We start from the raw sequence: 66,535 nt of genomic DNA, 5'->3' as shown, positions 1-66,535 counted from the left end.
TCAATTCTTTGGAAAGCTGATAGGGGATGTCATACCGCCCTTTCAGAACTTTTTCTCTAAGTTCTGACAAGGTGGCCCCTCCAAATGGGACAATCCCTGTCACCATGTAATATAGAAGAATCCCCAAGGACCAGATGTCTACTTTGGGGCCATCATAAGGGATGCCTAGAAAGACTTCCGGAGGAATGAACTGGAAGGCTCCACACAGCCTTTCCAACTTTTGCCCAGGCCTGAATCTGGCACCTAGGCCAAAGTCAATAATTGTCGCCTTTCCCTGCTCATCTATTATGACATTGTCTGGCTTAAGGTCTCTGTGAACGATGCCTTCGTTGTGGCAGTAGCCTATGGCACTGAGCAGCTGAACAAATACTCTTCTAGCCTCATCTTCCTTCAGGTATCCACCCTTCCGGATGCGTTGGAACAGCTGTTCTCCCTTAGCCACTTCCATAATTAAATAAATGTTATTTTCTGTTTCTATCACCTGCAGGAGGGAAACGATGTTAGGATGACTGAGAATCTTCATGATGTCGACTTCGGATATCTTGGACTCACACCACTTCTCCTGCTTCACCAGGGCTTTCACCGCGACTGTGGCACCCGTGAGACGATGCTGAGCCAGCATGACCCTGGCCGTGCCACCCTGGCCTAAGGCCTTGAGGATGGTATACTGCCTGGTGAACACCTCTTCATCAAAGAGGTTGGGCACTGTGCTGGACTCTGACAATTCGTCCTCACTGTCGCTGGACAAGGTTGTTATCAATGTTGCTGTCAAAATAAGGGGTGGGGAGGAAAGAAGATAAAGGGAGTTGTACAGAGGCATGAGGGATGAAAGCAGCATCCGGGGAAATAAAGTAAAAATGCAGGACAAAGGGGACACCCCACAAAAACGTAGCTTTTAAACTAAAGCACCAAAGGCACACAGACAAACCCAAAGTCCACACCCAACCAAGACCTAACCCATAATCCAGCGAAGACGAAGGGTCACAGGTCAGGAATGTTCTTGATGTTACTCGAAAAGCTGAAACAGGAAGTAGGAAATAGGGAAGGAAATGAATGGCTCAAGAATGATTGTGAAAAAATATACAAAATGAAACAAATCTAAAATCAATAGCCCAGACCAAAGACCAACTACTTATAATACCAATAAAAGAAATCTAAGATAAGGCAGAACTCCTGAAGAAATTAAAACAGAAACAGTAGCACACAAAAATCTATTAAGTAAATTGAGGCAGACAGGCAAAAGTAAATAGCAGACCAAACAAATATGAAGCATTAGAAAATCAAAACTAGCCATAAGCCAGGTCAAGTGTACTAATGACCTATGACTATTTTTAAAAGTAAAAAGGTTAAAGAAAAATGAATGAAATTTTAAAATATAACAAAAATTCAATTCATAAAAAGTAAAAAATGCCCCCCAAACACAACTATTGAACACCCAAGAAAAATAAAACCAAAGGAAAAATAAGAATATAAGAAGAAAAATAAGTAAAACTAAAAATAGAAAACCAAGTTTCTAGGAGCTAGAGCCTCCTTTAGTAAAGAATTTTCCTCACAAGCATGATGTCCTGAGTTTATCGCAAAGTATCACTCCCCACTACAAAAATAAAAGCGAAAGAACCACCCACCCAAAATAGGTCCAGTGTCAGTAGCTTTAATCTCAGCATGTAGCTAACAAAGGCAGATCCCAGAGGCTTCTTGGCCAACCAGCCTAATTTAAGTGGCAAAATGCAGGCCAGTGAAATATTCTGCTTCGGAAATTAAGGTTATCAACATACCTTTAGTAAGTCAACTGAAGGTTGAGCTCTGGCCTTCCCCAGTAGTTGCACAGAACAGGTTGATGAACTCACACCCACTCACAAATACACAAGGATGTATATGCACAGAGCACACACACCTACACACAGTCACACAGTCTCACAGTCTCACACACATACATGCACAAGGATGTAAATACACACAGCACATACACCTACACACAGCACACAAACACAGACACCTACACACAGTACACACACCTACACCTGTACACAGTCACACAGTCTCTCACACACACACAGCACCCACAGTCACACAGACACACACACTTCACACACACTACATACAAGCACTCACGACCTCACTAGAGATAAGTAAATTGCACAGGTAGAAACTCCAAACCGCCTCTCTACACCCACAGAAACCTAGGGCAGGCCACACCTTTATATCTTCTGGGTGGACTATCTCACAATGGCTCCTCATGAGGTCATAATAGGACATGCGCGGATCACGGCTGTGCAAAACTCACAGGAACAGAAAGGATGTAAATGCTTCTGGTTCAGGTGGACTCTGCAGAGTAACACTAAGCTTTTTAGAAATTTAAGCTGAACACCATGTGTCAGAGAACTATCCACACACACTGCTATCAGCACTGCTAAATACTCAACGATTCCTACACTAAAGGGCCACGTGCAGATTCCAGGAGTACAGAGGAGCCAGGCTCTGGATGGTGTCTTAGTGTCCTTTTGGTTCCTGTGGTAAAATACCCCAACAAAAAAGCAACATGGTAGAGAAGCTAGTTTATTTCGGTGTACAATTCCTGGTTATAGCCCATTGTTATGAGGAAATCAAGGCAGGAACTGGAAATCATTAGTTACATTGCATCCCCAGTCAGGAACAGAAAGAAAAGGATTCCCACATGGTAACTTGGTTTCTTCTGCTGGATTAGATGTCTGCTCTCCCACAATCACTGATAGCGCACGCACGTGTGTGTGTGTGTGTGTGTGTGTGTGTGTGTGTGTGTGTGTGTGGTGGTGGCAAGTGTGGAGTTTTCCATCAATCTGATATGCAGCAGTCTGGGGACAGCAGGGAAACTTGATGTCTCGAAATAGGGGAGAAGTGGTGTATCACTTGGGCTGATTCTTAGCCATACGTGATGTGTATTTGTGTGTGTGTTGGGGGGTTTGCTCAAGGTCTTCTATCCAGCACTGTATATGAGGCATGAAAGACATAGCATCTGATACCAGGCAGTACATGTGGGCAGAGTCCCATGCCTATTGTCTGGCTCAGCCTGACACCCTGAAGTTTTTCTGGGCAAGTAGGAATGACCATCATGGTGTATAAAACTGTATTGTCGGCTGGAAGGCTAGGGCAGTGCGGGGTGAGTCTAACAGTGCATGATGCCATGAGGAAGCAGAGGGTTCCTAGATGGGCTGGTAGCTAGCAGTTTGTATGGGCCATGGGTGCTGTCCTACAAGGCCCGATACCTGGCGTGTTTGAGGCAGTGCAGGAGGCTGAGGAGCAGTCACTAGTGCTGGCATTGTATGAGGGACATGGATGGTGTGGCAGGGGTGAATCCAACCAGGCCTGAAATCTAGTAGCGTTTGTGAGGTCACAACTGGAGCAGTAATATGTCAGCCAAGTGGCAGGGCTGTGTCCACCAGGGCACATTCTGAAAGTGGGTCAAGTGGTCCAGACACGCAGCAGCAAGTGTGTGGTTTGAGGATATGTTTAGCAGGGTGTGATTAATACCACTGTTGGTGGGGGCACTGCTGGATACCTATCACAAAATGTGGGCTTAGAGAGGCTCCCAGAGGACCTGATATGTAACAGTGTTTGTAGATCTGCAGGGGTTGTTGGGTTCTGGCTGTGGGGGAAGCTGGCCAGCTCATGTAGCAAGTCTGTGTGGTATTAGAAATCCGGCAGTGTATGTGGGCCAGTGGATCAGAGAGATAGAGTTGCCCAACAGGGCCTAGAGAAAACAGGACATGTTGGTTGTCAATGGGCGGTATCTTGTAACATGGCCTGGGTGGTGGTTTGAATGAGAACAGCTCCCACAGGTTCACTTGTTTGAATACTTGGTCCCCAATGACTGGACCTGTTGAGAAGTGTTAGGAGTATGATCGTGTTGGAAGAGGGGTCATCAGGGGTGGCCTTTGAATTGTCAAAGACTGGTGGGATTCCCAGTGTGCCCTCTCTTTGGTCTCTCTTTGGGAATCATGATCTTAGTTACCCCAACCACCTACCTCAGTGTCCCTACTTCACCATCATAAACTTTAACCACCTGGGATGGTAAACCAAATAAACTCTGTGATCTGTAATTTGCCTTGGCCATGGTATTTTGTCACAGCAATAGAAAAGTAACTAAGACAACACGATACAGAGCATTTCACGTAGGACAGAGGAGAAGTGTCACAGTTTGCACTTACAATCAGGGTATGCCTGTCCAGCATTAACAGTGGGATGTCTAGCATTGCTTGATAAAACATAAGCATGGTAGGTGTCAGTGTATAGAGGCTCTCTTGCAGGGTCCGTTTACTATGGGAAATAGAGGTATTCACCTTGACTTGAAATGGAGCAGTGTATGTGGTACCTTAGGAGGGTTAGGTCTTCAATGCAACCTGATTCCTAGCAGTGTAAGTGTAAGTGTTGTGGTAGGGTATCTAGAAGGACCTGATATAGAGAAGTTTATGTGGTGTGGAAGAAGTGGGGGTCGGCCTAGCATAGCGTGAAACCTAACTGTGTGAGGCAACAGTGGGAGTAGACATGTCTAGCACATCTACATTGGGTGTCAGGGCCCTGCCCAATTCCCTCCCTTACATTTACTCACAGAGCACTTCTTAGCAGGATCTGCTGAATATAATAGTTTCACCACTTCATGTAAAACACTGAGTATCAATCCCTGCTGGCCACCACACCCCTTTCACCTCTCGACTTAAGCTGTGGAGTACCAAGACCTGATGATACCCCAAACTTCCTGCATGCACTGTAAGATATGAGACCTACTGTATACTGTAATTTGGGTCCTACTAGACCCCTCCTCCATCCTACCTATTGTTCTGGGTATCAGTCCATAAACTGTCTCTGTCCATAAACACACAGCTATATTTCAAGCTAGGCATTACCCTAGTGGAATCTCTCCCAGCCTTACTGCCACCCTAAGCACACTACTAGGAGACAGGTGTGGTTGGACATCTGACTACCACACAACTTACACAGGACTCTGTCATGTTGGTGGTTCTCAACCTGTGGGTGGAGACTCCTTTGGGGTCACGTATCAGTTGTTTGCATTATGATTCAAAACAGTAGCAACGTTACATTTATGAAGTAGCGGTGAAAATAATTATATGGTTGGGAGTCACCACATATGAGGAACTGTATTTAAGGTCACAGCATTGGGAAGGTGGAGAGCCACTGTGTCATGTGAATCATTGTCACAGAGCAGATCCAATACATTATTAGATAAAAGGCCCTTCTGGATTTCTGATCAGAACCCCATATACACTGCTAGGGATCAGCCAATGATGGGTGTCTTACTATTACTCAACTTATACTATGAGGCAAGATGGGACCAGCACAACCATGTTGCCCCCAACTCCCTACACTGCTGTGTGTCTTGCCCTACTGGACCCACCCCTTTTCTCCCGTACAGTGACAGGGACTAGATCTTCTTAGACACCCACCCTTTTACCATTCCGCACACGGTTCTAGTTTCGGGTCATGCTGGACATCTTATTGTTCCCATTAAAATTCTCAATATCAAATTTTCTACCAAGTTATCAGACTCTGTGGGACACCCTCCCATCACCACAACCAACCCCCACACTGCTAGTTATATTATCAATCCCTACTGGGAATCCCATCACTCGATGCTTCACACACACCGCCATGTGTCAATTCCTGATGGACAACACTCTCCTTCCACACAAATGTTAGGTATCAGGACATACTTGATGCTTTCCCATCATCCTCCACCAGAGAATACTAAACATCAATGATTGGCTATGATGATGCGGAACTAATAATTTCACACTGTCTTTCTGCCTGAGGTTTCACAGTACCCAGGACTATAGGCACAGGTTGGAGTATTAAGCTAAAAAATAATTTACTATCTCCAGCCCTTTTATTGTAGAATATTGATCATTTCATGTAGTTGCTTGAAGGCGTCCCTGCAGGTGTCAAACAGGGGAGCAAAGAAATGAGAAGGAAAACCTGATTCAGATAGACTTTGCCAACCTGACTCTGACTTTGGGGAGTCTAATGCCCGCTATTCATTGTCAGCATATTTAAAACACATTACAGTTTGGGGACCGCTGCACAACAAAAGATCCAGTTCCAGGTGCACAACAAAGCTTAATGTGTGACTGCTTAGAAACTCCTTTACAAAGTACATGTGACCATGAGGGTAGGATCTGTATCTAAAAGTCTAGTGTGGTCTTTAACTGACAGCATAGAGGTCAGCAGGTCATAAAGTACATGGGGCATCTCTCCTGAGGATGGGTAAAATGGTCCAGGGAGGGAAGAGTGAGATAATGGGTTCTTTGAGGGAGATCTGCCTCTATAGCAAAGGAAGGTGAGGTCTGCCTCCACAGATAGCAAAAAGGTCACCAGGTCATTAACAAAATCTACTCCCAGCCTTCTGGGTGGGAAAACAGGTATTTGATCTTCCCTACTGAGAATAGTCCCCCCTGTGTTTAGCATTCCTGGTTTACCTAGTGATCTGTGTGTGCAAAGACCTTTGTGGCTCCCCAGGAGTTGCTTAATTTTGTGTATGTGTGTTGCACACATTTTTACAGATGGTTGAGTGTGTGTTCACCTGTGGAATCCAGGGGTCCACATCCAGTGTCCACCACTCTCAATCCAGTATCGACCACTTCTTCAATCACTCCCTACCTTATTTTTTGAGACACGGCCTTACTATCTTTGAGACAGTTGCCCTCACCTAGAGGAACATATTTTACTCAGTTTGGGTTCTCATGGTAGCACAAGCACTTTTTTAGCTGGCCACCTCCTCATCCCTTACACGTTCCTAGTTTAAATAAACACCATTCTCTGACATCATGTCTATCTTTCAAAAACAATAAATATAAGTAGCCATTATTTCCACACTGTCTCTTACATAGTCTGAGAGACATTAATCACTGCTGACAATAAACATGGCATCTTCAAGAGAATTTTGGATACACGATTATCATTTTGGGGGATGATGGGAAATTGGAAATCTGATAAGAGAAAAGAAAACATTTAATTACTTTCCATGGGGAGCAGGCATTTCCTTTTGCTTTTTGACACTTCCTTTGCTTTTTATTAACGTGAGTTCAAACCATGTGTAGATCTGACCCACCAGTGGCTCAGACAGGGAAATAGGAAACATCATCCACTACTCTAGTATGTTTATAGGACGTTGAGTTAATGTATGTGGAATCCCTGGTTTTCACGCACACTGAGGCATAATAAATTGATTCATTTGTTTTAAATGTCAACATCAAATAGTAACAATCTATTTGGATTATTTTACTCAAAAAAGCAGGAGATAAGTATCAGAGGAAGTGTGCTTGCTTAGGCCAGGTGCTGAATCCATCCCCAGTATCACAAAACAACCTCAAAAATAGTTTACAACTCTTCGTATCCAGACGTCAGATCAGGCTACTCGCCATCTTCAAGTATTTTTGCAATGTTAACATTTTAGTACTGCATTTTAAGCTGAATATTCAAAAGACAATTGAGATAGTCGAGTAGCTGTTGACTCACTGAAAGGGTAGGAAAAAATAATGGCTGCAATCTGCTAACTGTACCAGGACCTGTTTAAGTCTCTTGTCCTGGGATGTGTAATGTCAGTACCCAGGACTAAGGATCACCATGATTCAAGGACGGCCTGATCTATTTACTAAGTTTACTAAGGTTGAGGAGGAAGAGCTGGTGAAAAGCTGCCTTTGATATTATTTGGGGGAGTTTAAGTTATCAGTGCAACTCTGGAGGTTTCTAAAGTCCTGTGGCACTGTCTTCTGCTAACGTCCAGAAAATGCCTTCTGAGCTTTTACAGAAAAGGCCACATTTGGAAGCAAGGCCCGAGCAACGAATGGAAAACAGTCTCTACCTCTGTACTACAAGATTGTGCCAGCGGAAGGCATAGCTGGGCATTAATAACCACTCCCGGCTAGGTTGGCATTAAACCAGCACCAACGTGACTGTCACAACAAAACACTAGTTACCTGAGCCTCATTAAGTTCCCAGGCTTAGTGAAAAATTCAACAGGGCTGGAGTCACTGGGAAGTGACTGATTCCCAATGAGCTATACAAAGCCAGCCCATTAAGGCACTTCATGCTATGGGCAGGACTCCCCAAGTGGAAGGTGCATCCCCAAGTGGAAGGGGCGGGCTTGAAAGCACTGAGCTGAGGCTAGGGGCTGGGTTGGGCTGGGCTAGGGGCGGGACTTGAATGAGTGGGGCGTGGCCACAAGACAGGGCGGGGCTGGGATAGGGAGGCAGAGCTGGCATTCTCAATTGGTGCTGAATCTGCTTGCCTTCCACAGACCCGCAGGTGTTGGGTCCTTTGGTCACATGCCACAGGAGCACGAACCCTTCTCACCAACGGTCCCACTGGTCTTCGCTAACGGCAGAGCTCAGGCAACCGTAGATGTCTCTGCCACCTACCGCTCGGAGTGAGCTCAGGAGCATGAGACAATGCACAGAAGCTCATGCAGTCCTAGGGTGACACAGTGCGCCCGTGCAGATCCAGTGAAGCCTCAGGGCCAGGCTGATGCTGTTGAAAGTTCATAGAACAGGTGAATGTTTTCACTGTTGAGTTGGTCGACATAGGACAGTCACAGAAACACTTGTGGTCCTTGGGGTATGCTTAGCTTGAGCTGTGGGTGGTTAATGGTTAGTTTGTAAATATTTGAAAATTGGTTAATAAGTATATAGCACTCTGTCTGTACAATGTGATAAGAATGTCCATCTTAATACTATGCCGATAAAATGTTATAGAAAGCTAAATTCACCTGGATAGATTCCCACTAAAATTGCTTTTCTTGTGTGCCAGTCAGTTCTGTTAGGAGGAATGGTCATTTGGGTATTAAAAAAACCCAAACAAACAAAAAACCACTATCTTTTTGGGATGTTTATATAAAAACAACTCACAAAGTGTTTTATTTACTAGAAGGATACCAGTTATAGAGGCAAAGCTGGCAAATGTTTGAGTCATCAATATAATTATAGCTCATAGGAAAATATGTTTTCTTAAATGGCCATTGTAGCTGTGCATAAAATACTGAATCTTGTGACAGTTCCTTCCAACTGTGGAGAATCCATCTTATAATAGAACATATATAAGGTTATATATGCACACATGTATCCATATGTTTCTGTGTGTTCATAAATGTACTGGGCATGTACTAATTGAAATCAGCAGCCAGAACAGATTAATCAGAGATGAGAGAAAATTATAGCTTAGTTCTTTATACTCTCCCATTGAGTGCAGGGTGAGATGTGTACCCACAGGTCAGTGAGTGAGTCATCAATGAAGGTTTGAGGAGATGGGGGCAAGACCACAGGAGTAAATGATGAGAAGGATGCTGAGTGCACAGACATCCACACATAAGTCACCATCCACTTGCAAACTCGGTTAACCTTTTTATGGTATTGTTGACAGTAGAAAGCTGGCTGACTGTGGAGAATGGAGTTCCATAAGATGGCAGTGTCCAGCAACACCAGCTCCAACATTTACTGTCTGATCTGGCAAGGTATTTACGTTCATTGCTGTGAATTTGGTCATTATTGGATGAGAATTCCTGATCCCATCTCAAAAGGTGGTAGTAAGGAGGTCTTGCCTGCACATAGATGCACTCTGCCCAGATCAGGGCTTGTCTGTTCTGCTGCTTCTTCAAGATAATTTCTGCCTGACTTTTGCTCCGGGAGGGTCCCTTGTCACTACCGGTGTCCTTGTTGCTTACGGTGTGCGCTTCCATTTGTAAGTTTCCATTCCGTGTAGAGACAGCACGGAGACTTGCTTCTGGAGGACATAGGAGCTCTTTGCATCAAGCTGCTGTTAGTACAACTCAAGGTGTCACACCTAGTCATGTGCTCCTGAATGTTTTCACTCCCAAGACTGTGTTGAGCATTTCCCTAAGTATTTCTTGGCATTTTGATTTGTTTGAATTTGGTGGCAAGTGGTAAATTTTACTTTGGCGATTTGCAAGCTGTGGTCATTTTCTAAACATTTAATAAATGCTTACCCCACGTGCCAAGGCATCTACGCTTAAAGGAGTGACAAAAGAAACTATTTGCAGGAAAGTTAATACATCTGAAGAGATCTCCAGCAAAATAGGTTTTCATGCTTGCATTTCAGTGAAACTATTGGATAGGAGGAAGGAAGGTCCTTTAGTGTGGTAATTTATCTGATCTTTTGGAGTTACACTTGTGACGACATAAAAAGACTCAGTTAAATTTTTGTTGGAGTTTTAGTAGTCAAATATGAGTGGGATAGGCTTAAGGTATCAGACTTGAATTATGAAAGTATTCATACCTCACAGTGAATAGTATTTTTCTTACATAGCCTTAGCAGTTGTTTCAAAACTGATGATATTTCTTGTTGACAATTGTTTACAATGCAGAGGTTCAGCTTGTTACAGTAAATTTAAATGTTAAACGAACAGTACCTTCCCCTGCAGCAGTGAAAGGCATTCATGATTTAGTGGTTAGCTTAGCTGCCTTCTGCTCCATTAGTAAGAAGACTGGCTCCCATCATCTGCTCTCCATTGTACTTCATTTCTTCAGTAAATTACTCAGGCTGTCATAGAACACAGTCCTTCATGCAAAACAGTCACCATCTTCATCATGTGAGTTGCATTTACTCTCAGTGGTCTTTCAGGACTGGTAGGCTGGAGTGGCGAGCCATCAGACTGTCATCTGAGCTTCTACCCACTCCTGAATATTTCTGTGCAATTCTGCTCTTGGTACCCTTGGCCTTGGGGGCTGGGTTCTCAGAAAGTGTTTATTAGGCTGGGACATTGTATTGGACAGTGCTCCTTCTGTACAGTGTGGGGATCACCCTCCTCCATGCTGGGTGAAGACTAGGAATGAGGCTGCCTTAGGGGCACCCAGGTTCCTGCCAGTATCTCCTCACCCATCCTTTGTAAGTAAGCCCAATAGTTGGTTCCTCAGTGGGAACTACGGTGGAATCCTGCTTTGGTTCGTCACTGTGGCCTTTTAAGAAGGGATAGCCATTACTTATGGCTCTTAGGAAAGAAGTTCTCACAGCACAGGCTTAGCAGTGTGGTAGTTTGTTGACTAGAAATTACATTTATATGCACTTCTTTTGTCTTGACTCCTGAAGTTATGTGGACTATGTCCCCCTCCCGCTCTTATGAGATTAATTTATAGATTTTGATGTAATTTTGTAACATTCTGTAGCATATCCATAGATTATCTGACTGCCCCTGCCTATTCTCCCTTTCTTTCCTCCCCCTTCCCTTCCTTTCTCCCCCTTCCCTTCCCTCCCTCCCTCTTTTCTTCCCGTCCTTCCCTTCCTCCCTCTCACCCTGTCTTCCTTTTTCCTTCCCTCCGTCCCTCTCTGTCTCTCTCTGTCTCTGTCTCTCCCTCCTCCATTCCTCTTCCAACCTGTGGTTTAAAAGTTTTGATTGTTGCAATTTGTGACAAACCCTTGGAATGTCACAGACCTTCAAACTTAATCCACTTGTGGAAGTTTGCTGTAGGCATTGCAGAGGCCACATGCATGAATTCTATTATATTATCTAAACATATTGGGCATTGGCAGCTCTAACAAGTTAAGAGTTGAGTCACTGGTCTTAATCTAGCTGTCATGATGTGCAATCATGAAAAGTGAAACATGGAGATTGTATTCAATGTGGCCACATTGGGGAAAAGAACAAATAAAGAAGTCACACCCTTACCATCTCCAAGATTTTCCTCAGGATCCTGTCAGGAGCCTTAGGTATTAATACAAGAGACGAGGTACACAGTGCTGATCAAGTGAGGCCCCGCCCACCACTGATACAATACATCATTATCTTGGCTCCACTCCAATAAATCAGTCCTTTCTACACAGTCCATGGTGAGACCAGGTATCTATGGTGAATGTTCTAGATTTTTTTGAGCCCAGCACAACTTGCAGCCAATGGAAATTGCTGAGCATATTTATTTAAGTTGTTTGTGTCCAGTTTCACCCTTATGCTATGAAGTTCTCTTGATTTTGAGAAAATGTGTCACTTACATCCTGTAACACTGTCATATGTGATAGCTGCAGTAGCAGAGAAGGTAAATCTACCAGGCTTCTCTAGAGGCTCAGTAACCACTGACCCAATTACCATCTGGGATTTTTCCTCTCAGAATGCCCTCGTGTCATTCCTTCCACTGTTGTTTATTTGCCTTAGCAGTGTGCATGCAAGACCTATGTTGTAGTCAGATTCTTAAATGACAGCAACATATGCTCTGTGTATTTCCCGTATCTTCATGTACCATCTGTGCATCGCGTGGGGTGATTTGTTTATGGCCTGTCTCCTTGCCCCCTTTCTTTTTATAGCTAGGGATTTAGTATCTCATTTAACAAGAGATCCGATGCAGGGTATTGGCTAGATTGCTTTCTGTTTTAGCATAAAGGAAACAGTTTCTTCCATCTCCAGTTTGTGGACTTCTCTGGCTGTCACTGTTGAAGATTGTCTTCACAGAGTCAACAGTGTCTGGAAGCTGAAAGTGAATCTTTACTCTTGCTGTCCTCTTTGTGAGCACATATTACCGTATATTTATGCCATTAATGTCATTGAAAAGCATACGGTTTGATTCTTTTCAGTGTGACCAGAATGTGTGGAACCACATCCAGTTCCAAGTCATTACAACTCCTTAAAATGAACCTCAGTACCCACTGGTAGTCATGATTAGTCTTTTCTTCCTCCCAGTTTAGAATTGTGACTCATTGGTCTATTTGTGACTTTAGGATGCTCCTTATATGTTTATTTGTTCTTGCTTGTTTTTTCAAGACAGGGTTTCTCTGGTATCCCTGTCTCTCTAGCAGCTCCCTTTGTAGACCAGGCTGGCCTCAAATTCACAGAGATCTGCCTGCCTCTGCCTCCTGGGTGCTGGGATTAAAGGTGTGCACCACCACCGCCCAGCTCTTTTTTTATGTTCTTAGAGTTCCTGACTGGATGTGTGTTTTCCAAATATATTTTTTCACCAAATCTGTGACTTGTGTTTTTATCCTATCAACAGTGTGTTCCCACCAGAACTAGCTGTGAAGACCCCGTCACTGAAAACTCCATGTGCTCAGGCTGCAGGAAAGAACAGAGTCAAGCTGGAAATGAGTTGGACACTTCCTGCTGGCTAGCATTCCTAGTGCTGGAATGTACTTTGCAGGCTCTGGGAGAGAAAAAAATCATGAACACACTTAACTCAGCTCTGTACCCTGTATACTACATGACTGAACAACACGCCACTAGAGTCACAGTCATCATCACTGAGGGAATAATCAGCTGCTTTTAACCAGATTTGAGGCCAGCTCCACTTGAGGCGTTTCAAGCAGGTACTAGAAAGCTGTGCAGTAGCCCTGGGCTGGGGAGCCACTAGGCCCTACTGTGGAAGATTCTACTGTTGTTTTGCTAAATGGACATGTTGTGTCCAGCAAATTGCCTTCTTTAATATTTATCTCTGTATCTATAAATCAGTGATACTCTCAGCTTTGGTCACAGAAACTTTTTTTTTCTCAGTAGCAGTTATTGCAGAGACTCATAACTGATCGGTGTTAGGAATTGGTGAAGACTCGGTAGTAAGTGGGACATCAATGTCATACCAAGGCTCAGGAAACGTTGTGGAAGAGAGAATGGAAAGAATGTAAGAGACAGTAGATGTAGTGGGGATGGATGGACTTCTGTCTTCAGGCAACATCATGCTTCGCACTGGTGAGCTCAGAGCAGCACCTGCAGAAGTCTGGGCACCTCACCATGGTGTCGTGGTGTTTATACCTGGTGATGATCAAAGAGACTTCTGTCTGAAGACTGATTAAGGCTGGCCAAGGTGCTAAGAGCACGTGACTGGTCAGTGCTAAGTCTGAAATGGGACACCCATTTCCCTCTGTCTGAGGCTCGGAGAACATTGCTGACAATGGCTAGGAAAGATTGTGAGAGCCAGACAATGGTCAGGAAGGCTGACAAATGCTGTCCTTAAGGGTTGCCTGATAGGACCTGTACAAGATGGAACCCATAAGCCTTCATCATCTTCACACCGAGTTTCCCACCAGAGCTATATGTATGTAAAGACCCTATTGCTGAAAACTCCACTGCTGTGTTTTTAGGACATAGAGAAATCAAGTCAAAATTGAACTGGAAGCTTTCTTCCTGCTGGCTAGCTTTGCTAGTGCCAGAATATTCTGGAAGGCTCTGAGGGGAAGAAGTCATCAAGAGGCTTACTTAGCTCTAGACCCTCTGTGTCACATGGATATCCTGCCTTGCAATATGACCACCACCGGAGTAAAAGGGGGTAACCTGTTATTCTGTATAGTTGATATATGCCAAAATGTGTCTTTTGCTGTTTTCCCAGGGAGACACAACACACACACACACACACACACACACACGCACGCACACACACACACATTAACCGCAGAAAGTGAATCTGTAACAGACTACTGCTTTTGAATGCATTGAATGCATTTGAAGCTTCCCTGGGGCTTCCTATCTGGTCCAGTGGAGCTTTTCAGTAGCTCTTGGCTAGGGAGGGAGCTACTAGGCCTTGGTGAGGGAAGATCCTACTGTTGTCATGGAGGGGGTGTGGGGTCATGGGGTCTTGTCCTGGCCTGGGGAACTAACAGCCATAATGGGCTACTGGGTGGGGGAGGAAGTCACTGTCTTTAGTGTTGTACCACTGCCAACTCAATCATGATGCTAATGTGAGCAGCCCTCCTTAAATCCAGTAAGTTGTGAAACAAAACCAAATGTCACAACAGTGGGAGGGGGTGGTGGTAGGAAGAAGATGAGAGGGGGTCAGGGGTTAGGGGTGGTCTGAATGTTTATTTACATACATACAAAGTTCTCAGAGTAAATCCTTTCAAAAGAATTATTTGGCACTTCAATGTTCTATCAGGGATGGGTGCTGGGCTACCTAGACCCAAGTCCTCCATGAGGATTTGTAGGTGGATGGGAATTGCTGTTAAGCCTTTGTGAAGCCTACTGGCCCCATGAAGATCCGTCCTTCCTTGAGGCTCTATTGGCAGTTAATGGGAAGGGGAAGGAGGGGATGGAGAGAGGCTACTGCCCATGCTCCTTTGAGTAACCGAGATTGAATTCATTAGACCAAACACACAAAAGATGGGAAAATGGAAGGTGGTGAGATTGGGTAGAGGAAGGACATCAATGAGAGTATGAGGTTGACCCTGAAAGGATAATGGGGGATGAATATGATATATACATATATATATATTATAATGAAACCTATTATTTTGTATAGTTAATATATGCCCAAACCAGGTCTTTATATATATATATGTATATATATATATATATATATATATATATATATATCCTAAGGAGATGAAACACACATATGCTTACTTCAGAAAGTGAACCCACAGCAGACCAAAGTAGGGATTGTACACAAGTCCAGCTCGCTGACCCGGTGACTATTTGCTGTGCCTGGTTACACAGATGACTTTTAAAAGCAACTGTGGGACTCTGAAGAGATAACTCAGAGGTCAAGAGCGGTGGCTGCCTCTCTAGGGGATTCATGTTCAATTCCCAGGTCCTTGGGCAGTTCACAGCCTCCAGTTCAGGGGACACAATGCCCACTTTAGGCCTCCACAGGCACCCGTAATGGATGTAGTGCATGGGGATATATGCAGGCAAAACACTCATCCACATAAGAGAAAAACAAAGTGCTGCATCTCTGAAAAGCCTGCCATGACACAGGAAAACCACAAGCTGGAGCTTTTTGCATTCCACTGTCCTGGGATCTCTTCTCAGCCTCTTGGCTGGTCTGGGGCCCCTCCCACACCAGTGTTCGTTTATGCCTTTTGTCAAATCAGGGAGAGACACCTTAGAATCTTGCAAATGACTCCCTCCTTTGACTTGTGACCCTTTGCTTAGCTCCTGAATGGGCCTCCCTTTCCTGCAGGGACTGTTTCAATAAAGAGGAAATGACCATACATCATTTGCAGAGCAGGAATTTGCCCTTTTCTCTCCATCTTAGGAGGCAGACTGAGAAGCCAGATTTTGAATAAATTCCCACATTGTACTGGCTTCTTGCACAGGCCATGACTTTTGTATTGCATCCCTAAAGCTCATCATGAAACTACGTGGCCAACTTCTAGAAGTTGTTAGTTTTTCATTTTAGGTTTTGGTCCATGATCTACTGCTAGTGGCTTGTATTTATTGTGATATATGCACATGACTTAAAGTCACACTACAACATCTATCTGTGTAGTTGTACAGTTGCTAAGGCCCATGTCTATCACGTTTCCAGAATCCCATTTAACAGTGTACCTATTTAACACTAACTGTCCAGCCCTGCTCTTCATTGTCCTTTTGTCTCTGTTGGTGTGATAATGTAGGTATATTGCAAAAATGCAATCATATAGATTTTGCCCCTTTGCCACGGCTCTATTGTTCGTAGCTTAATTTCCTCAAGGTTCTTGCATATGGTACTGAAGGAGGGTCAGGGGAACTTGGACAAACTTATACTGATCTGGAAAACAGATCAGGCTTCTCCTTGTTCTGGGTTTTTATTTACCTAGAACTTGACAGACCTCACATCCTCAGAGTTATCAGGCTGGGGACCAATGAAGGAGAGGGGGAAGAAACCAGTAAAGGGGGAGGGCCCTGGAACCTTCTAAGAAGTTCCATCCAGAGTTCAACCTGGGGGAATGTTTTCAGTTCTCTTGATGGCAGATGTTTGTCCAAATAAAGTGTGTCATTTCTGTTCTTTCTTTGTGACTTTGGCCTCTTGGACCCCCCAGTCTTCAACCTCATACTGTCTTTACACATAACCTCACATATGGTGGTGTTTTTCCTGGATGTACAATTCTTTGTCAGTCCCACAGAATGAACTCAGTGGTACCCTAGATGACCATTCTTCCCCCATGAAGCCTTAAACAGTTCCACTAGTCCTTGTTTCCCTCCTTTCTAAGTTGGGATAATATTCTGTGGTAGATCTAGACCCCATTATTCCACTCTTCAGTTTCTGACTTTGTGGCTATTATGAATAATGCTGTGTCTGTGGTCATTTAATAACCTGTTCTTGTCTCTACATTTTTCTGAGACATTCTCTGAAGTAGAATTGCTGAATATATCTGTTTTTTTTTTTGACAATTTATGTAGCTCAGGCTGGCCTTGAACTTGTGATTGAAGGAGAGTCAGGAGAACTCAGGCCAACAAGAAAAGAGGAGTAGGTTCCTTTAAAAGGTGCTTCTTCTTTCTCTTGGGGTTGTACCCCATATCCCACACCCAACTAGAACATTGTACCTGTTACAAATTGCTAAAGGCTGGCAGGGGCAGGACCAGTTGGGGAGAAGGGAAAGAAGTATTGAGTTGGTAGAGTCTGGAGATCTTATAAAATGTCCAGGGGACCCAGAGTCCCCTGGTGGACCCTCATCTTGGGGGCCTCCTCCATCCCCGTGATTGCAACTTCCCGCTATAATAACCTTTATGGTTTTCATTCTCGTCTGTCTCCAGCTGTGCTTTTCTGTTAGTTTCTTAGCACCCGCCGCTGTTGCTTCTTTCCAGTTGAATTTTGGTCTTCTGCTTTTCCCAGACATCCAGTCTTTTCTTTGCCCCATGGAATGAACCCAGCAGATACGCTAAACGAACATCCCTCCTCCCCCAAACATCCATAACACGATCTGTCTGCTACCACTTCCAGAGTGCTGGGATTATAGATCTTGTTGAAGGCCTGGTCTGCGCCATTGGTCTAGGAGTCGTCTTCTCTTTTGTCCATGCCTGCAATTGGAAGGTTTAACCTTTTCATGGTTCCCCACAGTCCCTTTGTGTACTTCCTGACAATTTAGAAAATTCGTCCTCTTGACTTGTGTGATCTAATTCCTCCACTTTATCTTTGACTCCTGTTATTCTATTTCCTATTTGATCTGTTGAACTTGAAAGGCTTTCGCACAAATTTTCTGTGTGGGTTCTTGAGTTGTTCAGTGCTAACCTCATTTCAGCTTTGAGTTCTCATCATCATTTCTCTTTATTGAACTTGGTTTCCACATCCTGGGTTGTCTTCCTCATTTCATTTAGCCTTCTGTTGTGTTTTCTTGGGCAACTCTTGGGTAGTTCATTTCTTCATGTGTGCAGAAACACATCTCTTTGTGCCTTCTTTAGGCTTCTTGATTCATTGATGAACTTTGTGAGTGTTCTTTTAAGTTCTGTGTCCTGGAGCTCCTCTAGTTAATTCTCATTACAGAACATTTCTTTCAGACCGATGGGTTCTGGGGGCCTGGGGATGCTGTCTTGATCTTTTATATTGTTTGAGTCTTAGCACTGAGAGAGACCGGGCATTCGGGCTTCTTTCATTGGGTTGTGTGTCTGATGTGGAGACAGCAAGCTTGAATGGTAAACAGGATGGAGGTTGGGAAAGGTTCAAAGGGGCTTACTATGGACCACTAGGGCTGTGTTTATGAGGTACCTGGGTAGGTCTGGGGATTGCAAAGGGTGCAGGCAGGATAGGGTTAAGTGGACCCACCAAGCTTGGTGGGAGCACAAGGTATTTTAACCAAGCTAGGCCTGGAAGGTGAATATGTATTTTAAGACACTTTTCTTTTTCTTCAGTAGGAAGAACTGAAATCCCAATATTAGACTAATATGTAAATGTATTTTACTTTTAATGGTGTAAGAATTGTTTAGAGAGACCAATTCCACCCACCTGCCCATCAGTCAGTCAGTCAGTCAACTTACACAGTGTGCTGCCTAGCACCATGTGGAATCTAATCCAGAATTCCAGGTAGGTCTCCCAGAATCTGCTTTCCTCCCAGTCATTACCTGACACTGCTGAGTCAAACCCCAAACTCCAGGTAGGGCCCTCCAGAACCATTCCACACACCTATCAGTCACCCTACTGAGGTACCTGGCACCATGTGGAGTCTAACCCAGAATTCCAGGCAGGTTCCATAGACCCATTCCACTCTCCAGTCAGGAATTCTACTACCTAGAATTCTACTACCTAGAATGCCAGGTAGGGGCCTCCAGATCCATTCCACATATCTGCCTATTGGTCCACTATTCCACCCACTGAACTGCCTGTCTCGGTGTGGCGTTTGCCCCAAAATTCCAGGAAGGTTCCTCAGACCCATCCCATCTGCTCACCCTTCATCATTCATCCTATGCATCCTACTACCTGGAACCCAGGAGATATTATTTTCTCCCCCATTGGCATCTCTTCTAGCAGACAGTTTGTGCTGACATTTAAAGAAATTTTACATTTTCTCCAGAACGTGTACTGAGAGAATTGGATTCTTGCTCTGGTTTGTATTGAAAGACATGAAATCAATTTCTGTCGGTTAGGTGGAAAAGGGCTCTCTCTGGTTCTCTGTGTTGATGGGCACTTTCCATGCCTGTGAGCTTACTCAATCTCATGTCTATAGGTGTTGAATTATTAAGCTTCATGAAATACTGCAGGGGTATGAGGAGGATATAGCGCTTTTAGATAGGGAGTTGGCTTCCAGTGGGAACCTATATTGAGTTTTGGAGCTGAATGGTAAGGGGGATACTCAGAAGAGCGGTAGGGATGTGGCTTAGGTAAGCAATGTCCTTGCAGAAGGTACTATCTGCATCTGAGTGATGTGACTCAGGAGTGGCAGTGAACATAGTCCCTGGATGGATGGGCTTAGGAGCTGGTGGTGGAGTGTCCATTCTGAGAAGCCATGGATGCTACCAAATCCTTGGGGATATAGCTGAGGGAGTGGTAGGTCATCTCTAACCTTGCTCTGAGTGCCTTTGCTTGTGTCTGCTCAGAAAATAACCTTATCACAAGCCTGCTTCCCTATCAGTGTGGTTAAGTTACTCTTCTTGTAAATAAGGCCTAGGCTTATGAACACAAGCACTTTTGTCTATAAACAAGAAATGCTATTACATTAGTGTATTAGTTACTTTCTATTGCTGTGATAAAGCACCATGGCCAAGGCAACTTATAGGAAGTAGGGATTTTTTTTAGGCAGGTTCATGGTTCCATAAAGTTAGGGTCCTTAACTGGGGAACAGGACCTCATGGAAGCAGGTGGCAGACATGGCAGCTGGAGCTAGAAGCTGAGAGCTGAAAGCTCACATCTTTAACTGCAAGCAGAGAGGGCAAACTTGGACTGGCATATGGTTTTGAAACCTCAAAACCTGTCGCCAAGGACAAACCTCCTCCAGCAAGGCCACATTTGCTAGACCTTTCAAACAGCACTACTAGCTGAGGACTCACTCTTCAAACATCTAAGCCTATTGGGGTGCACATTCTTAGTTTAACCATCACAATTTGTGGTTTTGGATCAGGACCCCTTCCCAAACTCCCAAGATACCTAAAGGCTGTGCTTGGGCGGCCAGCTGTCTGCTGGTCCTCTCCCTCTTTCCTAACCCTGCCTGTGGCTGCTATCCCCTTACCCTTAATCCAGAAAGGGAAGGAGCATCAGCTAGGCTGCTACTTTGAGTTGAGAGATTTTGATCTTTTTTCCTATTGCTGTTCGCTTCTGTGCCTGGCACCAGTGCTGTCCTATGGTAGACTGCCCCTTGCCTCCTTAGAGTTGGCTCCTCCAGAGGTTTCTGTCAAGGCTCCAGCTCTGAGATTCCATAAACTCTTGCATCTTCTGTATTATCTTTTGAAGTTCAAGGTGTTTTTACCCTGATGGGATGCAGGAGGGTACGTGCAGCAGGACCCTGTTGAAAGAGCCGAGACTTTCTAAGTGGTCCCTCAAGGCTCAGCTTGTCTCAAAGTAGCACTGGCAGATGAAATGTGATCAGGTGCCATGCTAATTCTCTGTTAGGCGAAGAGTTTCCCTCTCATTATTGATGAAAGGCCATTTGTGAGTGGCTAAGGACTTTCTATGTTGTGGCTTCCAGACACAGAGGTCCCTTCTCTTTGTGAACTCTGAGCTATACACTGCACGTACAGTAGGGTGAGACATAACAGTGAAGGGGTATTGGGCATTCTCAATTCTCAATAGAGGAATAAAGAGGTCATCGACCAATGTATAAAGGCACAGGTGAGATGCACCAAGGAAGCACCAGAACTCTTCTTTTTCCCTAACTGGAATATTGGCACATTCATTACTTCCAGGTCATGGAGTAAGAGGTGTGCTCCACAGAGGACATATTTCAAGTTGCTGGGGCTGACCTGGGAGAATAGACATTGTAGTTCAAGTCCCCAGGGAGGATAGCAATACTGAGGAGATCGGGTAAGCCAGGCAAGAGAGTAGTAGGCCACTTAGAAGAGTGTTTCATGGAACTCTCCTAGCCCCCTTGAGAGGGGCATTCCAGCCCCTTGTTCATAAGTGCTGATCTGTATGGATTTGAGACCTGTGCACTTAGACACAGAAGCCTGTTCCTGACCCCATAGACAGAGATGGTTACTTCCTGCCCAACTCTTATCTTTGCATCTAATATACTTATTTTTTCCTATTACTGTATTTGCATTGCATGCATAGATTTCCCACTGCATTGTGAACTCTAGACTGCAAAGGCCATGTTCTCCTAATCTGAGAAACTCTGGTGTCTTGTTCCCACTCCAGGTCAAAGGGGGAGCTTATCTGCTTTGATGAATGAACATATCCTTTTACATATATGCAGGCAAAACATTCCTAGACATAAAATTAAAAATTAAAATATGAGAGAATTATGTCAACATGTATTCTGTCTAAGGTTAACAGCATATAAGATTGATTGTGGGTGATATTTATGTCCTAAAAGTTTTCAACAAAAATGAAATACTTAATAGGCTATATATACTATATTTGTGAAAAAGTCATATTGCTAGTAATCAAGTGAGTTTTGCTGTTTTGTTTCTTTCTGTAAATGGTTTTAGAACATATGTGAACTCATTCTGGTGATACTATTTCCAGTGGGTCTCAAGAAAGGAGCTCATTAATGCTGAGATGGACAAAGGCAAGTAGCTGTTTAGGATTTCTGGAAGAGACTATGATGGGCTAGTTGAGTTCCAATAATAACTTTCCTAGCCTGAACCCTTAATAGTAGAAAGCAGGTGCTGTCTTGTGTTAGCTGTGTGACTTGTAGATCATATAGCACACTTGAGCCTCATGTTCTGATTCTTATAGCAGACAGTGCTCATCTCTGGTGAGAATTCCCTTCTCTTATAGGATCATCAGGATGGTTGGTTGGTAAAGGTGCTTACCACTGAGCCCGGTGGCCTGAATCTACTCTGAGCCCATAGTGGAAGCAGAGAAGCAACTTCCATAAGTTGTTCTCTGACATCCACATCTCCACATGCATGTTATCACACACACACACACACACACACACCACATACCACACACCCTCTTTCTCACACACAAAAATTGCTTAAATATCTAAACAGTAAAAAATTAGAATACAGCCTAAACATGGCAGTACACACTTGTAATTCTAGCAAGAGGGAGGCTGGCCAAAGATAATATTAAATTTCATGTTAGATTGGGTTATGCACCCTCTTCCAAACAAAATGCTGTAAGGTCTTCAGAGTAATAGCACCTAAAAGCGACAATACAAGACAATGACTTGAAAGAGGGAGAATTTCATGTTGATAAGGGGACACATTCTCGATGTGATTACCAACCAGGAGTCACAAAGTGTAGTAGATAAGGCAGTTATTCATTCATCCTTGCCATGGTCATAAAATATTGGATTTTAGTGAATAGTTCACAGCTGACTAATTCCCTCCACTAGAAATCCAAGGATTGCTGGGCAATTGATAAACAAGTTATATCTGAGCTAACTTTTGTTTTTGTAATTGGGAGGTAATTCTTATAAAAAAGTGTTTCATTTATATCATATATGTGTTATTGAGCTTTATTTAATATGATTATCATAGGAAAAATGTTTTGGGGTACTGGGGAGATGACTCATTAGTGAAGTGCTTCTGCCCAAGCATCAGGGTCTTAGTTTGGACCCTAATATCTTATGTGAAAAGAATGGGACAGCTCATGTCAGTGCATGTCCTTAACTCTAGTGCTGGGGGGACCCCTCAGCTTGCTGGCCAGCCAGCCTAGCCCTTGACAAACTCAAGCTCAATGAAACTCCATATCAAAATGCGGAGTGAAGAGATTGAGGATGACACCTGATGTCAACCTCCACTAAATACACACAGAAACATTTTTCTCTACACCTTAAGTTTGTTACAGTTATAGAAGGCAATAAGTGTTGAAAACATGAATGTTAATATGGAGAAGACACTTTGATAAAGTACTCTAACTTTATAACAGAAAGTTAGAGCAATAGTAGACACCTGCCGTTCCTGAGTCTTACTGGCCTGTAAGTGTTGCATATTGTCCTTCCTGGGAATGCTCACTCATAACCTACATACAGACAAGTAGGTTGAAGCAAGAGGAAGCACAGTGACTTCCTCAAGATGATGCAGTCACTGACAGGGAAGAACCATGCTTCGGTGTGTTTAGTTACTCTCTGTTGTCATGACCAAAAGCAACTTATTTATGTAGCTCACAAGCTACAGTCTCCTGTGAAGGAAAGTCAGGGCAGGAACTCAAGCACAGACCAGGAAGGAATGCTGCCTATTGGCTTGTTTTCCATAGCTCACTTGGTTTTCTTTCTTACACAACTCAGGACCAACATGTACAGGGGTGCCAAGGTATGCCTACTGTCTGCCACACAATGGGATTCCGATGTACATCTGACAAGACCGTGAGAACTTATCTTAAACTCTGGGCTCTCTGACAACACATCTCCTTTAGAAGGCTCAATCCTCACGTTATCTCAGCGTGAATTTCCGTTTTTTTTCTCTTGAGACCATCAGGCTTGTAGATGGAGATGGGCTTTTCTCGTTTCCCGGTGTTTGTCTTCAGCACTCATCTCTCTCACTGAGTGGGGTAATCCTGCTGATGTCTCACTTCATGTTTCCTGTCCATGTTTCCGTCCTTTTCTGAATAAGCCCTGGATTGTCATGCTTCTTACTGTCTGTGGTGCTAATGCACAGGGGTGCGTGCCAGCCGTGACATGGGGGTGCACACAACAAAGCAGTTCATGTGTGAGTTGACACAGAGGGTAAGCTCCTGTCTGTAATCCCAACAATTGGGAAACTGAGGCAAGAGGTTCATGGCCAACCTAGGCTTCACAGTGATTTTCACATCAGATTTGGTGTAAATGGAAGTTTCTGTTCTGCCAGGTCCTGCAGACATTCAGTCCCAAATAAGCACACAAAGGCTTATATTGTGAACTGTTTGGCTTGTTGCTCAGGCTTATTACTAACAAGCTCTTACAACTTAAATTAACCCATAATTCTTATCTATGTTTAGCCATGTGACTTGGTACCTTTTCTGTTTAATTTTTCTTTTTTTTTGTGGTTTTTCAAGACAGGGTTTCTCTGTGTAACTTTATAGACCAGATTGGCCTGGAACTCAGAGAGATCTGCCTGCCTCTGCCTACCAAGTGCTGGGATCAAAGGCGTGTGCCACCACCACCCAGCTTGGTACCTTTTCTTAGCAAGACATTCTCATCTTGCTTCCTCTGTGTCTGGCTGGCAACTTCCTCTTTGCTTTTCCTCTTCCCAGAATTCTCCTATGGTAGCCTCACCTATACTTCCTGCCTGGCTACTACTGGCCAATCAGCATTTTTATTAAACCAATATGAGTGACAAATCATTTCAGTGAACCAGAGTATTATCCCACAACAACTGGGTCACACTGTGAGACCAGTATCTCAACAACCAAATAAAATGCCGACTTAAAAGTATTCAAAAGCATGCAGATGTCTCAGTGAGTAAAGGTATCTGCTGCCAAGTCTGATGACCCAAAATTGCATCCCTCAGATTCTTATGGTAGAAGGAGAGAATGTATTACCCTAAGTTTTGCTCCAATCTCCAGAAGTTTGCAGTGGCACATTCACTCCCCTATTCCTTATATATATGTACACAAATGAGTAATCAAAATTATTAAAAAGTGATCACAATATTGTACTCATGGATTCATCCCTAAATGGAAGAACCCAGTATAAATATATTAGCCCCTTCTTAGAACTGCTGTTTCATACTCCTCCCAACCTACATGTCTGTCTGTCTGTCTGTCTGTCTCTCTCTCTCTCTTTCTTTCTCTCTCTCTTTCTTTCTCTCTCCTCTTTCTCATGTGTGTTCACAAAGGGGGGTGACCTTTATTTAGCATCTATCACTGAGGAGATGTATCTCTTCCTTGCCCCCAACCTATAAGGCCTACAGACCAAACACTGAGTAGAAAGTTAACCTCTGTACTAGTTGATTCCAGGAGTCTTTCTTGATCACCTGCTGATCTAAGCAGAGTCTCTCAGTGAAACAAGAGCTCACTGATACTGCTAGTGCAGGTGGCTGCTTTGTGCCTCAGATTCCCTGTCACTCCTCTCAGAGACCTGGAATCACAGGTGGGCACTAAACACACCCAGCATTTCTGTGTGTTCTTGAGTCCAAACTCTGGTTTTCAGATATACATGGCAAGAACTTTATCCACTGTGCCATCTCCCCAGCCCAGCTGATTCTTTATTTCATTTTATGGTCCAGTGTAAATTTGCCTAGTATTTTGCTCCCTAGCATCTCTGCTCCATCTCTACAGGTCCAATCCTGGTTGTCTGGGCTTTTCTTGCTGTTACAGCTGCCTACTAACAGATCACCCCTGAGTCTATCTGTCGAGTATTACTAAGATGACATGGTTTGATGGGTATTGGATCATGATGACCCCCTTTTCATGTCTCTTGTGGAACACTAAGGTGGTGTCTAGCACTAGTTATCTTCCCATTTACATTGGGTCTGTGGCAGAAGAGAGCCCAGAGCCTGGTGTCCACTCCTGTCCTGCTCTGCCTGTCTTGTCCCTCATCCCAGGATGAGTCTGCCTCTCCACTTAGGCCTTTGCAGACATTTCAAGACTGGTGATGTCTAGAGTCTGGCTGTGCCATGCAGAGACACAGGTGCTGAGTGCTGTCACTCCTCTGCCTGCATTTCCACTTGCCCTTTTTGGGACTTGCCTTGTGAACACTTTCCTTTTTAGTTTGCATTTTTATTTTTAGTTCTGGGACCAAACTTCAGGTCTAGATCATGCTTGTAAACCTTTTGTCATTGCATTGTCTTCTCACTAGTCATTCTGCGGAGAGGACTTTAAATTTCCTTCAAAACTGATTTGTTTACAGTGGTCTGTTCAGTTACTGGCATTGTTTATGACCCGTTGAACATTCGAGAACATTTTGTTCAGCTGAGTGTGGTGGCACATGGCTTTAACCTCAGCACTTAAGAAGCACAGGCAGATGCAGGGAGAGGCAGAAGCAGGCAGAGCTCTGTGACTTCAAGACCATTTGATCCACTTAGTGAATTTTAGACCAGCCATATATAGGCTGTATACTGAGATCTTGTCTCAAAAGAAAAAGTTAAAGAAGAATGTCTTGTTTAATTTCTATGTAGTCTGTGAAGTTTTCTTGCTATTTATGTCTGTTGATCTGATTTGGTAGTAGACATTATTTCTTTTAACTTTTACTAAGTTTCTCTTACACTTTCCTTCCATCCTCTCCACCCCCTTGTATCTCATAACTACACTCATCAGCCCTGACTCCTTAGCATTCTCTTTCTCACATTCATATCCTTTTGTTATTTTGTGAAGTTATGAGTTTAACCAAAGCCATCTGGGTGACTTTGGTTTAAAACTAAATGTTGGAGCCGGTGGACTCACCAATGCCAATGGTAGGGTTTGGGAAGTAACTGACTCTGTGAGGACCAGCGTTGTGAGGCTAAGCTTGAGTGCATCCGTCATCCATTTCTTGAGTGGTTCAAAGATTAAACTGTAAAGAAATCTATATTCCTAAAATGTTAAGAAAGAGATAAGGAAAGCAAAAACAAGAAGTCAAAATGAAAAACTGGAAAGTATTTGGACCAGTAGATGGCAGTAGAACATTGTTTTCAGTATAATATTGCAAGACACAAAATTGGCCAAATGTTGACTGGAAAAACAACAACAAACTAATAGTTACCCAGAATGGTTTAGATGTCTTGTCAGGCATGGTGGTGCCTGCCTGAAATCTCAATACGTGGGAGTGTAAACCCAGAGGATTACTGTAAGTGTGAAGCCAGCGTGGGCAACATAACTATTAGACATTGTCTCAAAAAATGAAGACAGATGAATAGATAAAAATACTTCTGTACTTCAGTTAGTGGTGATATATTGATATTAGTTGTAAGACACAGCGGTAATTCTAATGAATGAAATGTACTATAATAATGTAAGTTGTTAATGGGGATCTGGGTAGGACATGAGTTTTTTTTTTGTTTTTTTTTTTTTTGCTATTTGCAATTTTTTAAAAAGTTGAAACTGTTCCTCAAATAGTTTGCCTTATTTGTTTGTTTGTTTGTTTCCTTTTAAGACAGGGTCTCACTAAATAGGTCTGACTGTCCTGGAACTCACTATGTAGACCAGGCTAGCCTAAAACTTACAGGGATCTGCCTGCTTTTTGAAATGGTATGTTATTTGGAAAGTCACCCGTAGAAAGTAGAAAAAGTCATTCTTAATCATTCTCCTCATGTAAACTTACATATGGAAATCTTTCCAAATGACGTTTTAGATGTACAAAGTTTTTGTTTAAGCATTCAAGATAGGCACAATGCAGCAATTGTTTCTCATGATTATCTCTATGTTCTTTATTCGGTTATGAAAGCAGGACAAAGTATAATAGACAACAGATCAGTGACTCCCAGGTAACTACTTTAAAAAACAAGTCAGAGAAAATCACTATCCCTTTATCCACCATTTTCTCTGTATGGCTTGCTCTCTGTGGGCCCTGTGTCACAGCCATGCCCACTGTTGGGCACAGCCCATAGAGTCACATGACTGGAATCAGAAAAACATGGCCGACAGAGACGGATTACTGAGCATGCATTGACCTAAAGAGCAGCTGTGCTGCATCCTTGGCTCTGAGCACATGACACAGGCACTGCATGTTGTCAATCCACACAGTGCCAACCAGTGCTGTCTGAAACACCTGAGCTCAGCACGTGGCCAACCGCGGGCGGTGCTTTGACTGTTGCAAGTTTTCCACCTTTGTAGAAACAGTAGTTTCTGCTTTTAATTTAATTTTAATTATGGAAACAAAGGCTTTTAAAAATAGCTTTGAAAAAGATTAATGATGTAATTGCATCATTTCTATTTTCTGGTTCTTACTTCCCCAGAACCCCCTTTCTCTCTTTTAAATTCATATCAACGGTTTCTTTAATTGTTATCATGTGTGTATTGTACATATATATTCCTAAATACATATCTTTATCTGTATCGTTACTCGTGTATGTGTCTTCAGGGCTGACCATTTGGTTCTGGATAGTCATGGTGTGTATTCTCTCCTGGGGAGGACTATTTTTCGTGTTCTCAGCTTTCCTTAGTTTCCTGTGTTCTCTGTGGCCTTTTGAGCTTGCCCTTTCCCCATTAACATGTCATCATTGTTCAGGCCAGAGAGAAAGGTCTTTGAGAACCTTCCAGGTTATTCTTCAGCGTATTTCTCTTTGGATTGTTCTATGGCAGAATGTTTTTAAAAATTATGGCTTTGGTGTTTGACTAGATTTTCATATTAAAAAAGGTGGCTAATAATTCTGGCTTGTGTCTAGGACAGCATTTCTAATAATCTTTGAAATATCTCCATCTATAAGTGATGATCTCACCTTGGAGGGTTTTTAAATGAAAATGTCCTTCAACTCTGAAAATGTTGACCATGCTCTGCCTCCTTCAATATCAAATATTTAGCCAGGATTAAGTTCCTGATATGAAAATAGGCAAGCACATGTATCTCATAGGTATGCCAACTTGCTCTTGTAGTTAATAAATGCTAAGCTAATATGTATGCCAAAGTTAGCACCCGTAAGTATTTGATGCATATTTTATCTGCCTATACATCTGGGATGATGTGACTACTTCTTGGGCAAAAGGAGCATCAGGGGAAAACCTGTAAAGACCCCCACTTAGCGCTTAGCGCAGTTGAGGCCTGCTGCTGCTCCTGGAAAACTCCATTCTCCGTTTTTCTTCCTACTGTTTTGCAAACTTCTTCCCTGGCGTTACAGTTCTGAAACTAGTGGGGTTCACTGGGGCCTGGTCTTAACCCTTCCATCCTCTGTCCAGAACCTCTTTGAATTGTCTCAACTATTTGTGACTCTCTGATACTGGAAACTCACACGTTGGTAACCCATCCAGACATCCCTTCTAAGCTTCATTGAATGAAATGAATCACACAGGTCTCAAGTTTGAAGCAGTCAAAACATAGCACCTTCTTCTCTGTCTTTTACATGCAGATTAATGCGAGCATCTAGTATCCAGCATCCAGCTCTGTGTGCCCATCCCCCATCCAGCCCTCAGTGTGCCCATCCCCCATCCAGCCCTCAGGAAAGCTAGCTGCCACCTACAAAACTGACTTCAAACCCATGCAGCTCCCCCAAGTTCATTATCTGTATTTTAATGGAAGCCATCATCCTTGCCTTACTCAGACCTTCCTAAGTATATGACTTTCCTAACTGACTTTCCAACTCTATGCTGGGTCTCTCAGAGTAGCCAGAGAAATCAAAGGCACACATCACCTTTGTGCTCACAATTTTTCAGCACCCAGGACCTCTGCACTAAAACTGAAACCGTTTGGTGTGATTTTCAGGGGCTGACTGACCCTGCCCAACCCTGTAAGAAAAACCTGTATGGCTTTTGTCTCTTATTCAATACAAAGGTTGATATTGTTTTATTATTTACATCAAAAGAAAGAAAAAGTGTTAGTAATCTCATCAGCTACTCAGAGATAAGCACAATTGGTGGTCAATATATCTCTTTCAGCTTCTGCCTGTGATTTATGTAAATACATGCAATCATGTATGTGTGAACATGTTTATAAATATTTATGTTATGTATACTTTTCAAAGGTTGAGAGATAGATTAGTTGATAATGTAATTACTTTGAAACCAAAGAGACCTGAGTTTGGTTCCTAGAGCCCATGTAAAAGCCCACTGTAGTGCACATTGTAATCGCAGTGCTGGGGACAGAGGGATCCTGACTCTCTCTAGCCTATAGTCTAGCCTCCTGGTGAGTTTCAAGTGAGTTCAGGCCACTGGGAAAACTTGTCTCAAAGGTCAGGAAAAAAAAACCCAAAACTTTAGTTGGTGCTTTAGGAATAACACCCAAGGCACCTACATGCACGCACGCACACATACATACTTACACATACAAATGCAACTGTACAAACCTGTATACACAGAGAAAATGTGTACGCACACACAGAAATACAAATAAGATTGCTATGTTCCAACTACTTTCCTATACCATTTCACACAACCTACTGGAGTGTAGAGACTGTTGTGCCCACTATACTGACACTCTACAGTTAAGAAAATCACCTACTTTCTTCATGTCTTCTCTTTTAAGATGTAAGTTAATGCAGCCAGCTTGCATAAATATGTTAGCCATCACTTGAGCGTGGGCCACCTGCCAATAGCCACATCCCCCAAAGAAAACTGACTCTCCCTTTCCTAGTGGGCACCAATGGTCAACAGTGCCTCTGCTAGGGGTGGAGCCTCATGAATCCTTCATCCATGCTAAAGTGGTAATAGGCTTGATCTTACCCAAGCCATGTATAAGTAAGCACACTAGCTAGAGGTTCATGAATTCAAGGGCCATGCCATATTCAGAAGACAGTGTGCCACTTTTAAGAGCTTCCCTAAGCCTTTTGGAGTAGGGGTGGGAGATGATAGAGATGTCCAGTTTAAAGGTGAGAGGTCAATAACCTTTGACTGGTTATAAGTCTCTGCCTTAACCCCTGCCTACAGGGAAACATAAGAGATGCTCTGCATATGGTTGGGTATTGCATGGATCTATGGTGTAGCAGAATTGTTTAGAAGGCAGTTTGACCATGTGTGTCTATTCAGGTAAACATCAGTAGTCTGCTTTTATTTTGGGGGCCTATGACATCCCTAGCCAGGCCTTTCGATGAGGTTTACATCTTGACCTGATGCTGCCTGTTTTCTGTGATTCCCATTTTGGGGATGGAATGCTTAGCCTGGGCCATTGTGCCTTGGACATTGGTAACTTATATTTTATAGAAAGTCACTGGCAGAGATCACACTGAGTCTCATAGGAGCTAATGGAGAAGAACTGTCAAGCAAATCTGAGACTGCAAAGACTGTGGCAGTCCTTTGAAGAGGGACTAAGCATATTGTGTACTGTAAAATTCACAGGTACCTGTGGGAGCCAGAGCAGGAAGGGGGATTTGGATTTTCAGTGGCCTTTCCTTCATGTTTTGAAGTCTTGGACCCTAGTGCAGCGCTGTGTAGACATGGGACCTACAGAAGTGATGGGGTCCTGGAGATTCCCACCTAGTGACTGGATGAATCCATTTATGGATTTGTGACTTGAGAATTCTCCAGAAAGCAGCATTTGCACAAGAGTCTTGGCTCACTGGCTGCTGTGAGGGGAGCAGCTTTGCCCCAACAATTCTTCCCAGCATGCCACAGGAAGCAGCCACAAATGGTCTGAAGTCTCAAACAGCTCAATACATCACACCCTGTTCTAAGTGGAGAAACTCAGGCATATGTCTCAGTCATGCAAACTGACTAGCATACCTTCCTAATTTACAGCCTGTCCCTTCTATATGCAGGAGGAACTTCTTTGGACAGTTCAGTTGCCCATGATCATGCAGGGCTTGGGGAGCAGCAGGTTCCCACACTGATCTAGAACTTATGTGCTTGTGAGTTGGAACTCCCCAAGGCATCCCAGGCAGGATGGTTGCTGTGCTCTGTTTTGCAAATAGAAAAAAAAAAACCTCAAAAGGATTGGTGAGCTGTGGTACAGGGTTTTGGCCGGACGGTAGATGTTCCAAGGTCATTATTTGGCAGGTAGGTTTTGCTGATGCACAACCTGTGCCTATATCAGCAGGACCCATTCTGTCACATTGGGGCTTCTTCTCTTTTCTCTCTTGCCACATAACCTTCCATCCAAGACATATAGAATGTCATCAGAAGAGTAACCTTCTTGCATAATGCAAGGAGTCAAGGAGTCAAATTTACTAGTTACTCCTTGGCAATGCTGGAGACCATGCTAATGCCACTCTGTGACTTCCAGTATAGAATTGCCTACAGAACTTTGTCAGGTTCCCTCTGTCTAATAGTGTCAATGTTCCCAGAGGTTGCATTTGAACATACTAACACTGTCCATCAGGGTCTGGAAGCCACACGGATATGCATTTATTTTCCTGCAGGTAGCTCAGAGCCTAGAACCTTCAGAAGCATTTTTAATGACTTGGCACTCTTAGAGGGGCCCAGATAGGCCTCTATATCCCTGGTCTTCTGCCTTTTCAGTTAACTTCCAACATGACTTGTAAGAACCCAGCACCAAAATGGTGACTGCTTTCTAAGGAGGAAGTGGAAGAGAATCTCTGTGACCATCTTTCATGAACATCCATCCCCTTCAAAACCATGTGAGAAACACATATCCAAAGTACCAAGCATGCTGTCTTAGATCTCTTATCACTGTATAACACAGAGAAGAGCAGGCCAGGGGACATGTCCCAGGAACAGCAGTTTGGCATGACCACAGGTGAGCCTGTCTCCTATAACACCAAGCAGGTTTTTGGCCCACAAACTTAGATGCCTGGAGTACCAGATTGCAGCCCACTCTGATGAGAGTCTGCTGACTCAAGTCCCCACTTAGTGGAGTGCACAGCCTTTACATAGAATAAGTGAATGGGATCTTTGTGAATGGGAATCCCAGGTGACAGGAGTTCTGTCAGTTAGGATCCACACTTGACTAGGCTCCCCATTGATTGGAATCTTCTTTGGCTGGAGTTGCCCAGTGTTTGTTCTGTCTCAATCCATATTGAGAGGGATCAGTTCTGTCTGGAGTCCTCGTTGATAGAACTCTCCACTGACTGGTGTTCATGTGGATTGGAGTTCTTGCTTACTGGATTTCTCTCTGGTTGGAATCTTGGCTGATTTTAGTAACATTGACTGGAATTTCTACTACTTAGGATTACAGTGATTGGAGTCTCTGTTGACTGTGAGAAACTTGATGTTCATTACCTCAGGATTTTGTCTTACTCCAAGAATGCAGTGAGTGGACAGTGAAAGGGGAACTTTATTTGCAACGCAGGTACCATGATTCAAACAGAAAGCTAGAAATTCAAACCAGAAAGTAGAAACTAAGATCTTCGGAGGCAGCAGGATGCCTATGAAGAGAGGTTGGGAATGTTAAAGCTGTAAACTCCAGGCCGGCCTCAGGAACCTAACCAGGAGACATCTTCTATGGAGACATAGTCTCAGAAGCAGAAGCAGAAGCTCTCAGAGGGCACAGTAGGCCAGTCCCTCAGCATGCAGTTGCAGGTTAAGTCTCAGAGGCCAAGGTAGGGTCCTGACTGTTTCCTCCAGGTGGAGCACTGCGTCACTGAGTGTTCATGTGAGGTTACTGGAAGAATGCTGCCGTCTTCCTCCTCTGTCTTCTTACATTAGTGGTCCTACGTGTGTGACTGCCCGGTCTTCAGTCTTCCTTCAAAAGTCAGGAAACCAGAGGCAGGATCCAACTGGGAGGTAGGCAGGTGAAACTGGGATTTCTATAGTTTCAGGAGCTCCTTGCCCTTCGCATACACTGGGGATAAAGAATATGGACCAGTCAGGGTAAGGCCTGTCAAACCCAAAGAAGAGACAACAAAAACCACCAATGGGGAAAGAGGGTGGGAGGAGGGTTCAAGCAGATTTGCTGCTCTGTCCCCTCCCCTTCATCTGCACTGCTGAGGAAGCTGGACAAGAAGGGGAAATGGACATTGTGGTCCAACAGCAACCGGGGGGTTTTCACCTGGTTTTAGCTCCTGGGGTTTAGTTTTTAAAGTCTACAGCTGCCAATTCATTTGATTTGGGTCTCTATGACTCTCCCTCCTCCCCCTCCCTCTCAACACAAATCCCCTGGGGCTAGATTTCTTGATGCCTACAATACCCTGTGGAGAACTTCTACCATTGGATAACATCTATTCATTAGAAAATCCCTTAGTCCAGGAATGAGGAATACAAAGTAGCTTGAGTTTACCACATATGTACCCTAAACATAGTGATCCCAGCCTATGTACTGTGGCTGATCACTTTAAATGCAAGGATACACATGACAGCGACTCTTAGTGACAGTGATCACCCTGCTCAGCACTGACCTCCAAGCTGGGTCCTCCTGTCTGGACTTGTTGACCTTTCTCTCCCTTCCCCATCACTTCCAGTTCCCACCCCATAAACCCTGGGACATCACCTTCCTCTCTCCATTACCTCATCCTTATCCCCTGGTAACATCTTTCTACTCTTCTAGTTTCACAAGCATAATTGATTCTGTGCATTATGATCTATGATATCCATGCTTCTGGCTTTACAGAAGTAGTATGCAATAGTAAATTTAAAAAAATTCAAAGTGGAAGAAGCAACAGATATAAGAAAATACCTCAAATTGCGGGGGTGGGGGTGTTTACAAACTCCAGGCCGGCCTTGGGATGGAGCTCAGTTGTGAGAATACACAAAATGGGACATGATCCAATTAGGGGTCATACAAATAAAATGCCCAGGTGAAATCAGATTGGGAAGTCCCTGTGAGGCAGTCAGCTTGGATTCTCATTCAGATTTCTCTGTGAATGAGCTTTGACTTCTCATTCTCACTGCAAGCGTTTTTATATCAAGGGGTAAAACATGGTAACATGTTACAGATTATCCTTATTACTGTTCTCAGAAACAGGCTTTACTCTTGAGCTGCTTCATTTCTTGCTTGTCCCAACATTAAGGGGGACAACCCAACCCCAGACAAAGGATCTTGGAGGATACCTTGAGACAAACATGATTGGGGCCTAAGTGTATGTGTGTGTGTTTTGGGAGTTGGGTCAAACTCCATTTCCAGATCTAGCCTTTCAGTGACTATAAACAGCATATGACAATTTACTATTGCAAAGTATCTATAAACACGCAGTGGGATTTGTCTTGTGAGGCACTCATTGTGTTGGTAGGCATGACTTGACCATCACTCGGTGTCTAGATCTAGCCTCCAAATGTGCTTTGCCCTGTGAACATATAAAATTTTGGTCTACCAATAGATAAGGACACGAGTAAAAGCAGAGATAAAACCAGTTGTCCAAGTGTATCTGCCTCATTCATTTCAATTGCCCTGATAAATCTCACCTTGCCCGCTCACTTCTTGGGGGAATTCTCATCTGACAAACCTGACAAGGATGAGGATTTGTGGGGGTAACATGAATCAACACAATCTTGATAAGCATACCCCAATCTTCCTCCTCCCTCCCTTCTAGCCCCTGGGCTGATCTGAACTAGAGGCCTATGTCCCAGTGTACTCCGTGCCATGTTGGAAGGCCTTCTCTGATGAACCAGAGGGAAGCTGGTTTCTTCTGTGTGCGCCACACTGCTTCTTAGTGAATAAATACATGGTTCAGTCATAGAGCCCTTGGTGGGCTCTGGAAAATACAGAACGGATGTACTTTCCTGCAAAACAGGGGCATTTGTCTCCCCACTTTGCTCTTGCTGGTCTTTATCGGTTCATAATATGAATATCCAAAGGAAGGTCCACTGGTCCCTCTCCTGGGAGGCAGGGGGAAGTGGCAGGATCTTCAACAGAAGGGAAGAATGTCACCCCTCTTTTCTTAAGCTTTGTTTGGATCTTACAGCCATTGTCCTGATGCCTGGCCTCTAAGTAGGTGGTATGAAGCCATGGTTTCTTTAAGGTTTTGTGTATTAAAGGTTCTTTTATGTCTTGGGTATCAAACCCATTATCTTTCATGGCTGCCACAATTTCAGAGTCTGGGCAGCTAGCCTCTCCATCACAATGTCTTTTGGCCTTCCATAGTCATGGGTGACCCATGAGATTTTGTATACTTAGCCTCTGCTTAGTGTTTATTATTAATAATGGACTAATAATGCATTCTCATTAACTCTTTAGGAAGCTTATAGGGGACATCATTTTGCACTTGAAGTTGTTCCCTAAACTCTGACAAGATGGTCCCTGCAAACAAGACAGTCCCCTGTTGCCGTATAATACAAAATGATTCCCAAAGTCCAGATGTCTGCTTTGGGGCCATCATAAGGAGACTTCTGTGGGGAAGGAACAAATGCTGCATCAGTCTTTAGCCTTTGCCCAGGCTTGAATTTAAATTATTTATTTTAATTATTTTTACCCTTTTGCTCCCATTCCACTAGGATATTATCAGGACCAAGGTCTCTCTGTGAGCTATGTCTTCATCAGAGAAATAGCTTACAGCAGTTGGCAGCTGTTGGAAAGTTTTGTCACTTCCTGGATGTGATGAAATAGCTGCTCTTCCTCAGTCACTGCCATGATTAAGAAAGTGTTCGGTTTGGTTTTGATTACTTGGATGAGTGAAACAATGTTAGGGTGGTTGACCATACTCACAAGGACCACCACTTCTCCTATTCTGCAAGTAACTGGTTCATCTGTGGGATGATGGTGGGACACACCTGTGAGATGATGGTGGGACAGTATGACTTTAGCAGTGCTGCCTTGGCCTAAAATCTTCAGGATAATGATTGTCTCTTTATCATAGATGACAGGCACAGAGTTGGGCCCTGACGTTGTCTCCTTACTGGCACTATACATTGTAGGTGGGAGTGCTACCCGAAAAAGAGAGAGAAAGCAAAGGAAGAAATGAAGTATGATAGCATAAGATATGAAAAATGTAAAGGAAAAAACCAAAAAAGTAAATACTAATTACCACACAAACAAGGAAAAACTAGAAAACCAAAGCTACATTTAAACAAAACCCAGACCATTACATTAGAGATCCAAAAGCCAGCTCATAGTCCAGTGAGGTGGAAGGATTATAGTTCGAAATGTGTGAGTGTGAAGTGAAGAAAATGGGAAAAGGAAATAAATGAGAAAAGACGGAATGAAAGAACTGGTACATTCCAAAACATTTGCAAAATTGTTGAAATAAAAAAACTCAAACTCTAAACTGCACACCAAACACCCAGTAAAAAAACTAAAACACAAAATCAAAAAACATGCAAAAAACACAAAAATTTAAAACAAAAACAGAAAGAAAAATACAATAAATAAAACCAGAAAACGAAAGCAAAAATTCAACCCAACGGGACAAAAATAGTGTTAGAAAATCAAATCCGGCTAAGTGCCAAGTAGTTGTAAATTCCACAGATCCAGAACATTGCCAGAAGCAAATAAATTTATTACAAGGGGGAGAAAAGCCTCAGTGAAAGTAAATAAATACCAAAATATAATCTTACAACACTTGAGCAAAAATGAAACTAGAACAGAAAAATCTATGCAGACTGAAAGACTTTAAAAAGGAACTAGTAATCAAGTAAGCAAATAAATGAGTAGGAGCAAATGAAAGCACAAATAATTAAGCCATGTAATGAAAAAAAGAATTTAGAATTTAGAGGCTGGGGAGGTGGCTCAGTCCACAAAGTATGTTTATTGCAAGCATGAGGTGCTGAGTTACAGAGACTACCAATCTCAGTGCAAGGTAATCCAACAGGTGTGCATCCCTGAGCCTCATTGGCTGACCAGTGTAATCTACTTGGAAACTGTAGGCCAGTGAGAGAGTTTACTTCATACCGGAAGTAAGTCAGCTGAGGTTGAACTGATGCCTCTGCCAGCAAGCTGTCCTTTGAGTTCAAATTGGGAAATGCTTGAAATTAAAATGAGGCAGCTATGAGTGAGCTAGGAGGGGAAAAAGTTCTGTCTCTGTATAGTAAAGATTTCCTGGGTGCTGGCATCCCTGAGGGACTTTCGCTGTATTTCTAGAGCCTGCATGGCTACCAGAGGCCTATCTTGCAAATGTTCTGCCTCAAAATGTTGTCACCATATGTGAGGCAGGGTGGTGGTAGCAGGAATAGGATTTCCCTTAGCTGCACAGTGACATGGATGACAGTTCTGGCATTGCAAATACCCCCATCCATATATATTCCTTTCTAGGCTTCTGAGAGGCCCTATTAGGTGTGAATTGCTCTCAGATGGCCTTACACGGGACATTGGGTATTCACCTTAGAGAAAAATGTTCTGAAAAGACTTGCGCTTCATTGGTTGACAGTAAGTCAGAAGAAGTTACAAGTATTTATCGTCATGTCTGTTAACTCTGCAGAGGACACTCTGGAAAGGAAGGCAAGATCTAGAAAGTGTTCCAATGTATCTTCTTTTGTCTACAGAAGGGTGGTCATCACCAGTGGCTCCCCTAGATCGTGGCCTCACCTTTGGGATTTCTTGGGTGCAAGGGCCTTAAAACGGAACACCTGATATATATATATATATATATATATATATATATATATTTTTTTTTTTTTTGCACAGGGATCCAATCTGGACTTTGTGAGTAGAAAGCCTCCTCTGTGAGCAGGCCCTTGCCTGGGTTGAGAGTTAGATGGGCTGGATTCTTCCTGGGTGAAGCTTGAAAGGTGCTTGCAGATTGCTGTGATGCCTAAGTACTTCAAGCTTTCGGTCTCTAGTTTTGAATAAATGAAGTACCTTTAGGAAATCCCCAGAACCAATAGAGGGTGCATTTGGGGTAGAAGATCCCTGTGATCAAAAGTGTCTCTGAAGATGTCTATTGTTGTGTCATAGGTCCTGCTACCCTGATGATCTTTGGGACTATGACCACATTTCTTCTCAATTAGATAAGCCCTGCCCTGCCAGGAATGCCTTAAGGCCTTTCTCATTGAGAATGCATGCTCTCTGTATAAAGACTGTCTTATGTTTTCAATAAGGTTTACTTGGGAACTTACTAAGCCCCATATTTTAACAGTATTTACTCATGGAATTTTAATTTATGGAGTATGTACTTGGTATTCAACTTTCTCTTGTTAAGGTGCTTTTACATAGCACTATCTTCTAAGCCAACCAACTGTCTTGGCATCACTGTGCCAAATTTCAAGCAATCATTACAGTTAGGCTTGTTGATTATTGATAAGTTACTGTTATTATGTCTCCGAAAAATGCATGATTACTTTTCCAGGATGGAAAAGAAAGCTGGAAAGTTTTAGCAAATAACAGGGGTCTGAGCAAGTTATACAAAGTATCTAAAAGGTCGGAATTCAGTAGACTGATGTCAGAGTTCTTAAGTCAATGGAATTACGCTCTAATCTCCCCAACAATTACAAAGACTGCTTAAAGATCAGACATATTTATTTAATCAAGATGTGTTTAAGTGTTTGGTTATAACTGCCATTCAGGGTATTTAATAGCCATACTTGGAGGCCATACTAATGTGGTCAGAAGGATTAAAAGGGAGAATGTAGTTCCCTGTTGCTGTCCAAAGTCAAGTAGGTCCTACAGATATAGGCATCTCTCATAATGTTCTTTAACTGTGAGGAATCACCTTTTCTTTTGTTCAGAATGACCATGGAGACTCTACCCAGTGAGGTCTAAGCAATGTGCAATCTGCAAAGCAGACATCCAGTACAGAGGGAATGTCCTCCATGTTTCCAAGCAAAGCCATGGCTAAGTAAGGCCTTTGAATTATCCTCCCAGGGAATGACCACAGTTTGTAAAAGGAGGGCTAGATGATTCAGAGGTTCCTCTCAAACCCAAGTAACCCCCAAGGGCCACATCTTCAACTGGCCTTGACAATAAAATAAAACCCCACAAATATAGTTGTGTCTACCTACATGGTCTTAAACACCCAGCAGGAAAGTATAACCAAAGAGCAGAATGATTGGTGTGCTTCTTTAACAGTTTAAGGGGCCACACTCCCTAGACTGTAGATAAAAGTATATGAGTGTCATTTAGACAACTATTTCTCACTGGCGATTATCTTCTTGATAAGAAAAATGCTTCCCACATACAAGATGTCAGGACCTTGGCTCAATTCAGCACTTCAGTGTTTACCTGCAGCCCAGAGAGACAAGCCCATATTGTTTGAAACATCATTGATTTTTCAGGTTAAATTTTTCTTTTTTTTTTTAATCCCCTTCAGAAGCCATGTGAGAGAGACCTCACTGTGATTCTGGTCACTCTAACAGTTATCAAAGTGTCTGAAAACAAATCCTGGGTTCATCACTCTCCATCCCAACCTTGGATCAATTGCTACTATGTGGGACTTAAAATGGTCACCTACATTGGTCTGTAGTATAGTGGTCTCTAATATTCTCCTCTCTACTCTTTCAGTCCTATTTTTTACAGATGGCCCTTTAGATGGAGCCTCAGATTACTGCCTGCCAAAACGAGACCAGCTCCAGCAGCCTGCCTACCGCATGAGAGTTCCCTCTCTCTTAGACTGACAACCTCTCTGAACTACGCCCCCTCACAGCCTGAAGCAGCTAGAGTGGTCATCGCCCCCTTTCCTGATGATAGTTGATGTCAATCTCTGAGGGAGGGAATAAAGGAGAGTTAGATGGACATGAGTAGACTAGGAAAGCAAGAGCAGGCTTCCTGAGCTGGCCATTTCTTATTCCCGGAAGACCTTGAGAGGAGAAATGACAAGAAGACTTGGGAGCTGAAATAAGAGGGGGGGAAATGGGGGGACATAGGGACCTTATAGAATAAGCAAGTCAGAATCCCTCTAGAAGACTTCACACCTTAGGTATCTCCACCCCAAAGGAATAAAGTTGTTACTTAGACTCTCTCCATGGCTTAGTCTTCTGTCTTTTCCAGTGTTCAATTCATTGTTCATGCAAGGGAAGAGCTCAGCCATCGGCTAAAAAATACCATCAACCTCCTTATACAACTCACGTAACAATACCTTACATGAAACCTCTAGAAGTGGATTAGGTTTGAAGGGCCATGGCATTCATTATCCTTCTCTAAAATTGCAAAAATAGCCTATTTAATCACTCAACTTTTTAACCACTGTTTTGCGCATGCACACACGCGTACCCGCGCGCGCGCGCACACACACACACACACACACATGCAAACATGTACACATGTGGCAGAGACTGAAACAAACAGGAAGAATATGAATGGGTGAATGAATATAGATAATCAGAGAATCCAGGAAAATATGAAGGATGTGAGAAATTACATTAAATAAATACATTGTCATCAAAGGTCATATGTTTGTAGTCCATATAACTTCAGAATTGACTCTGTAAGACAAAAGTATATATAATGGCTATACTCTCTGATCAACAAATATCTCCTCAAGAGGAAATCTGATCATAACAATTTTCAAGCAACTCTGCCAGTGCTTGTGAGAATTCTTTCCCTGAGGAGCCATAAACAGCACCTAACGCTTACAAGGTCCCAATGATGATTGGTCAAGGACACAGAACTAATGTTCCCTTGCTTTTCATTAGGACTTCTGAGAAAGCCCTGGATCACCCTAGGTCCCAACACCATATAAACTTTATTCTGGTAACCCTCCAGATAGCTACACCACATGCTAGCCACTATGTATATCAAACCCTACTAGACAACCCCATATGCTACTACCAACTGAAATACACTGCTAGTTGTTAGGTCCTACTGTATAGTATGCTTCCCAGCAAAGCCCCCACCCCATTAACCACTGTGTTCAGACACTTCTGAACACAACCACCCCAGCATTACATCATGTATATTTTGAGGTATGATGCACCCTCGGGACCAGTCTGTCACTACGCACTGCTGGAGATCTACCAAGGTGGTTCAAACATACCCTGCTGCATGCTCAGTCACCCCGAAGTCCCAGAAACTCTCTTATTTCAGTCCACAAAGTCACCCTTACTCTGCCCCATATGAAGTGTTAGGTACTGGGCTGTGGAAGTGGTAGACATTCCTACCCCTGGTGTGGCCCAGCAGATACTGTGCTCATCAGCTCCTAATAGACCTGGCCTTAATGGCCCACCCCACATCAGGTACATGAGGGTTCACTGGACACAAGCTAGACTGCCATCCCAAATGCAGGGCTAGGAACCAGACACTATTGGACACCCTGTAGCCCCTGCATACCGGTGTCAGGTAGTGCTAGAGAAAGTTATGCCCTTTTCACCATTTCATATAAGAAGCTAGGCTTCAACCCCTGCTAGGTAACCCCTTCATACTTCCCTGAACACACACTGAAGGCATAAACACTTGTCATACACCCAAGTGTCACCCACATACACCTTTAGGTATCTAGCTGTTACAGACACCATCAATGTGCATCCAGATTGTATAGAATCTAAACATCAGGTCCTGCGGGATATCCCCACTATAGTACCATCTGTCATATCAGCGTTAGGAATTAGATTCTACCAGACTTTACCCTGCAGTCCCTGATGCTCTACTGTGTCTGAGATGCCTACTGAACCCCTTTCACACTCTGCAACTTACCAGGACAGGTGGGTCACTCCCCTTTCCCTTCCCCTGCTCCTCAGAGACTGCTGAATACACTTTGCTAGATAAGAGAACCTAATTGATACCTCCTATGCACTGTGAACATATGAACTTTGTTAGGTGAACAGGCCTTGATGAACACTCCCATCTCTTAGTCGCAAACACTGCTACATACAATGATGCTATTGAACATCCCAGCCCTTGCAGATGCCCAACCATGTGACTAACTTCAGATCTTCCGGAACCAACCATATCCTGATGCTGTTCCATAGACACTAGTGGACGTCAGGCCGCGAGAGAATTCAATCACAGCCCCACACAGTTTGCTGGGTCTCCAACTGCTATTGCATTATCAGTGCTAAACAGCAGTTCTAACTGTATCTCTCCCCGTTGCCTACAGTCAGTACTAGACAACAGGCCCTGATGGCCACAATCACTTTATTGCTGCCCAACATATACTGGTAGCTTTCAGACCAAGCTGGAAATCCCGCTGCCACCACCCCATATAAGCGTCTATCAATCAGGCCCAAGTAGAAAACCATCCTGGAGTAGTGCCCCATGTAGAACTAGCTTTCAGAGTTGTACTGCTCTAACCAATATTCAGCTGTCAGGCACTGCTGGACACCCCCACACCTGACACATCACACGTGCTATCAGCCCTCGTGGGGTAGCACGTCATATCTCCACTACTTGGCTAGGACCCATTTTATTCAGGGCTTTGGTGGGAGCGGGGAGCGGAGGGGAGTTCTAGTGACAGCTGGAAGGGAATGTAAAGTGGAGGCCCCTGGATGGGTTGTCCAGAAAAGCCTGAAAAAAAAATCTGTGTGTATTGGGCATTCCTAGAGGACACAGGTAGATTAAGAAATGGGACAAAGCAGAAAGGTGTCTGGCATGGCCTGAAAACGATGTCTTTGCAGGATGACAGAGGGAAGGGTATCTAAAAATGGCCTGGACCCTACTACTTATGGGAGAAAGGGAAGGGGTCCAGCAAGGATAGACACCAAGGGTGGGGGTGGCATGGTGACACTTGTCCCACAATGGCCTGATTCTTAGGAGTATAGATTGACTGAAAGTGTGTTATGTAGGTTAGCCTGACATTCCCAAAAATGCTATGCTTTAATCCTCCATTTCCAGGATTGCTGGCATGCCCACCAAGCCAGAAAGACTGTTTTACACCACAATTAGCTTTTCCTCAACATTTGGCCAGTGCTGAGGCTTGCTAATACTATGCTGAAAATAATGTTCTACTGCCATCTGCTGTCCCAAATTCTTTCTCGGGTTTTAATTTCTAAGATTTTGTTATTACTTTCTAACATTTTAGAGCTATTAATTTCTTTTAGTTTCAGTTTCAAAAAATAGATGACTAATATCCTGAAACTTAGAGAGATTAAGTTTCATAGGTAGCTGTAGACAACCCATGAGCTCCCTCAGCACTAAGAATGTTCTTAATGGGGAGTGTAAGACAAGGAAAGATGACAGGTGAGGATTTTAGGAAGCAAAAACTTCATCTGTGTGATGATGGAGGACCAGTGAGAAGCATTGTGCATTACTTTTTGGGGGGAAGATGCCGGAATACATTTGCTGTTGGTAGAAGTCTCGGCCTCTCCATGGCCTGGCAGCTTCTTTCATTAGCTCTTGCAACATAGAGCTCCCTCCCTCCAGCAAAGCTTCCTGCTCACTACCTAGCCTTATCTGGAGATAGTCCCTGGGCCTGGAGGACTGACCTTATCTGAAAGCTGCCTCTAAACCAGATGCCTGATCCATATTTAGCTCGACCCTTGGCAGAGATTCCTGCTGAAAAGACTTGTGGTAGGGTCTGTGCTGTAGGACCCTACTGCCACAGACTAAGCCTTGTGATAGGAACTTAATGCAAATTGGGGTTTGTCCCCAGCCTTCCCAACCCCATATATTCCTTATACGCTGTAATAAAGTTGAGCTAATTCACTGAAAACTGTTTCCCAGATGTCTGTGTCCTTCTGTGCTCATGGGCCTCCAAAGTTTTCTGTTGCCCCTTCTGCCTCTCTTCACTCTCAACCTGGTGACCAACAGGTTGAGGGTGAAAGAGGACCCACCTCCACAGGAAGACATGAACATAACGCTTCAAGGACAAGCCAAAGGAATGATTCTACTCATGTCCGCTCTGGTAAACCAATGAGTTTATTATTGAGTTACTTACCTGAGGTGTGGCTGGGGATCACTTATAGAACTATGTGTGAGAGTTGCTTACATGAAGTCTGGGTAAGGAGTTACAACAGAATCCATCTGTGGCCCCCAAACAGCTACACCACTGAGATGTCCCACCTTGCCATGGAGGGTGACCTCCCAAAAGTTGTGTAGATAGGGTTCCACCACTAGTTAACTTTCTACATCCTATATACTCCAAAGGTCACAGGCAGCTGGGGTAGATCAGGGAGAGTAAGTGGCTGTTGTCTCAGGTGAGGGTCAGATGTCCCCTTTCCCTTCTGTGAATGTTAATAGGTAAAGTCTTACATGGGAAATTCCACCTGCTCTGTCTAATATGGTAATTAGTCTAATATGACTATTATTATGTCATATCTGGGAGAATATTCCCTAAGAGGCATGTAAAGCAGATTACCAGGATGCTTGAGTCACATTATTTTAGTGATCTGTGAAAAACAGAAGCAGGGGGATCTGGGAAGAGGCAGTTGAGACGGTAAAGCATGGACAATCGGCATGGATAGAGCAGAGATGCTAGACAATGGAAACATTTGAGAAGTGAATGAGTGGCAAATTTCTCATTATTGAGCCACAAAAATGTAAGACAAAGAATCAAGGATTACTTCAGAGTTTTGGTGGCCAAGATGAAGGGGGAGCTGTCAGCCCAGAATGAGTATTTATAATACACAAGTTGGTAAATGCTACAAATCAAGGATACAATCAAGGAGCTGCCAGCCCAGAATGAGTATTTATAATATACAAGTTGGTAAATGCTACAAATCAAGGACACACTCAAGGAAATATTTACCATCACTTCACTGAGTAGAAAGAGGCTGATGTAGGAAGGAATGGGATGTGAGGGGGGAGAATAACGGAATAATGGAAAGCCACATGACCAGGGAGAGACAGAAAGAAAGCCAGCGTGGTACACTGTAACCTCAGCATCTGGAATGTAATTACAGGTGGGTAGCACAGTGCTATACTTTCCCATGGCTTCTGCGGAATGAACCCAGGCCTTTATGCTGGTACAGTGAACAGTTTGCCCACTGAGACATCTCTCTAGTCCTGAAGGAACTCTCAAAGTACCTTAAAAACTTATACACACTGGTATGTGGTTACCAGGGTATCTCTGGCGTTAGTCTGTCTCTGTGGGAGTCTAGCCTTGACAGTCAGTCATGTGGGGTCTTGAGAAAGTCACATAACTTCCTTGTGACACCCCTCTTATGAAGATTATAGTCATACTTCATCAGATGGATGCAAAATGATACTGGTACATAGAAAATACCACAGAACTTGTAGTTAGATGCTATTATTATTAATTATGACTTTCTCTGGGAAAATAAAATACCGACAATATTATAAATTATAAATTGATGTTTTGTTTGCAAGTTAGTGCTTTTATAAGCACAATTGACCACAACCACAACTATAAAATAAAGTTTTCCTCATAGTAATGTTTGCTCTATTAAACTTCAGCAGGATACACACACACACACACACATACACACACATACACACACACACACACACCATCCATACATCTGTATGGATATTTCTGTAATAATTGCATTTAGCATTACAACAGTACCCCCTAAGAACTGAACAGCCCATTGCAAATGAAGCAGATGAGAAAGACCTTAAAAACAATTTCATGAAAATGATAGAGGCCCTCAAAGAGGATATGAGAAAATCCCTTAAAGAAATGGAAGAAAAGACAAACCAAAAAAAAAACAACAAATGCAATAAAGAGAGGAAAAGGCAAAACAAAAATTGCAAGAAACAATTCAAACAGTGCAAGGGTTGAAAGCAGAAATAGAGACAAAAACAAAACACAGTCTGAAGAAATGCTGGAAATAAAAAAGCTGAGCAAGTACTACAGATGCAAGCATAACCAACAGAATACAAGAGATGGAAGAGAGAATCTCAGGTGTTGAAGATACACTAGGGGAAATAGATTCATCGACCAAAGAAAATCTTAAGTCCAACAAATACCTAACACAAAATATCCAGGAAATATGGGACAGTGTGAAAAGACCAAACCTAAGAATAATAGGTATAGAAGAAGGTGAAGAAAACCACTTCAAAGGGGCAGAAACATATTCAACAAAATCATAGAAGAAAACTTTCCCAGCCTAAAGAAACACATGCCAATGAAAGTACAAGAAGCCTACAGAACACCAAATAGAGTGGACCACAAAAGGAAGTCCCCTCTCCACATAATAGTAAAAACCCTGAGCATACAGAATAAAGAAAGAATATTAAGAGCAGCAAAGAAAAAAAGCCAAGTAACATACAAAGACAAACCTATTAGAATCTCACCTGACTTCTCCATGGAAACTCTGAAAGCCAGAAGTCCTGGATAGATATTCTACCAACACTAAGAGACCACGGATGCCAGCCTAGACTGCTATACCCAGCAAAGCTCTCAATCACTATAGATGAAGACAACAAGGTATTCCATGACAAAACCATATTTAAACTATATGTAGCTACTAACCCAGCCCTACAAAAAGTTCTGGAAGGAAAACTCCAACCCAAGAAAGTTAACTACAACCAGAAAAACATACGCAATAGATAATCCCACCTTACCAACAGCCAAAAGAAAAAAAGAGGTGGAAATCCACATATAATTCCACCACCATCAACTATTCCAAAACAAACAAGAATGAGCAATCAGTGGTCATTAATATCCTTTAAACCCAAGCTGCACAAAGACACAACTAAGAAAGAGAACTTCAGATCAATATCCCTCATGAACACTGATACAAAAATACTGGCAAATTGGGTCCAAGAACACATCAGAAAACTCATCCACCATGATCAAGTAGGCTTCATTCTAGGGATGCAGGGATTGTTCAACGTATCAAAATCATCAATGTAATCCACCATATAAACAAGCTGAGAAACAAAAATCACATCATCATCTCACTAGATGCTGAAAAAGCCTTTGACAAAATCCACCATCCCTTCATGATAAAGGTCTTGGAGAGATCCAGGTTAACAGGAACTTACCTTAACATAATAAAAGCCAACATCAAACTAAATGGACAGAAACTCAACGCAATTCCTCTAAAATCAGGAACAAGACAAGGCTGTCCACTTTCTCCATACCTTTTCAATATTGTCCTTGAAGTTCTAGCTAGAGCAATATGACAACAAAAGATCAAGGGGATACAAATTGGAAAGGAAGAGGTCAAACTTTCATTATTTGCAGATGATATGATGGTTTATATAAGTGACCCAAAAAACTCTACCAGGGAACTCCTACAGCTGATAAATACCTCCAGCAAAGTGGCAGGATACAAGATCAACACAAGAAAATCATTAGCCCTACTATATACAGACGATAAAAGGGCTGAGAAAGAAATCAGAGAAACATTGCCCTTTATAATAGCCATGAACAACATTAAATACCTTGGGGGTAAAGCTAACCAAACAAGTGAAAGACCTGTATCGCAAGAACTTTGACTCTTTAAAGAAAGAAATTAAAGAAGCCACCAGAAAATGAAAAGATCTCTCATGCTCTTGGGTAGGTAGGATCAACATAGTTAAAAATGGCAATCTTACGGAAAGCAATATACAGATTTAAGGCAATCCCCATTAAAATCCCAGCACAGACCTTGAAAGAACAATTCTCAACTTTATATGGAAAAACAAAAGACCCAGGATAGCCAAAACAACCCTGTTCAACAAGGCAACATCCGGAGGCATCACCATCCTTGACTTCAAGCTGTATTACGGAGCTATAATCCTTAAAACAGCTTGATATTAGCACAAAAATAAACAGATAGACCAATGGAATCGAATTGAATACCCCAACATTAACCCATACACGTATGAACACCTGATCTTTGACAAAGAAGCTAAAATTATACAATGGAAAAAAGAAATCATCTTCAATAAATGGTGCTGGCATAACTGGAGAGTGACATGTAGAAGACTGTAGATAGATCCATGTCTATCACCATGCACAAAGCTTAAATCCAAATAGATCAAAGACCTCAACATAAATCCAGCCACACTGAACCTCTTAGAAGAGAAAGTGGGAGGTACCCTTGAACGAATTGGTACAGGAGACTGCTTCATGAACATAACACCAGTAGCACAGACACTAAGATTGACAATTAATAAATGGGACCTCCTGAAACCGAGAAGCTTCTGTAAGGCAAAGGACACAGTCGTCAAGACGAAAAGGCAGCCCACAGGTTGGAAAAAGATATTCACCAACCCCACATCTGACAGAGGGCTGATCTCCAAAATTTACAAAGAACTCAAGAAGCAAGTCTCCAAAACACCAAAGGATCCAATCAAAAAATGGGGTACAGAACTAAATAGAGAATTCTCAATAGAGCAGTCTAAATGGCTGAGAGGCACTTAAGAAAGTACTCAATACCCCTAGCCATCCAGGAAATGCAAATCAAAACAACTCTGAGGTACCATCTTACTCCTGTCAGAACGGCTAAAATCAAAAATTCCAATGACAGTTTATGCTGGAGAGCATGTGGAGAAAGGGGAACACTCCTTCACTGCTGGTGGGAGTGCTGACTCATACAGCCACTTTGGAAATCAGTATGGAGATTCCTTAGGAGAATGGGAATCAGTCTACCATAAGACACAGCAATTCCACTCTTAGGCATATACCCCAAAGATGCACATTCATACAACAAGGATGTCTGTTCCACTATGTTCATAGCAGCATTGTTTGTAATAGATAGAACTTGGAAGCAACTTAGATGCCCCTCAACTGAAGAGTAGATAGAGAAAATGTGGTACATTTACATAATGGAGCACTATTCAGCAGAAAAAGCAATGGAATCTTGAAATTTGTGGGCAAATGGATGGCACTAGAAGAAACCATCCTGAGTGAGGTAACCCATTCACAAAAAGACAAACATGGTATGTACTCACTCATTTATGGATTTTAGACCTGAATCAGGGGGTTGCAGCCTACAGTCCCAGTGCCAGTGAGTCTGGGAAACAGAACCTTCATCCAGCGACTGATGGAAGCAGAGTCGGATACCCACAGATAAACACTGAACTGAACTCCTGGAATCAGTGACAGAAAGGGAGAACTGATGAGCAAAGGAGTTAAGACAGGGCTGGTTTAACCCACAGAAACAGTTGACCTGAACAAGGGGAACTCCTGGTCCCCAGATTGATGGCTGTGTGGAAAACATGGGACTGACCCAGACTCCCTGAATGTGGGTGTCAGTGAGGAGGCCTAGGTAATCTATGGGGCCTTGAGTAGTATTAATCCCTGGCATACAAATAGACTTTGAGTGTGCATCCTTTCTCAGCCTGGACTCTTGTGGGGGGGGCATACCCTGTCCTGGATGACCTGAGTGGAGGTTGGGTGGGGGCCTGGGGGGATGGTGGGGAGAGTGGGGGAGAAAGGAGGGAGAGGGAGCTGGAATTGACATGTGAAACAAGCTTGTTTCTAACTTAAATTAAATAAAAAAGGAAAGAAAAACAGTATTTGTTAAATGCTCTGCAATCCCTTTGACTTCCAACAGGGGGAACTAGCCAACTTTGTTCACTGTAATCCAGAAACTTGAGGCTTTATGGTTAGGATGAATGACTGTATTATCTTAAAGCTGTGAGTCACAGTTGATATTCACATACAGAATTTACTCATTTTAAGTACAAAATTCTCCCTATTCACACTTATGGTCGTGTCTTGTTCCCTTCCATTCTAAACACCTTGAATATATTAGGTGGTAGTTTTGAGAGGGTCTCAGTACGTAGCCCAAGGTAACTAAAACATATCATCATCCTTCCTCACCCTCTCTAGTGCTGAAATTACCTGTGTGTGCTCCCATGCCCAGGCTATACTGGAATTTTACTTCCCATTAGAATCCAGTGGGGGCACTTTATGGGACCTGCAAGCCACACGGTGAGGACAACATCCAATTTAGGCTATTTGAGCTCATAATTTGAATCAGGCTAGGAACATTATTGTTAGAACCGTGGATGCAAATCCCTGAAAAACAGCTGTGCCTACAGAGTAATCAATACTTCATAGATATGGAGAGGTTGGAATGTTGCAGTTACAGAGATGAATTACAAGTTATCTTAAAGGCTTGCCCCCTCTGTTACTAACACTACTACTAGCTAGACTTAGAATCCGGACCACAGGTTAAAAAAATCCTTTACTATGTATTAATTTAGCAAAACCTAGTTCTCTGTCTATCAAAGGGTTCAAAATGCCACCAGATGACTTCTGAGGTCTGTGATTGAAATCCCTCTGCCTGTCTAAGACAGCTCCCTGTTTCTATTTGTCTTTTAAATGCCTCAATTTATAACTCTCTTTGTTCTGTTACTATAAAAACTTCACAAAATTGCTTCCACCTTGAAGCACGAATTTGAGGAACCTGTAACTCTGTTTCTGGGAGTTAGTCATTCGAATTGGCTCCAAAGTAAACGATGTTTGATCCTCCCTTCGAGTCTACAGAAAACGAAGCAGTATCATCTCTTTCAGAGATTCTGAACAGTCAGTTGTCTTTGTCCAATTTGATATTGATGAGCTCTGTTCCTCCAAACACTGGACATTGCATCCCTGGAGTGAGGAGACATTGCATACAGTCTAAAATTATTCATTAAGACATCATTGGAAATTCATTTGATTAGTAAAAATATGACCATTCCATGCAAGTATATAAGACACAGCCAATATTTTCAATAGTTTTGAAAGCCGTTCACCAGCATACACTTGTCTTCTCACCAGCAATGTGAACAATTAACCTTGTTCAGAATGAGCGCCCCGGCTGGGTTTTGAAACAGAAATATTAGCCTCTAATGACAAAGTGTGAACTTGGTTTTTGTGAAGTGAAGGCTGGTCAGTGGTGTCCTGTGCTCTCAGGCACAGATCTTTTCAATGTTCTTTTGTTGTTGTTGTTTTTCGAGACAAGGTTTCTCTGTGTAACATTCCTGGCTGTCCTGGAACTCACTTTGTAGACCAAGCTGGTCTTGAACTCACTGAGATCTGTCTCCTTCTGTCTCCCAAGTGCTGGGATTAAAGACGTGTGCCAACACTGCCCGCATAGCTAAGCGCTTTCCATTTCTTTAAGACAACATAAGGTTTCAGAAGATCCCTTGGGTACAGGGTAAGAGGTGACAATTACGAATGTTTTGGTTGACCTGTCCCAGGCAACCATGGCGCTTGGCACTGAGAACTTTGTTTCTCTCGGTGCCACTCCTGGCTGTAGCCCCACCCTCCTGGCCACACCTGATTCTGTGGGGCCGAAGCTGGCTCAGGACGTTGGGGGAGGGGGGAGATCTCAGTTGCCGGTGTGTGCTGACATGTGGTTTTATTTGAAAAAAGAAAAATTGCGTGAAGTGGAATAGAACAGGGTCTAACAGGGTTAGATGTGTAGGGAGCGCACTAACTGGGGCAAAGGGAAGTCGTCCACGGGGAGCAGCAGGCAAAGCCTTCAAGTGTAAAGAAAGCATTCGTTCCATGAACTGTGTTCTACCATCAAAGTTTCTGAGCTCCCCCAATTGATCCAGACTGAAAGTTAGGCACCAAAGCCACCCAGACCCAGACATAGAGATGGCCTCAGGAGCCTGGAGCGCGCTGGCCGGCCCTGGCGGGTCACCCAGCGGGAAGGGCAGGCAGGCAAAGAGATGTGTGTCTAGGGCTGCAAGAGTCAAAGTCCAAAGGTGGATCCGGGCAGGAAGTGCAGCCTCTGCCTGTGGGAGCCAGGGACGAGGCTTCCAGATTTGAGCGCACAAGTCCTTACATTCTAGGGTCCATTATTTATTCACAGGCCATTGGGATGTCCCAGACAGGGTGCTTGGACCTCAGGTGTGGCCTTCGCCGTGCTCCCCACACTACCTGTGCACACAACTTAGGGCAGAGCTCAGGCTGGCGCTGGGGTGTCCACAGGTGTGCGTGCCGCGCTGGCGGCGATCGGGTGGGACTGCCAGCGGCGGGAGGGACAGGCACGCCCACCGTGGCGGTGAGCCCAGGGCTGGCCTGAGCTCCGCAGCCCGGGTGACCCGGCAGGTCGGGGCGGCGCGCTCTGAGTCACCGGAATCTAGGTGTGGCCCGCTCGCCGCGCCCCCGCCGCCAGCCCGGGGCCGCGTCCTCGCGGGAGCCGCCTCTTCCTTTAGTCGCGGTGTCCGCGCTCGCGGGGCCACTCTCCGCCGCCGCCACCCGTGCCCCTCGCTCCTCCGCTCCGCGCCGCCACCGACGACATGCTGCGCTGCGGCCTGGCCTGCGAGCGCTGCAGGTGGATCCTGCCCCTACTGCTGCTCAGCGCCATCGCCTTCGACATCATCGCGCTGTCCGGCCGCGGCTGGCTGCAGTCGAGCACCCACTTGCAGACGTCCTCGCTCTGGTGGCGATGCTTCGACGAGGGCGGCGGCAGCGGCTCCTACGATGATGGCTGCCAGAGCCTCATGGAATATGGTGAGTGGCCGCCACCTCCGGGAAGCCCTCGGGAGCCGCACCTGTGGCAGCCGCTGGGGCCTGTCCTATAGAGGTCAGGGGTAGTGGCTGCTTCAAAAGTCCGCCCAGCAGAGCTCAAACGCCAAAATCTGGCTTGAGTCAAATGAAGCAGCAGTTTGGGGTGACCCAAATCAGACTCAAACCTGAAAGCGCTATTAGCCCAACTCATTTAAAAATAAGGTTTGTCAGTCACCTGCGCAAGCGGATCAGAAAGTAAACGTTAAAATAACGTGCCAGGGGTGGATTCATTCGTTTCACTTCATGTAACTTAAACTTTTTTATTCTTCATGAGAAAGTCTTTTCAGGCAAAGTTGGAGCAGTTACGGATTCAATAGATACCTCAGGATCTTAGTGTCGAGCTCGTTCGTGTTCACTCTTGTTCTGAGGAAGTGTGACTGTTGAGGATCTTTATCTGAATCTGATTTAGAATCCGAGAAGTAAACACTGCACTCCAGTGGAGTGGTGTTGGCACTTTTAACACATGGCGGGTGGCCTCCATTGGCCTCTGCCGGTGTGCCTGTGCCGGGGGATCCCCGGTACTTGTTTTAACAGTCAGCAGCAGTTCTGGGGAAAAAGCATTCTTCTTCCTCAAGTGGATGTCCCTCGTGTTTAGGGTGCATGCAGTAGTGACGGGCTGTGTGTGCCAAGCAAGGGCTACTATAGCCAAAGCTTTAGCAATCAGCTTTATCCTTCTAAGCAGGAAGGAGCGAGTCACCTTTTCCCCATTCATTTTCTAGTTTCATCTTAACTTGACCCTTTTCCTGTAGCAGCCCACCCAGGCCTTCTACCAAGTACTGTTTGCCTTGGGTTCCTCATGTAGCTTATTCTCTCTGGAGGAACTTCCCCAGACAAGGAGGCAGGTAATAAAATGAGAAGACCAGCATTCCTGCTTTCCTTACTGCTTGTAAAGACAAAGACACAAACAACCTGGCCTGCAGAAGTTCCTGTTGCTACAAATCTTTTAGGCCCTTACAGGGAATGTGTTGCTTTGGTATGAATGCATTCAAACTCAGTCTCTTTCAGGGGACTTAAGAGGTGTGTGTGGAGGTTTTTAAAATAGACTTTGTTAATTATAGCTCACTCCAAGGCTGATAGAGCCCCCCCCAAAGAGTTTTCAGTAGTGGAATTCAGCTTGCAGAGGCAGGACCGGCATTCTTGCTGGGACATGATTTGGCCTGCAGGGCTGTCTTGAGAAACACACACAGTGCGGTTTCCATGTTTCTTGCCTTGTAAGGTGAGCTCATCTCTTAGGGTGTGCCTGCTAGAACCTCAGGCTGATGATGCACTACTATGTGAATCAAAGGGAAAAGGCAAGTTTTGTTTCTGGTTTGTTTAACTATGAGTCTGGGGCATTAACTTATTTTTCTGCTATAAGCAAACACACCTCCAGTGTATAGTTCGCTTCAGTTTGCCATAGAAACCAACCTTGGAAAACCTTAGTTTCCCAAAGGAATCTTGAAAAATCGGTTAGTACTTTCATGATGCAGTGCCTGGTTTTAACTGATAGGCGATAGGTGTTAAAACTATCCAACACCTCAGGGGAGTTTCTCTGTCACCTTTGCAGAGGTGAGTAAGTGCCCACAATGTGGTAGACAGCTCTTGCTCAGTGAAGATTGGCCTTTCTTGTCAGGCTGAGGAAGGAGACAAGATGACAGGTGAAGCCACCTGCAATGTCCCCATTTCCGCGTTATAGACAGAGATGAGTTAAAATATGAACTGCTAATTAGTTAACAGCATGACTGTAAAAACTGTAGGGTGATTATCTTGGCAGCCGAGAACTCTATAGATCTCCAAAGAGCTTCAATGGGACCTTGCTGAAAACAGTATGCTTTCAGGAGCTCACACCATGTGGAATGTAGGCACTTTCACAGTGTAGGAGTGCTGCATTTGGTATGGCAAGCAAGGTGGATGGGCCTGTTTAAAAACCCATATGCCTCTTCCTCTAAAATGCTTCTTAATGGCACTAGAAAATAACGTTTATTTGAAGCTCTTAACAAAACAGAGCCTTCATGATAAAGTATTTGATGACCATGCTTGCTGAGTGATAGTCATAACACTAATACATTTATTTTGGTTGTAAGAACGGATTATTGGCGATGCTGACAATAATACTAAAGATCACATGTTTTATAACTTTTTAGGAATAAATGAATATATAGCAATATTATATTCTTCATTATTGTTAAATTTTCAAGAATTATAGATTACAACGTCCTCTCATTTTGTTTCTAAATAAATAAACAAGCCAAGTTAGACCCTGAATATTTTGTGATGGTGGCAGCTAAATTGACATTTATCTTACAAATAGTTGTTTGAATTAAATGTTTTGGTTTATATTTGTCAGGAAGATGAGAATCTAAATTTACGATTAAAATGATTATCTGAGTTTCTCCTGGAAGCCCAACTCAGAATAAAACTTCACTGAGTATACATACAGTGCTTTTGTAATGCACTCTTTAGAGACTATTTCCACAGGGAGGTATTTTATACTTCAGCTCGCTGACTTCAGATCCCAGGCAAGCTCTGGCTTGTCAGGGTGGAGGACATGGGGATGAGCTATGTTCCAGAGGAGGCAGGGTGGTGCGAAGTCAGTGCCTGGAACTGACACTCTGAAGTACGAACCTCATTTTTACCAAAGATAACCCTTGCATCCCTGAGTGTGCACCCAGTGTTTCCCTTAGATACCACTTTCCCCAAAGTCAAAGAATCAGACTCTCCTATGAGATGTTAATGATCTTAAGCACCCTGGTTCATAAAAGTGCAGGACATAAGAAAAATAAGTTTGAACCAGCCATTCGCGTTAGACTAAATTCACCAGAAAAGCCTTCATTCTGAGATGATGCTCTTGCAGCTTTGGGGGTAATGTGCTGGGATGGGAGGGGTGGGGAAGTATGCTGGTGGGAGGGGGTAGGAGGCAAGCTGTTGGTGTTTTATGAAGTTAGATTAGCAGATAGATTTCATGTGCCTGTATGTACGCATGTTCACATTCTTAACAGTAAATTGAAGAGTCCCCCACTCCTTTGATGGAGTAACTTTAAAATGCACACTGATGTGTAAACCCTCTGTGTTTAATACCCATGGCACTGGCTAGTCTGCTGTCCGTCTGTTCTAGTAGCACCCCAGAGAACCTCAGTGCCTTGGGAGGGACTCCCGTTTGGCTCTGCCCCTAATAACACAGACTTCTGATCCTGTGGGATTAGACAGGAATTAAGGTGCTGGAGTTCCAGTTTTCGACAAAGCCCCATAATTAGTACCCATGACCAAGCTGTTTCCACACAACTATTTTGGTTCGTTTGGTCCACATGTAAAATCTATGAAGAATATACCAAATCCACGGGAAGCACTGATTTGGAGGTGGGGTGGAAAATCTATAGGTTTCCAAAACACTCACTTACAGATCAGGAATATCAGCAATATTTTCTCTTTTCCTTGGTTTCTTTCAAAGCATAGCACGTAGAAAACACACTTACGACATGCTCAGAATACATCCATGAAACAGCAAAGCGCTCTTCCTATGCAGAAACAAAGCAAACAAACAATTCCTACCCAGGAACGCTGTTTACTGGAGCCCTGCCTGCCTTTGTCCTGTCAGCCCAGAATGGTGGTAAAGTTTGGTGTGTAAAGTAGGAATGAAGGACCAACTTGCTCAGAACTGACAAGGATGCACTCGGCCTGCAAAGAGCTGTGAGCTATCAAATCACCAATGAGGAATGTTTTTTCCTCGGCGTTGGTAGCTGAGATGCAGTTGAATCATAGTATAATAGAAAAGAGAAATAGTTCCCAGAGACTTGTGTACATTATAGATATTACATGAGCAGCTCCTGGGCAGCTAAGTGAGATCAAAGGCGCCTGGACCACAGGTGTTTTAGCTTTTTAAAAAGCGTACATAGTGAGAAAGGGGGGCTGGAGCCTGCCTGGCCGACAGCACCCTTCTCAGACTGAACATTGTGTCTTGAGTCTTCTGCTCAGACCTGGTGAGCGCAGCCTCTCCATCCTAAAATAAAACCGCCTTTGACCTCAGAAGGTGTGCTGTCTTGCTTGGAGAAGTCTGTCCTGTATCACTAGGATCTTTAAAACCATGCCAAGATTTCAGTCTAAATGGTAGTTAAATGATTGAGTGTGGGTTTTGCCATGCAGCAAGGAGCAGGTTTTACGTGTTTTATGACTGGAGTGGCTTTTCTCAAGAGAAAATGTTGCTCAATTTGCCATTTGGATTTTCTTTAGACTCAGCAGTTTAAGTAAAGAAGACATTAGCTAATGGATCTAATAAGGAAAGCACCCCAGATGGTCCATTTGAAGTGCATGTTCACCCGTTGGTGTCAGATATGTATATTATTAGGTTGCTATTTCTTTTATGTAATTCTTTCCACGACCCAGAAATTAAGTGTGAGTGACACTACAGCTAAACATCAGAGGAAGAAGTCACAGCAGTCTGTGTTACTCTAGTTGTCCTCAGATGAACAGGTGAGATGAATATGGCAAGATTACACACAACTCATTTAGCTAGCTTTCACCGCAGCCAGTGATCATGGCAGTTCAGTTATTGAAATATGTTCCTTGTTAGGAAATGTTTCTGCTCTTAATTAAAATCAAATGCTGCTATCTGATGTACTGTTGTGTGTTTACATTCTCTGTGTGCTAGCCTTTCCTGACTTCACAGAGGGAAAGTATGTTTTGCTTTTTTTTAATATAACGATTATTGAAATCAATGGTTGTCAGTCGCTATATAAACAAAAAAACCAAACAGCTATGAGCTTTTGGGGGTAGCATTGCTTCCGTTTTAATAAAGCTTAGTCATCTACATTCTTATTCTCAGTCTTCAGGATGCTTACAGAGAAGGGGAATGGCAGAGAATAATGACAGGGGCAGGAGAAGGAACAATATTATATTTTTGTCTCATACACAGAGTCTAGATTTGATCCTGCCACCAGCCGTTCAAGCCTTGACCCAGGAGGTCTAGAGCCAGGCCTCCAAATCAGCATTTTAATAAACACCATTACTTAATATACTTAAGAAGATCTGATCAATTAAATTGTCTCCCAAAGCGTAGTCCTTTCTCATTTAAAAAATTTCCTTACACAAAAGACAAGACAAAAATGAGGAAAGAGACACTGAATTGTGTGTTGCAGCTTGGGCTTCATCCATGTATTTTTTTTAAATAAAATATTATTCTGTTAACCTCCCCCTAAAAACCTCTCACTGATCCAACAAGAAGAATAAGACTTGGGGAAAAGCTGTCAAGCTGGGTCCCACCTCCCTTGTCCCCACTGCTGAGGGGTCATTTGTGGGCAAACATGGTATTGGAAGACATATAAAGATGTTTGTTCTCCCTACTCATTTGTTATGCCCAGCCAGTCATGCCCCTGAGGAGGCCCTTCAGGGCACAAGGCAGACAGAGAAGGGAGTGAATGGGGAGCTTAGCCCACATTTATCTGTAGCAGATAAGGATAGGGAACTGGGTGATAGATGTCTTTAGAGATACTACAGAACCTTGCAAGTGTAGAAGGAGGTGAAAATCTGAGGTCCTGGCAGATGTTACGGAAACAGGAGAGGAACTTTTTGAATGGGGGGAAGGTGGGGCGCTGAGGAATTACCAGAGGATGATTTGCACATGGGTGCTCACCGGCACGACTTGCAGCCAGGTGATTTTAGGCTGAGTTCACGGCTCAGGGGACTGGCACATGGCCAGCGGGCAGATCATCCATGAGCACCAGCTGCCTCTAAAGCTCTTGCTTTTCACGAGTCGTTGTTTGACTCTGAGCACTGAAATGACCAGGCATATAGTGAGTGTGTTGTTAGCTATGCTGTGCTTTAGTAAGAAATAGAACCCAGGGAAGGGGCACTTAGCTCCCCTGTAAATTTCAATGAAGAGTGAAGTAAAAGCATGCGCAGATGGGTGGGTAAGCAAAACCTGGGATAGGAGTACAATAAAATGCCAAGCTGCAAAAGAATGTGCTAATTCATACTATAAAATGGCTCATCTTTAAAAAGCACTTTATTTGGTGAAAGAAGCCAGTCACACGTAGTCATGGAGTGTAAGATTCCATTAGTGGGGAATATCTAGAATGCGCAAATTAGGAAGACAGATTAGTGGTTGGCAAAACCTAGCGAGGGACAGAAGGGAGAGTGACTACAGATGGTATGTGACTTCCTTCGGGAATAATGAAAATATTCTTGACTTGTTAATGGTGACAGTAACACAGCTCTCTGGATATAGTACAGCCAACACAAAACCGGTACCCAACCATGGTATCAGGCACATCTTTTTAAACGTGTGTATTGAACTCAGACAGGCTATGTTTTTGCCATCTGTGTGTCCCCTCACTTCCAGAGTCTATCATTACTTCTAAACTGGAAATGAGGGTGGTGTGAGCCTTCAGAAATCATTCTTTGGAACTGGTGCGTACGCGAGTGCTAATTGCTAGCTGCGGGTGTCAGGTTATATGGGAAGAGATGAGGAGTCAATGCAAGTTGAAGGATAGGGGTTATTGAATGGTTTGAGCTTGGCTGGTGGATCTCATTTCTGCACTTACGGAACAGAAAGGCACAGGGCTAGGACTGCCCCGAGTAGGCCTTCAAACCTAGAAGTCAGTTTCTGTGTCACCCCAATTCTTTTTAAGATCAAGGCCAATAATGACAAACTTTTGTGAATGAAGCCAGACATTAATAGAAACTAAGTTAACAATCCTCTTAGGAGACACATTTCTCAAAGAGTGTGTAACTTGAATCGTTCAGTGTGAAGAGTGTTTATCATGGTCATGTTGTGTTCCTATCTGGGTGAGCTTTTAAGACTGGAAATTCTGCCAAGAAGCTGAATATGCATTTTAGAGATGTAAGCATTTGCCCCCAAAACTTAGGGGAATGAAACATGTTAATTCTCTCTGCATGAATCACCCAGTTTCCCCTTGGACAGGGGGAGATTCCCAACCCCTTCACAAAGCAAAAGAAAATCCCTCCCCTCCACAGAAACTGTCCTGGGGTTGGGGGTCAGAGGATTTGACTAGCATTTTGGGACTTGGCATGGCTGTCTTACCAGTGTCTGTGTCTCCTCCTGCAGCGTGGGGACGAGCGGCTGCCGCCACACTCTTCTGCGGCTTCATCATCCTTGTCATCTGTTTCATCCTCTCCTTCTTCGCCCTGTGCGGACCCCAGATGCTCATTTTCCTGAGAGTTATCGGAGGCCTCCTAGCCCTGGCTGGTAAGACAGAGCGACAGCAGATCCTCATTTGTCATCAGTGGCCGTGGGGAGAAATTTCTAGTCCATCTCTGTGGATGTCCATGGAAGACCTCTGGCAGTTATGTTTTCCGATTTGTCCTTGGAAATGGGTCACCAGGGGCACAAGTGTCAGAGGACAGCTGTATTTTAGGAATCTGAGTCACTTTACCTCTGTGCCTCAGATGCTCTTCTCTGAATTCAAATGACAGGAGTTGTCCTCTGTACATTTCTGTCTCTTAAGTATCCCCATCCACTGAAACCTGCCCCAGAGATGAGGGCTGTGTCTGTTTTCAAAGTACAGTAACCTCCAGAGTGGTCACTGATCCTGGCCTCCTGTAAGCTCCATCCTGAAGGGACCTAAATGTCCCTGAACTACTTTACTTGTTGAAGGAACTTTGTGATCTGGTGACAAGGTGGGATAGACCTCGAATCTGCAACATGAACGTGACTCCGGCGTAGGTGACACAATGACTTGGCAGGACATAGGCAGATAGAACCCAGGGCACACCTTTATTAATAGAATGCAAGATCCTGCCTGGGCCTTTAGGAGTAAGGACCATTTGAAGTTCCTGGCAAATACTTGTCAAAGGAACATGATCCCAGCTACCAGTCAGATTCAGAAGTGAAACTGAGTCGCTGGAGAGGTGGCTCAAGCAGTTAAGAGCTCTGGCTCCTCTTCTGGAGAACAGAGGTTCAATTCCCAGCACCCACACGTTGGATCACAACCTTCTGTAACTCCAGTTCCAGAGGGTTCAATGCCCCTTCTGGTTTCCATGACACTGAATGCATGTGGTATGCAATTAGTCATGCAGGCAAAACACCTGTAAAATTGAAAGAAGGTTGCAAAATAAAAAGTAGCAAAACTGGGTTTTCGGAGACCAAAGAAAGTGTTGGTTGATAGCTTATTTCTCAAGACACCAACCAAGGACCAGAAAGAAACCAGGGAAGAACTCCAGCCATGAACTGGGAGAGACAATCTGTGTAGCCAGCACTGGAAGCAGGCCAGGATGTCCTGTGACTACATGGGTCCCGTAAAATCAAGCATGTGCCAGGAGAATGATGGCAGTGCCATGTTATGAGAGGAAGAGAGGGAATAGGAATGGGAGGGGGCATGGGAAGAAGGGAAGAAAGAGAGGGGAAATCGGAGTAAGAGAGGAAGGAGAGGAGGGAGGAAGTGAAGAGAAGCAGGAAAGCACTTTAGTGTCTATCTGTGGTGTTCTAGAGAGAATGTGAGATGGAGGAGCAATGGTGAGGATGAGTAATCCAGATAGGTACTCACCTCATTCACAACGAGTGCACTTGTTTCTACCCGGAGCCTCTGTGTGACACCACTTGGTTCCAGGGATCTCTTCCACTAAGTAGCCAGTCATCTGGTTTGTTAGATACCTCTAGTCACTAAGCATCCTTTTAGAGGCACCATCAGTTAAAGGAGGAAACGTGTCACACGTTGTCACCGTGTGTCCTAGCTGGCTGTGATACTATTACAAACCTTACAAATTAGACTTGGTCAGAAAGTGAAGCCAGAGCAGGAGTTCAGACAGGAACTGGAGGTAGGAACTAAGGCAGAAATCATGGACGAACACTGCTTACTGGTTTTCTCAGTGCTCAGCTGCCCTTGGGAGGCCCCGACACTGGGCCTTTCCATATCAGTCATTAATCAAGAAAATGCCTCACAGACATGCTCACAGGCCAATCAGACAAAGACATTTCTTTCGCTGAGGCTCCCTCCTCCCTAGGAGATTCTGGCTTGTGTTGAGTAGGCAAACACTAACCAGTACTCTGTGTTCATGTACTGGTTCATTTGAACCTCTGTGCATTCCTTCGTGTAGTTATTCATCTGTACCTTCATACTCTGAGCTTATCTGTCCTTCCCTTTAGCTGTGTTTCAGATCATCTCCCTGGTCATCTACCCAGTGAAGTACACACAAACCTTTTCCCTCCATGAAAACCCGGCTGTCAATTACATCTATAACTGGGCCTATGGCTTCGGATGGGCGGCCACCATCATCTTGATTGGCTGTTCCTTCTTCTTCTGCTGCCTCCCCAACTATGAAGATGATCTTCTGGGCAGTGCCAAGCCCAGGTACTTCTACTCATCTGCCTAAAGTTGGAGCGAGACCCCAAGAGTAGCCTTGCTGCAAGATGGGTCCTGAGGAGGAAACTGCTCTCCAAGTCACAAGGAACCTATATTCGGGCAGTGTTCATAGGATCAGAAATGCTGGAATAAATGCTAAAGAAAATGCTTCGTAAATAGTGTTAAGTTTTATGTCCTGTGTATGTAAAAAAGACTTGCTTCTGTTTGCTAATTATACAATAATTTCTCCTTATATCAAATCTTTATCATTTAAACTGCATTTGTTAAAGAGTGTGTGTGTATGTGTGTGAAACTTAAGGTGGAAAAGAGATGGCTTCTGAGACCTAATTATCTGACCAAGCTTTTGTTTTCCATGGTATGACGGATTGTTTCTACTAAGGGCTAAGGAGAAGAGGAGCTACTGATAAAAAAAAATTTCAGTGGCCAAATAGTCTAAAAATGAATGCAAAGAACAAAACAGACTTTTTTGAGGTTTTAGATACATAGAGAGCACAATGCCTTCCTGAATGACATCACTTGTGAGAATTGCTAGTCAGTGCTTTGAACAATTTCTGTCTCGCTAAGCTTTGCGTTGACTTGCTGTGACATGTGGGAAAGTGTTCTAATATGGCCAAAGCAAGTTACAACAGTCAGGCCACTGTCACTACTGAAAATGCTGTAATGAAATTCCCTCCTTTAACGGAATGTAGAGGGGTAGGGTATGGGAAAAAGTCATATTATATCTGTACAGTTTTGTGTCTCAATGTTCAGAACCAGCATGGATGGGATAGGAGGGTGGACTAGGCCTAGTTCATCCTGATTGGTGAATGTGATGAGGTCAGGTAGGAAGGCATAGGAGAGTCACCACTGTCACATCAGTGCCCATCAAACATCCCAAGGAGAAGAAATGTCAGGTCGCCATCTCAGTCCTAACTGGTTTCTACTGACAGACAGCTAGAATAGATTTTAACTGTAACAGAAACCTAAGTATAATTAAAAACCTGGTCTTCCTTGGTAAACAGACTTAAAATGTCTGATATAATACATCCAACTGGAGAATTCAGGAATTAGTTCCTCTGCATAGATATTGTATGGGCTATTGTTATTTTTACCATTTGTACTTACCTAATGGAAACTAGCTTCTTTTATACAGCAGATCACTATTTTGTAAGTTGTGGCAAAGGCAATTGAGGTCTTCATTTCCAGCTTCCCCCAATAAACCAGGTGTTCAAATCCTGTGTCTGCTTTGTAGTTTGTCGCTGTTGTTTCTAACTTTCCATTTTGTGAGGGGAATTACAAATGCTTCAGTGGGTGAGAACAGTAGACAAAATGAAGCTTCATGTCTCACTTTTAAGGGTCTTGGTCTTGTTTAGGTATTCAATTACATTTAAAAAATTCATCCTACAACTTTAATCTTGTATACTGTGGTACATAAGGAACTCATTGTCATAAACTCTTGAAGTAGCTTTCATTGAACACAAATGTATTACATTATTAATTTGTGTTTGGGTTAAAAACAATCAGTTTGTTAGGCTTAAACTTAGATAATTTAGGATACTTGCCAAGTCAGTATCTCTCTGCCCAAACTTGTTTTGTCCCTTTTGTGCATCTTAGATTTGGGTTGACGCTTCCCCTCATCTCAATTATATTTTTTAATGTGTTAGCGAACTCTAAAAGTCTAATGTGTACTACCTCCTCAATGAGCAATACCATGTGTACAGACATCAAACAGTGTCCATCAAACTGTACCAACAGTGACTGACAGATTTACTGTTGGAAGGTTCAGATTCCCAGGATTCATCTGTGTGGGTTAGTTGAAGGGTCACTCATTTCCCTTCTCCTGGTTGTAAGCCAGGATTCATCTGTGTGGGTCCTCTTCCATCCAGGGAGTGGAGGTGGTAGTCACTGTTTTCCCTGCCCACCTTCCCACTCAAGTCTTTCCCCACCACTGGTTAGAAGTTAGCTCTACACAGTGCCTGTAAAGTGTGAGGCAGGGCAGCGGACTGGCCAGCAGAAGGGTAGAAACATTCTGCCTGCCTGCTTCTTTTGGCTGGCTGGTCCTTGGCAGTGAAGCTTCATCTTATGCCTTTTGATTTATGAGGTAAGTATTTCATCATAAATTTAATATGGTCTGGGTGATAATTTACACCATTTTTAAAAAATCTAACTTTTCTGTACCTGGTTTGGTATTTGATCTGGTATTTAGAGCTAAAATCTCCATCTGCCAAAATAATAGCATAGCTACTTCAAGAAAATAGTGGACATAGAAATGAAAAAACTTAAGTCTGTTGTACCAAGAATGACAGATTACGAACTTCTCCAGAACACACACTTTGAGTTTTGACCTATTTGACTTTCTTCTTCCCTTCCTCAACTGGTGACACACTGTATTTTAATGATAAATGGTTTAGGGGAAATACAAGTTAGAGGGGGCAGTGAGCTGATAAGACGTAAGTCTTTCTCCAGAAATACTAACACTGGTTGCAAAGGCACACTGAGTGTCGCTACTTTCTGAATGAAGGTCCTCCAGGTCTCAGAGGTTCTGAGTCCCCATGACAGATCTACTACAATAAACACAAGGAAAAGTCTCAAGAATTCTGGACTGACCTGACTGAGAAGCCACCTAGAGACAAAGAGTGCCTTGCCTGAGATTTCTCATGGCAAGGCTGGGGTAGTTTTCAGTTGCCTAATTATATTGAGTCCCCACCCTTTAAATAAGCAGTGTTAGGTTCTTGGACGATTATCCCATGAACATACTGTGAACAGCCATATGTGCTAAGTGCCACTTGCTATTGACTGTAACAAAGGGGCAATAGGTTGAGGTCCTTTGCTTTCCACATAGGTGTCTGTGCAGGCAGATTAATCCTAGCTCCGAAACCATACACTATGGATGGTCAGAATGGCCGTGAAATCCCATAGGAGACCAGAATCACAATTGGGCTGGGCTTCCTCTAAGTTGCTGAGGGACATTTCTATGAGTTTAATAAATGTGCGTGTTGAGAACCTGCCTTGCTTTCCAAGTTCTCCTGGAAGGACCCATGTGAGTCTGTCCCCCACTGTGGCTCTTGCTGGCTGCGCAGGTGTGGGCAGGTCATTTTCTCAATGTACATTTTCATATGTACAAGGAATTGAGCACAATTCTGTTCACAGGGGTTGCACAATTACTATTTAGTTAATTTACTCAAATGTTCTAGGGGAAGGGAAAAAGGCTAAAGTGAAATTGTGGTTTTTGGTGTTTTGTTTCAAATGCTTTTCTTGAGTAGACAGGGTAGTTAAAAATCACACTACTATGGTGGCAGGATTTTTTTAATTTGCTTATTTGTTTAATAAAAACTAAAATATTATTAAGATGAAACTTTCAACTATGGACTGAAAGCTTTGGATTCAAGGTGCTAGAGTAAAGTAATTCAGTGTATTTCTTCTAGAAGAACAGGAAAAAGCCACAGAAGAGACAGAAGAGTAAACCATATCTCAGGGAATAATCAATAATGAGAGGGTCCTTCTAGCTGACCATACATCTTTATCAAATTTCTAGAAAACGAAAATGGTGACGTTGTCCACAGCAGCAAACACATGCAAGAAACTTCAGTTTATTGGGAAGTGACAGCTGTGACTCTTGGTAAGAGCCAAAGAGATGCCAAGTGCCAAGTGTGGAGGTGGAGAGGAGAGACTGTGTAGGGGCGAGGTAGAATGAAAAAAGGAGGAGAGGGTGGAGGGCATGTGACCAAGTGACTTGTCTGTCCCTTGGGCCTCTGTTAGTTGGCCTGACCTAACACCCACTCCAAATTCTCAGAGTGGGAAGACAGTCCCCAGGTGTTTTACCATAGGTAAAACCCAAGGATACCAATCTGGCTAATTGGCGTACTCTATCATAAGGACTTCCCACATATTAACCATATAAATCCCCCTGGACTCTGCCCTGAGGACTACATTTTTCTTACCTGTTCTGAGAAGAAATAGAAACATGTCACTGGGTGAAGGCCAGACAGCTAGTAAAAAGCAGCAATGACAGTAATAACAAAAGAGTAGAGAATTCTGGGGCAGTGTTTAGTAGGGCGGGGACACCAAATTAGCATTGTGGGAGTGTGTACAAAACTGGCTTTCCTCCCCTTCAATTGCCAAGGCTCCCTTGATCTCTCCTGCTTCACACGAAAACATGGGGAGTCTACCTGGCTCCTATGTTTAGGGCCATGTGATAGAGAAGAGTGAAGGACCAGGTCTGGATGACAGCTGAGACTTCTGGGAATGGTGTGGCTGAGGAAAGCAGCTAAAGGATGTGACTGTAGGAGTGACACACCCAGGACCCCACCTGTGTGCCCACTGTAGCAGTTGAGAATGCTCTCTGTTAGAATGAGTGGTCATCATCCAGCTACCTTTTCAGAGCTCTCCTCTGTGACTGGACCATGTGAGTCACCACTTTGAAGTCTTACACATGTAGCCCCTTTTCCAAAATATCCCATGGGTGTGGTTGAAACTG

At 43.5% G+C, this 66,535-nt stretch overlaps 2 protein-coding genes and 1 long non-coding RNA gene across 6 annotated transcripts in view; 2 read left to right on the top strand and 1 right to left on the bottom strand.

Moving 5' to 3' along the window:
- The window catches only part of LOC101827812 (sperm motility kinase Z-like), a 6,463-nt gene extending 5,443 nt beyond the window's left edge, over nt 1-1,020 (bottom strand). Inside the window, exons 1-2 of one of the 2 annotated variants that reach the window (XM_040728244.1) lie at nt 958-1,020; nt 1-765 (exon numbers count right to left, since the gene is read on the bottom strand). The exon at nt 1-765 is cut by the window's left edge and continues 785 nt beyond it. In XM_040728244.1, the coding sequence (XP_040584178.1) occupies nt 1-765; nt 958-961 (769 nt within the window). In that variant the 5' untranslated portion in view covers nt 962-1,020. Of the gene's footprint in view, nt 870-957 lie in introns of those variants that run through there. The other variant, XM_005065731.2, reaches the window with a different exon arrangement.
- A 7,277-nt stretch (nt 1,021-8,297) lies between these two features.
- Nucleotides 8,298-40,468, top strand: LOC121132910. Of its 3 annotated transcripts, XR_005869614.1 has the most exons (5): nt 8,298-8,539; nt 9,406-9,496; nt 12,978-13,287; nt 39,240-39,349; nt 40,012-40,468. It is a non-coding gene; the product is annotated as an uncharacterized LOC121132910 (long non-coding RNA). The 3 variants fall into 3 exon arrangements; XR_005869616.1 differs by lacking the exon at nt 39,240-39,349 and having other exon boundaries at nt 8,299-8,539; XR_005869615.1 differs by lacking the exons at nt 12,978-13,287; nt 39,240-39,349 and having other exon boundaries at nt 8,304-8,539.
- Nucleotides 40,469-52,409: 11,941 nt separating this feature from the next.
- On the top strand, nt 52,410-63,291 carry LOC101835121 (p53 apoptosis effector related to PMP22). Its single transcript, XM_005065841.4, has 3 exons — nt 52,410-52,729; nt 59,826-59,966; nt 61,863-63,291. Exons 1-3 carry the CDS (start codon nt 52,516-52,518, stop codon nt 62,087-62,089), a joined length of 582 nt encoding a protein of 193 aa, XP_005065898.1. The 5' UTR covers nt 52,410-52,515; the 3' UTR covers nt 62,090-63,291.
- Nucleotides 63,292-66,535: the final 3,244 nt, after the last annotated feature.

The sequence above is a fragment of the Mesocricetus auratus genome, unplaced genomic scaffold (assembly GCF_017639785.1).
Source record: "Mesocricetus auratus isolate SY011 unplaced genomic scaffold, BCM_Maur_2.0 Super-Scaffold_100018, whole genome shotgun sequence".
NCBI classification, from domain to species: Eukaryota; Metazoa; Chordata; class Mammalia; order Rodentia; family Cricetidae; genus Mesocricetus; species Mesocricetus auratus.
The sequence above is the reverse complement of the archived record's forward strand: the minus strand, read 5'-3'. Positions and strand labels throughout refer to the sequence as shown.

Bases quoted from the DNA above. Each gene is read 5' to 3' on its own strand.
- LOC101835121 (XM_005065841.4), top strand. From the start codon at position 52,516: ATGCTGCGCTGCGGCCTGGCCTGCGAGCGCTGCAGGTGGATCCTGCCC. The intron at 52,730-59,825 runs GTGAGTGGCCGC...CTCCTCCTGCAG, and splicing joins CCAGAGCCTCATGGAATATG to CGTGGGGACGAGCGGCTGCC. The intron at 59,967-61,862 runs GTAAGACAGAGC...CCTTCCCTTTAG, and splicing joins AGGCCTCCTAGCCCTGGCTG to CTGTGTTTCAGATCATCTCC.